We start from the raw sequence: 72,089 nt of genomic DNA on the forward strand, positions 1-72,089 counted from the left end.
ATGATATATGATCTTTGATATTCTGTTTTGCTAAAGAACTAAACCAAAATTTATACCAGCAGAAAAGCGTCGTGAGGCACGGGGATGAATCGAGTTAAAATCCGAAAAAAAGAATGAACGCATCGAGTTTTTGTAGTTTAAAAAGCGAGTTTTTTTTACTTATACTCGATCCTCGATGCACAATGATGCTTTGCTCAATGCTCGACACTGGATGGCCTTTACTTGATAGCTCATACTCGATGAAATTTAATGATACTCGATGATTCGATGGTTGATTACTCGATGGAATTTTATGGTACTCGATAGATCGATATTTCAACAGCCTTACTTAATGGCATTCTGAGTATTTACTCGATTCTCTTCAGTTTGTTGATTTTCTTAGTTATTTTGGATCCTTTTGGCACATTTTTTTTTTTTAATGACTCCAAAACGCCTCGGAGACCGTTTTACCTACAAAATTAGCAATTAAAGCAAATAATCAACACAATTTTGGAGAAATTAACATAGAAAATATACATCCTTTAAAAATCTAACATTTGAAAATATACATCCTTTAAAAATCTAACATTTGGCCGTGCACACAACCATGTGCCTAGCCTCGCGCATGTCTGTACTGATAGTCGTGTGCGTGGTTGCTCACCTAGGGCGGTTGTCTGGGTGCCTAATCGGGTGTGTGTCTGCCTTGGCATGCCCTTGCATGCTTGTGCCTGGGCACACGGGTGTGTTGGGCGTCCATGATGGGCTTGCACCTGGGATAAGGGTGCACGAGTTGGCCTTGTGTGGCAACTTAGGGAGGCCTTCCAACGGGTCTTAACTCCTCCTTGATGGTGCTAAAGGAGTCCTAGGCCTTGCATTTTCTCGATTTGAAAGGCCATTTCTATAGGGTGTGACATAAAGCTTGAAATGGGAATGTCCATTCATGATAAACACGCACAGTTGCTATTTACCGACAGTGTTTAAAAATCGTATGGCACTCATGTCCACCAGCATGGAGAAAAGTTTTTCTATAGCTTACACAAGCTGCAAGTAGAACATAGAACTCTTGAAAACTGTGGATTTGTTATGCTTTCGGGCAATAGATATATGTATATCATTTTTCCTGTTGTGCATTTGTCCTAAAGTTTTTTTTTAACTTGTCTCTCAGTTCTAACGTTAGCTACATTTGCAAAGTTGTGGATATTAATCACTTCACATAGATATATTGTCCTAATATTGAAAACTTCTTCATGAGTATGCTGATAGAAAAATCCGTATAACTTGTGTTGAATTGGATAAATTTGACCATTAAAAAGGATGCAACTTTGTTGGAGATATTATTCATATAAGGTAATAGGAGGAATTATGGAGAACTAATTATTTTTCACTTTGTGGAAACAATATTTGAATGAATAATTTCTATATTAACTTGAGATTTACATAGCCTGCATAATAATAAATTAAGGCCTAAATTTCTCAACACCCTCTCTCAAACTCAAGGTGATATAAAAAACTTGAGTTTGTAAGTGGATAAACTACAACAATTGGATGACAGAAACTGAAAAAGCGATTCTGAATCAAAACATGGTAGATCTGGGCAGGAAGCATAAACCCATGAAGAACTGGACACAGAGAACTTCTAGGCTGGAAACAAGAACTCACAAACTTCTAGGTTGGGAATAGAGACCTTCATAAAGATCTAAAACAAAACCCACGAACTTCTGAGCTGAAAACAGAGATCTTTAAATGCCAGATTTGAAAACGGAACAGAACAGAGCTGAAACTCATTAACAAAGTCAAACCAAAACTAAGCTTGATAGAAGCAAAGTAGAAACGAACTTGGACTACTAATTGGAGATGGATCTGCCTCCATTGATGGTGGATCACAACTCAAGACTTGGATCGAGTTCGATCGAGTTCTGAGTTCTGGACCAGGGATCGAGGGTTGAATTCTGGATCGGGAATCGGGGATCGAGGGTCAAGTTCTGGACCGGGGATCAAGGATCGAGTTTGATCGAGGATCGAGTTCTGGACCGAGGATCGGGGGTTGAATTCTAGATCGAGAATTAGGGATCGAGTTCGATCGAGGATCAAGTTTTGGATCGGGTCGAGTTCTGGATTGGGAATCAGGGATCGAGTTTGATCGAGGATTGAGTTTTAGATCGGGTCGAGTTCTGGATTGAGAATCGGGGATCGAGTTTGATCGAGGATCAAGTTTTGGACCGGGGATCAGGGAGTCGAGTTCTGCACAGTGGGGATCGAGGATCGAGTTTTTCACATTGGCTATAGGATCAAGGATCGAGTTTTTCTCAATGTCTTCGAACAAGGGATTTGGGTGGTTCTTCTTCATGCTAGACAGGGTCCTAGGTGGTAGGTCGATGACTGGATGGTAGCGATGTTTTATCAATATTTTCATCAACATTTTTATACATATTATCAATTGATTAGATTCTAACGTAAAATTAAAATTAATGGTTAATTGATTAGGTTCTAAAATGTTGAAAATTCTTTAAATTGTATTGGGATAATAGATTTGAAGGTACTTTTATTAAATAAATAATATATATATTATAAGTACAATGTGGTCAGAAATTCATAATAGAGTCTGATCAGAACGACCGAATAAAGAAAGAAAATAGATATGATAGTTATAGTAAGAGCAATTATTTTAAATGATAAAGCTGTCGGAAATATTTTCAGTAAAATATCATTATCTGTCAGTGATAGGTAATGACACATTGCCTTATTAATAAATTTACTCATTTTACTATATTTAAAAATAATCCATAGAATAAAAGAAATATGACATTTTAAAAAATCGAATAAAAAAGATACATAAATTTGAAATTGATAAGATAAATGCTGTTATATGCTATTTATGGATCGAGGGTAATTTTTCAAATATCCTAAATTGACATAAATCAATTGATTTCGAAAAGAAATCAATTTCACCTTGTTTAATAATCGTTTGATTTTTGAAAAGTAAATTTATAAAAACTACAACTATCTATTAATTTATTTGTTTTGTTACTTATTTTTTTAAGACTCTTTTTAAGAGTTGAGCCAAATAAAAATAAATAAATAAGTTGGTTGATTAGGGATATGGTATGTGGACAAGGAGCAGTAAAAGGTGGCTAAGAATTTTCAACAAAACAAAAGCTTTGTCCTCTTTTAGCTTGACTCTCAATCTATTCCATAACACTCCCAAACACATAAACCATCACTTGCCATTCTCCATCACACAAGTACTCTTTACGTACATCTTTCGTTGAAATATCGATTGATATGTCGATATACATTTATAAACTAAATAGTTCGACATTAATATTAAGGATTAATTAATATCTTCAATATCTTTGATAAATATAAATAAAATATAACAAATTATCATTTATTAATTTTGATATGAATATAAATATTAATAATAGGACCTATAATTTAATTTAGAAGTAAAAATACTCTTAACGATAGTCTCTAAGGCCATAATAAGTTAGTGTCTTGAATCAACAAATATTTTTGAATGATTGTTTTAAAAGTAAATTCTTTAATAGAACATTAGAAAAACAACAATTTATAACTTAAGAGTTATATCAATTAAAACCTCTCACTAATAGTATTATAGTATAATTCTTAAACTTAATAGCTAATTAGAATTTAACTCAATTGGCATCTATATATACTCAGAATCAAAAGATTCGTAGTTCAAATCTCTCATTCCTAATTTGTACTTAAAAAAAGTAATGATTTATAGCTATTTTTACTTAGGAGAATAGGAAAACCACTCAAATTAATGAAGAATCATAACTGTTTATTTGAGATTTTTATTTTCTAGTACAATTTAAAGAATTTATAATTGGAAAAAGAAATATATAATTTATTCGTATGGATGCATATGAAGACCAAGAGGCTGCATTTTTGCATCAACTAGGCCAAGTTGAGCATAGAAAAAAGTACTTGATTCCAAAAAAAGCTTTTAATCTTTTAGAAAGAGAGAAAAATATGACCAAGAAAGTTTTTCTTTTCTTTTTTCTTTTTTGAGAAAGGTAAGCAAGAAAGTTCTTAGCATGCATGAATGAGGAGTTGTGTTGATATTAATTTTGAAACGAATATATATATACACACACATTAATGAGCACATTTTTACTTTTGGAAACAATAAAATTACTTGTAAACTTGAAATTTAATATAGGAATTTAGACGCTATTTGGTAACCATTTTGTTTTTTATTTTTAATTTTTGAAAATTAAGCATATTTCTTTTCTTTTTTTACCATGATTTTGCTTCTTTTTTAAGCACAATGGTTGAATTCTTAGCCAACTTCTAAAAACAAAAACAAATTTTTAAAAGATACTTTTTTTTAGTTTACAAATTTTTGCTTCATTTTTTAAATTATTGATAAAAAGTCGATAACAAAAAACGAAATTTGAAGGTGAAAGTAATATCTATAAACTTAATTTTTAATAACAAAAAATCAAAAATCAAATATGTTTGAGTCTAAATAATCATATTTGAAAGAAATCTTACAAAAAATATTTGACAATATGATTATGAAAAGGAATCACTAAAGAAAAAGAAAGATTAGAAATAAAAAAAAAAAAAAAACAAATATGCTCAAAATTGAATAATTATTTGGAAGAGAAATAGGGTACTTTATTTTTATTCAATAAAATTCTAAATACGAAATATTCACACCAATGGGGATAAGCTACGAAATTTAAACTTGGGGTAAGATTATTAATGGGTGTCGGGTGATGGGTCAATTCTAGTGAATATATCGTACGATTATGAACATTGAAAGGGTAGTATTTTGATTTGATCAAATGACACAAGACACAATTTAGATGAAAAATACGCTGTTGAATAAAAAGAAGGATGAGTTAATTAGAATGATATCTTGTCAAGTAAAACGGGTTATTATTTATGTCATTGTATGAGTTAAATGACATAAACTTGAAGCATATAGGAGACAGATCGAAAAAGCTCAACACATAGATTCTAAACAAACTAGTAAGAGGGGTAATTAGGTCGTTCGGCCAAGTGCCACTTCCGAGACTGGCCTATGCTTCCAGGAAGCCTACTCATAATCCAATATGAAAAAAGATTTCAAAAAACTCTAACTTTATCCACTTATAAACACATTGCTAAGTTCATATCCAATACAACAAACATCTCACCTGTGTGTGGTTCTCTTTATTTTGCAAGTCGTCTCACCTCTCCTCTAGAATACCGATTCACCGTTAGTGGCACGTGGAGCCCATGTAATGTTTATTTGGTTAAATTTTGTCATCAACATGGAGTCTAGAAATTCAATCTTCTAACATGAAAAGAAGAAATATATGTCAATTATCGCTAAGTTTTATCTCAGCATACTGTGATTATTATTAAAATCATTCCTTACATATATCATCTAAAATATCATCCACCTCATTATTTCTTCGCCCAAACAACAAAAGAATCCCTAAATTAGATAACTTTGTCCAACTCATAATAACATAATTTTGAACCATAATCCCAAACAAACATAGCATCTCCTCATCACTTTCATCACTTTCCCCCAAGTATGTAGCATGCAAAGAAAATCATAATGATAGCCAAAGTAAAACGAAATGGAAAATTCTATATTTTCTTCCCTTATTATTATAATTATTAAAAAAAAAAAAAAAAAAAAACTCATTTTAAACCCATCACAATTTCTTAGCACGAATAATATGACCCAAAAAAGAAAAAAGAGATTCTTTAGATAAAATAAGGAAGATTTGGTGGTTCAAAACAAAGACATTGGGAATAATTGAATTTTATATCTTAAATGTATAATTCAATAATTAAATGAAACCTATAACTATACCTTTCTAACAATAATATAATATATAATTAGACAAGATACATTAAAATGGTAGATGTAATTTTAATAACATTTCTTAGAATGGACTAAAATACAATTCTGTACTTAACACACGGTTTTCTAAATTTAAAGGCCTTGTCAGGGTTCGCTGAATTTTCATCATTTTGCAAGTTGGTTGTGAGCGGAAAGACAAAAATGTCCTTGAGGATAAGATATTTTTGAAAGACTAAAATGCATTATGCATAAAATGAAATTTAAAAGAAAAAAGAAAACATGTCTCTGTTTATGAAGACAAACGTCCAATATTTTTAAACCTCGTACGGTCAAAGAAGATGGGTTACACAAATATATTTTGACCTAAATTTGGAGGATAGTCCTAACTTAAATTTCGATTTTAATAGACAACGATGTAGTTTCTATATTTTTAAATTAGTAAAATTTTAGTCTTTATATTTGACAATATTATAACAATTTAGTTTCTATTGTAAAAATTATTATTGAAATTTTATGAAATATTTTTGGGAAATTTGGATTGATGACCTAAAATTTGGGTCATAATGCTAAATGACCAATTTTCTTTAAAAAAAATGTCAATTGACCATCCATTGACGTCATCACGATATCAGATTACAAGAATTGCCCCTCACGATATTGGTCTCGCTCTCGTTGTCTCTCTTCTATCGTGATGTGATTGTTTGTCAGTGTACAAATGATTTGACAATTTTTACGAAATCGTCTGTCTAAAACCTCAAATCGTTAACACGCTAAACATATAATGGTGAATTCTTTAAGATCTAAACTTCATTTGAATTGTGATTTCGTTAAACGGAGTTTTATTGAACGAGGTTTTCTAGAATGGAGTTTTGTAGAACCAAATAGAGTTTTCATAATGGAACAACCTTTTCTAAAACATGGTTTCATTAGTGTTTGTTGGAACGTGGTCTCAAATGTATGAAAATAGCATAACGAAAGGAGTGTGAATGAGAGCGATCATTACCAAGGGTTTAAGATTTTGAGCGAAAGAGTGAAAGAGAGCGACATCGAGAAAGCTTGATAGCGAGAGAGAGAGAAAGCGAGAGAACGCGAGAGCGAGAGAGAGTGACAACAAGAGTCACGATAGCAAGAGCAAGAGAGAGCAACAATGAGAGAGATACTGTGTATTAGAAAATATTCATTTGCTTGTACAACTTAATATTCTCTTGCTTCGTAGGATGACAGAAAAGTGTCTACTCATTTGATATAGAGGTGATTGAGATGAGAACCAAAATTTGTATATTGGAGGCGAGCTAATAGGAAGTATTGTGCCTATTATATTGAAGTATGAAGAACTTAAAACTCACATTTACAGCCTACAGGGTTACAAATGTAAGTTATTCAGATTTTGATGTTATCATGAGAGAGTTAAATATAAGTTTGACTATGAAGCCTTTCCACAGTACATACGGAATGATGGTGATGTTCGCTTCCTTCTTTCCCAAGAAGATCTTTGTAAAATTCAGCTATTTGTAACGTTAAAGTCCAATTATGACAAAAATGTGAATATGAGTTATGATGATACGGGGATAGACTGATAATACGAGGAATCATGTAAGCTTAATCAGGAAGAGGGTGATATTCCATTTTTTATGAACACTCAGCCATCAACATTATCAATAGACAATGACAACACTAATCCATGGGACTTGGAAAGAGAAACTCAATGTAAAAAACCTATGCTTGGTAACGAGAGATTAGTAGGATTGACTTCGATGGATTGTGGTCCTTTAGAAGAATGTGATCCTTTTGTGGCTAGTAACGAGAGATCAACATGATAGAATTCTATGGATTGTGGTTCTTCAGAATAGCGTAATCGTTCGTCGCTGATAATGAGAGGTCAGCAGGATTGAATTTATGGATTGTAGTCCTATAAAGGTGTGTGGACCGGTAGTGGCTATTAATGAGAGATCAACAAGATTGAATTTTATGTCTTCATGTTGTAGCTAGAGGAGAATTGATTTTCCTGGTACTTCTTCATCTGAGACAAATGTTGAAGTTGGTTAACTTTTTGAGTAAAAGTGACTTAAAAATGAGATTGTTTATTTTTTCCATCAACAATAACGTTGAATATAAGGTAAGGAAGTCAAGTAAATCTTTTTTCACTGTCAAATGTATTGGGGAGAGATGTAAATGGAGCTTTCGTGCAGTGAAAATCTTAGGATGTAATATATTTAAGATCACAAAGTATATACGATCACACAGATGTTCTATTGAAATTTTGAATCATGACCATGGATAAGCAGTAGTTGCGGTAGTTTGACTAGCTAATCAAAGACAAGGCATAGGATGTGTTTATAAACCTCTTCACATCATTAAGGATATGAGGAAAGAAAGCGGCGTAAACATAAGTTACGATTAAATGTGGAGTGAATGGGAAATCGCTTATGCTCTCACTAGGGGTACTCCAGAAGAATCATACGTCGTTTTACATGCTTACGATGAAGAATTAAAAATGAAAAATTTAGGCACAAGGTTTGAAATCGAACTTGAAAATGATGTGCATTTCAAGTACATGTTTATGGCGTTAGAGCCTTGTATTAGAGGTTTTGCAAGTTGTCGGCTTGTGATAATAGTTGATGGGTCGTATTTGAAAGGAAAATATAAAGGAATCATGTTGGTCGGTGTTTCTATGGACGGTAACAACCAAGTATACCCACCAGCATATGCCATAGTTGATAATGAAACTGATCGAGCATGAAAATGGTTTATGTCGAATTTGAAGTATGCCATTGCAGAACTCCCTAATTTGGTGTTCATGTCCGGTCGACAGGTATCTATTGGTAATGCCATTCGTGCAGTTTTTCCTACACATTTCATGAATTGTGCACATACCACATAGAAAATAATATTATTTCAAACTTTAAGGAAAATACGGTTGTTGGGATGTTCAAGGATGCAGCCAGGACATTCTACATGTCAGAGTTTCAAGCACACTAGGACCAACTTCATCGATTTCGAGATGGTGCTGTAACGAAATCGATCTTGAAAGATAGGCACGTGTTTACCAAACAGAACAAAGATATGATAACATAACGTCTAATAGTGCAGGGTGTTTCAATTTCTTGACTAAATTTGCCTATAATGTGCTTATTGGAACATGTTAGAGGTCTCAACCAGTCATGGTTTTATGAACGGAGAAATTATTGGGCATCTTGAACGACGTTACACTCGAATTACTGTGAAAATCGATTAGCAAGTGAGTGTGGTAAGGGTAGACGATATCAAGTTGAGCCAATTGATTGTTATAGGGTCCATGTGTGGGACAATCGATTGAATGGTATTGTGAACCTTCATATGAAGGAATGCACGTGTAAGAAATTTGACTCACTCGGTATCCTATGTTCGCATGCAATTGTGGCTGCCCAGGAATGAAACATCCCCATCTGAAGTCTTTGCAATAGATTTTATAGTGTTGGCTCCCTCATGGCTACTTATGCAGAGCCTGTAAATTCGCTTGGTCATATATCTGAATGGAAGAGACTTCTCGGATATATGGAAAAAAATATTGCACCTCCTAGAAGAGTGGTACAATTCAGACAATAAAGAATATGAAAAATACCATCAAGAGGAGAATATTGAAGACAAGTAAAATGTGGTTGAGTGTGGAAATTATGGGCATAATCGACAAAACCGTAGTGAACCACTCACGTCCGGGCGTCATACTGAACATAGTTGAAATTATTCAAATGTTGGTCGAGATTGATTTTCTATGCTCCACTTTTAATCCCCACTGTATGCTCTATGTACAAATGTTGATCGAGATTCAAATGTTTATATCTCTTTATGACTCATTCTATAAATGTCTCACTCTTTCTTAATGTCACTCTCGCTAATCTTGCTCTCTTTAGTAATGTTACTTAACATGTTTATATCTCTTTATGACTCTTCCTATAAATGTCTAGCTCTCTCTTAGTCTCTCTCTCGCTAACCTTGCTCTCTATAGTAACGTTACTTAACACGTTTATATCTCTTTATGACTCGGTTTTTAAATGTCTCGCTCTCTCTTAGTGTTGCTCTCACTAGTATCGTTACTTAACATATTTATATCTCTTTATGACTCGTTTTGTAACTATCTAGCTCTCTCTTAGTGTCGCTCTCTTTAGTAATACTACTTAACATGTTTATATCTCTTTATCATCATTTCTGTAATCTGATATCGTGATGACGTCAGCGGAGGGTTAATTCATATTTTTCTAAAAAAAAATGGTCATTTGGCATTATGGGTCCAAATTTTAGGTCATCGGCCCAAATTTTTTGGTTTTTTACCTATATAGATCGATAATTTGATCGAGATTCAATTTTTATTTATACTAAGTTGTTACGTGATAAAAATTGAAACTTACTTCATTTTGATGGGATTTTTTCACGATAGAGACTGGACTGTTATAAATTTCAAAGTATAGAAACTTAAATGTTATTTATTAAAATTTAGGGATTATTAAATTATGACTTTTTTTATAGTATATAGATTAGGTCGTTATTAACTAAAGTTTGGAGATTGACTTATTATTTATAAAAAAAGTTCAAGGACTAAAAGATCTTTTAATCATATATTACTTACAAAAGGTTAAAAACACTTTTGCTCCCTAAATTTTTGTGAAAGTAACAATTTAGTCAATGAACTTTGGTTTGTGAGGATTTGGACTCCGTACTTTCAAATTTGTAATAATTTAACTTTTAAACTACTTTCAAATTTGTAATATTTTAGTCCTTAACATACAAAAATCTGTCAAAATTAGATGTTAATTTTTATTATTCTTTGATGCAAACTTCATATCTTATAAAAATATCGAGTATCTAATTAGTTTATCGATTTATTTATGCAATAAAACCTATTAAATCTTAGCACTAATTTTTATAATAGAGATTGTTACAAATTTTAAAATACAAAGATTAAATTGTCACATAGTAAAGTTCAATGACTAAATTGTTAAACAAATTTTAAGGATTGAATCATTACTTAGGAACTTAAATGATTTTTAACCCTAAGAAAAACTATTTTGAAAGTTACAAAACTTATTTTCATTCTCATACTTCTAGGATCACGCCTTTATTTTTTTCTTTATTATTTTTTTATAATAATAATTATTTTAAATTTATTTATTTATTTATTTTTCTTTGTTTTGACTCCAAAATTTTAAATAGTTTATAGATAATTTTGAATATATGGTTTTTATATTTCATTTGCTATTAACATGAAACGGGGATGTGACATAATTTTAAGAATAATTACATGAGATGACTAGTAAGAGTAACTAATATTGGATGAATTAGAAATGAAATAAATATATAAATACGATAGAGACTAGTTAAAATTTTAGAGATTGGAGTAAGTAATTATTAGGCTTAATATTGAATTGGATTGAATTTAAGATTAAACTAATCTTCACCAATAATCATATTTTGAAGCATCGATATCATAGTCCCTTAAAAGAAGAAATATTTAAAAATCTATCTAGTACAATAGATATAGATTTGAAAATAAATCATTTAAAATATTAGTACAACCAAGAAAATTAATACATGCTAATTAACCCTACTTAAATATAGCAACCACTTTTTAATTGCAATTTCAAGAAATAGAAAATCACTAATTACTTTCTATTTATGTTAGAAATAGAAAACTGCAAATAAAGCACAACACATACATTAGAAATATAATAAATACTATACTCAGAGTCATCAAATATACAAAATAAATTGTTATTTGGAACTTAAAAATAGTTTTTGTTCTTTTAGAACTTACATCTTTTTTTAAAATTGGTTTTTTAACGTCTTTCTTACTTTTTTTTAATTTTATTAATAGAGATCTCACGTAGAAATATCCTAGTGAAGAACCATACATACATACATATATGACTTATTTCCTCTTAGCCAAAAAAATGTTTATACATAAAAATTTACACGAAATTTAATTATTTTAAAAAAATCTTCGACTTTGCAAAGAAAATATTCAAGCCTTATTTTTAAAAGGAATTTCTCGTTTGAAGTCGAATCCTTACGAGATTTCTATGTAAATTTCAACAAACATTCCTTTCGTTTGAAATCCACTTGAAAATTATCGTATTCTCTATCTTTAAAAGCATTTTTCACTTTTTCCTATGGTTTTACCAGAAATCACACCATAAATCCTCTCAAATGAAAGTTGAAAAAAAGGTCAGAAATAGAAGGATTTAAATGGTTAAGAGAAAAGAACCCAAACAAATTTTTTTTAACAGTAGTATTTTTGTAACATTATTGTGTGGGACCCTCCAAATAAAATATGGAAAATATTAAGATTTTTTTTTAAAAAAATTAGGTCAAATTTAGTAACTATTTTATTTTATTTTTAGTTTTTGAAAATTAAGTCTATTTCTTCGTCATTTCTTATAACAATATGCATCTTTGTTAAATATAGTTGAATTTTTAACCAAATTCCAAAAACAAAAATAGCTTTTTCAAAGTTATTTTTTTAGTTTTTAAAAGTTTGCTTGTTTTTTAAACGACAAAATGGAGATAACAAATGAAGAATTTTGGAGATACTAGTTGTGTCTATAAACTTAATTTTTAAGAAAAAAACAAAAAAAAAAAATCAAATAGTTATAGACCTAAAATAATAGTTTTTTCAAACTAATCTGATTTTAAATAAATGACAGCAACTCCCAAATTTAATTTTTAGAAAAATAAATAAGACTACTTTAAAAAAATATATCTTAAATTGATAAATCCTAGATGTCTATAAAGTCAGACTTCCATCTTTCTTCCCCTATCACCCACTTTTATTTATAGCATCACCAAATTTCAACTAATTCCAGGGTGCAAATCGTAATTTTGTATCCAATTTTATACCCAATACGACGACGTTTTGATTGATCCCATGCATTACCAATTATTTTCATTACCATGATCGAAACCGCGTCGTTTAGTGTGCAATATATTTTTTTCCCCCTTCAAGATTGCTTATTATATATATACTAAAGGACATTTATATTTCTAAAACTTTTGCTTCAATATGTGTGTTGATATTTTTATAAATTTGAAATTTTGGATATAATACTAATACTTTTCTAACACAGTATGAAATAAGTTTTTGTATTTAATAATTATTAATGATCAAAACAATTTATGGAAGATTGAAAGACTATATATTATATAATATTATAAAAATATAAAGTTAAAATAGAATGATTATAAACGTTTAGACCCGTTTTATAATTAACCATTTGACTTTTTGTTTCTATTTAAAAAGTAAAAGTCATATGTGTTTGGTTAGTGTTCTGGTTTTTTTAAAAAAACAAAAAATAAGAGATATGTTTGGTAATTGTTTTTGGTTAAAAAAAAAAATAAGTTTGGAAGATTCTTATAGATTTTCCTTTTTTAAAAAAATAAAAATAAAATTAAACTATTTTTACAATATTTTTTCATATAATATATATAATTATAAAATTATATTTTAAATTTTAAATTTTTGTTATTAAAAAATCATATTGATAAAATAACAATGTCAACATTTTAAATGCTCTAATTAATGACAATTCATTGAAACAATAATAAAAAAAATTAATGCATTAACAAAATATAAGAAAATAGTTTCATCTATGTAAAAGTAATTTATAGAAGAATAAGAAAATGATTTAACACAATAACTTAGAACTTCTGTGTATTATTAAACCGATAACAAAACTACATAGTTATATACTACTCGTGATAACTTCATTAAGGTCGTTTAATTTACTTAAGAAACTTATCTCTAACTAAGGGTTTTTTTTAATTAAATATATTTATACTTTCTAATGATTTAACTTCGAATTTTGGAATTAATTAAAAAAATAAAACATGGACATATTTCTATTCAATTTCATATAAAAAATATAAATAGGTATGGTAAAATAGAAAAAAAAAATAAAAAAGAAAAAAATGGGAGAGCTAAGGATCGAACCTGGGCCTGGAGTGCGAAAAATGTTATAAAATTGAAATTTTTATATAGATGATCAATTTCCAAGCATATCTATGATTGATGACTCCCACCTTTCATAAATATATGAATTCTAACTTTTTTGCTTACATCATACCCACTATCGTTTTTTTTATAATATATCACATTAGGGATGACCATGGGTATGGTAGCTCTAATGTGATGACTATCTCTATTTTTCTTTTACACAAACACAACTAACTGAGGAGAAAATTAACGAAAGCACAACAAACAAACTGTACATATTCTAACGTATTGGGTTGGGATGACCATGTGTAGCCCTAACACCATCTATCTCTATCACGACCTTATTTTTCTCACCAAAAAATACAACAAAATGGAAATCGCAATAGAGATGGCCTTCAATGCTGCAATATGACCATCCCTAATGTAATAGTTATAAAAAAGTGGTAGTGGAATGTGACGTAAGTAAAGTTAGAATTCATATATTTGAGAGATGGGCTATAAATCATAAAAAAAACATTTTAAAAAGGGTCACCTGTGAAAAAATAAAAACCCTATAAATTCTGTTATTTAATTATATAATTATGAGAATAAGTGTATTTATAGTAAAAATAGTGAAAAATTTTGTAGTGATAAGTTGTTTAAGGCCTATAAAAATATGAATTGGGAAGAGACCTCGGGAGTAGAAGTTGACTTTGTCTGTTTCTCATTGTATTAAATTGAAATTCAGTGTGATCTCTTTTCATTTCAAAACTGCAATTCTTTAATAATCCTCTCTCTCTCCTCTTCACTCATCCAAATTCACAGTCGCCGTCGCCGTTCGCCGTTCGCCGAGCCATGCTGTTGGCTCGATTTCTCGCCGTCGTTTTTCTCTCATCTCTCTGTTTCGAAGCCCTGACTTCCGGCGCCGCACGGCTGCCCGCCGACGAAGGTACTTAGATCTGGAACTGTATGTGATTCTCGGAGTCGGTTTCTCGGTCTGATTTTGATTTGATTTCTTCAGTTGAAGCGTTGAAGGAGATCGGAAAGACATTGGGGAAGCCGGACTGGGATTTCACCGCCGATCCATGCGGCGGCGTTAGTAGCGGTTGGATATCGAATTCTAAACAATTCGACACTAGTTTTGCCAATAACGTCACCTGCAACTGCAACTTCCAGAATAATACCGTCTGTCACGTCACTAACATGTACGTTTCTCTCTTTTTCCATTTTTTTAATATAATTTTAAATTTATTTATTTATTTTTTTAAAGATCAATCATAACGTTTTTTTAAAAGAAAAAATTATAAATTTAAATTAAACTTATAACTTATAAATACTCTTTTTATCATCCTTACTAATTTGTTGTTCATTTTTAAAAACCCCATTTCTACTCTAAATTTTTAAGACATATTGTATTCTATTTACTGGTAATAAAATTATTATTATCCTTTCACCAATTTCAATAAATACTAAATTCGAGAGATTTATTAAAAGTACATAGACGATTAAAATTGGATAATTGAAACAAACTCTAAGATATAAAATCAAAATGGTTTTTTAACTGTTTTTTTATTTGATTAAAAAGAAAATAGTTTTTACAAAATTCAGGTGGTTGTTAGATGTTAGAAGGATAATATGAAAGTTTATAAGAAAACAACATGAATTTCAAAACTAAAATCGTTATTAGATAAACTGGTATTTATTTATTTTTTTGTTTTTTTTGTTTTAAATTTTAGTTAATTTCACATTTTTTTAAACATAATTTTAGATTTTTTTTCCTGATTTTTCCATGGTTTAAAAAATGTATAAACGGAAACTTAAAAGCAGATAACGTCTTAGTACAAGTTTGGCTTTTCCAGAACAAAAAATTAAGAACACAGTTATTACTAACAGTGCCTAAATATTTGCAGAATAAGTCAATTTCTTAATGAATGATTTCTTTGATTTAGGGAGGTTATGGCATTTTATTTATTTATTTTAATATGAATAATTAACATTTAAAACTATTAAACAAATCTCTATCAATGGGTTTTTGGATGATGCAACATTTTTTTACCCCCAAAAAATAAATGATTAATGCTTTAATTATTGCTTTTTGTTAGTGCATTTTAATTATTGTTGCCGAATTAAAATGATTGAAGTTGATTGGGCTAATAACATCTCACGTAGGGAGTTTTTAGCTCGTAATAATACAACAATTAATATGTATTTTTATCGGGTTCAAATTTCAATCTTTCGCATTTGTTGTCCTTAACAAAATTTACAAAAGAGTTATTTTGACTCGTTTTTATTGTAAAAACAAATATAACTTAAAAAATATCCTCAGATCGAATTGACTAAGATAAATTTAAATGATCTAAAAAATATTTGAGACATATGATACAAAATTGACCGTCATTTATGAAATTTTACATCCACGCATAATTATAAATTTTGCAAATGATCTTGATAGTAAAGATGAACAATATAATTTTGTTTATATTTTACTATCTGAATTAAATTAAAAAAGACAACTTGGCATTTGATTTAGTTATCAATATCAAAATCTGAAAATTTAAAAAGGAAAAAAAACAAAAAATTAAATTAAAATTAAAAAACGGCTGCCGCGTATGTTTGCCAACTAATTCCTGGTTTTTCAATACGACTCAGGTCCCACGTTGACAACTGGATAACTGGACATATAAATAAAATACAAATTATTAACAAAAATAAATATAGTTGACTAGTCAACAATGCCATGTAGGATTCATGGTCCCACTTGATGGGCTGCGGCTCTGCCTTTGGTTTGACCCTAACCGCGGTTCTTATTTGACCCCAGCCTCGGTTAACTCTAAATCCACGTGATGGCTTTCCTGTTACTTGCAAATTTAAATATTAATGTATAATCAATAATTTCTTTGTGTTATTATATAATTATTAATTGTACGTAAAAGTCATCTTAAAGAAAATTGTGCTAAAAGTTAAAAGTCTTAAACACGTCTTTTTTAATGAATTTAATTTTTACTAGATTAATTTGTCATCGTGAGCATAATTCAACGATAATTTACGTACTACTTTTTTTCGAACCGGAGAGTTTGAATCTTCTACTTCTTTATTATACGTAAAAGAAAACTTGGATCAATTTTAAATATATCGTCAAACTTTTACATATTAAATAACAGAGGTCTTGAGTATATTTATGTGTGAAGTTCAATAAAAAGCAAGAAGTAAGTACATTTATTTTTTTCTTCTTTTCAATTTACGTAAAAATAAGAAAAATTATTTACATGTAAAATTTTAATTTTCTTTGATAGAGACGGATAAAAATCTATCTGTGTCTATCAATGATAGAAATTGGTAGAAGTCGCTGATAAAAAATCTATCGGTGTCTATCAATTTTTTTATTATTTTGATAAATAATTTGACATTTTTTTTATACGTGAAAATTTTTATTTTATTAACAATTTTTAAAAAAATAAATTAGCACAAATAACTAATGAGTTGGTGCTAACATGCAAAATTTTATTTATTTATTTCAAAAAAGTATGTAAAATTTCAAAAATCAATTTGATGTATGAATTAATGAGTTGGTGGCATGGGTTTGCAGTCTTCTGAAGGCGCAGAGCCTTCCAGGTACTCTGCCTCCGCAAATTGTGAGGTTGCCTTTCCTGCAGGAACTGTACGTACTTTTCGTTGCTTAATTTCTCTGATCTTTTCTCGTTTGCTCGTTAATGAAATTGCCCATCATAATCAATTCCTTGTTTATTCTCTCTGTTAATTCAGTGATCTCACCCGCAACTATCTCAGCGGTCCAATTCCTCCAGAATGGGGTTCAACCAAGCTTGTCAAAATGTATTTTCTGTCCCTATATTTCTCTAATGTGGGGGTTCATAATTTGATTCATATGGCTTTGTGTTTATGGGTAATTTTGCAGTTCCCTTCTTGGAAATCGATTGACGGGTCCAATCCCCGAAACGATTGGAAACATCAGCACTCTTACAGACTTGTAAGTTCTTTATAATCCTCAATTGTTTGTTTCCCAATTTTGGGTTTTGAATGAGTTGGTGTAGAAGACTAATGTTACATGTTTGATCGCTTAGGGTTTTGGAAATGAATCATTTCTCTGGAACTATACCTCCAGAACTTGGGAACTTGACCAACTTATCAAGATTGTAAGATCGTCAATTTTCTTTTAAGTAATTGGTTTAAGTTGTCTCTAGTTGTAATGATTTGGGCATCAGGAGAGCTTGCTGATGATCTTTTTTTTTTTTTTTTAATAATTTTTTTATTTACTACTATTGGTTGTTTGTTGTAATCCAGACTTCTTACCTCAAACAACTTTTCTGGGGAGATCCCACCTTCCCTAGCAAAGATAGCCTCATTGACGGACTTGTAAGCTTTTGAAATCTTCTTCCACCCTTCATTTCATTTGTTTGATTTTGATTAAATGAATGAATTAACGAATAAAACAAACTTTCTATTTGTTACATTGCAGTCGAATTAGTGATAATCACTTTAAAGGGCCAATACCTAAGTTTATTCAAAATTGGACGAATCTTGTAAAAGTGTGAGAAATTTTCTCTAATCGAACTACTTTATATTTTTCTTGGTTTCTATTCTAAGAATTCTTACTGAAATAATTTAATTGTGACAGAGCTATTCAGGCAAGCGGGTTGAGTGGGCCAATTCCTTCTGAAATTGGACTTTTGACAAAATTAACCGATGTGTTAGTTTGCTTAGTATTTCTTGTTGTCTCGTAAGTCAAAGTACTTTGTGTTCCTATTTACTCACATTTGAGTTGAACAACGCAGGAGAATCAGCGACTTGAATGGAGGTTCATCACCCTTTCCATCCCTTAATTCTTTGACAAATTTGAAAGTCCTGTAAGTTAATCCCTATGTGAAAACTTGAAGATATCCGTGTAATTATTCCAAGCTATTAATTTGGTTTCTGTTTGTCTATAGGATATTGAGGAGTTGCAACATAACTGGGATGCTGCCTGACAATCTTGCTTGGTTGGCATCATCGAAAACCTTGTCAGTAAAATGTTACTCTCTACTCTGTCTAGATGCCATATCATGATTATAATCGCAGTCTTATGAATTTTCAGAAGATAGTTTAAATTTCTTGCAATGAGATATTGCATTACCCTAACTTTTTGCATTACTATCACTTCACAGAAGCCCATTCGAAAGAAATGTGTGCATCTGTCCTTTATTTTCATCAATAAAAGTAAACAAAGAATATTCTGTAGTTTATGTTAAAATAGTAAAAGTAACTTCCTTGGATCAGTTATTGAAATTTTAAAAGTTAATGTTGTCTCATAGTGAAAAATTTTTGGAACTAAAAACTCAATAAGATTTGAAAAAGAAAACAAACAGATTTGCTTATGTTTTTCTTGATAACTTTTTGTAATTATTATTTTAAAATCTTTTTTTTTTTTTAAAGTATTCAGCAGCCTCTTCAACCCAAATTCACTTCATAACGTATCAATCCAACTTTAACATGGCCTTGTTTTATCAGAAACTAGAAGATTTTTATTAGTTCATAAGAATTGATACACATTTCCAAAGGAATGACAAGTTCTCTCTGAAAGTGAGGCAAATTATGTGTAGTGCCCTAGATTGAACTGACTGAAAGAAGTGATGAATCTATCATAGTATTTTACATTTATACTCCAACAATGCTGAAACTTTTACTCTTACTCTATATGTTGTGCCGACCTTTAAAGAAGAAAGAAAAAAATAAAAAAAGAAAGAGAATAAAAAGACTCCTCTAACTAGATCCATAATAAAAGTAAAGATTGCACACTTGTCAAGTAATTTTTCTCTCCTTTTCTCTGCCCAAAGAAAATTCGAATCTAAATAGAAATAATTTGAATCCAAGAAACCTAAAATTCAAATTGGAGCTCATACTTTCCGTTTCTTTGAATTTTTAATAAGTAATGTTGTTTCTGTATTATGATTTTACATACAATGTTAAATAAAAATTTCCTTATTTATGTTGATAAAGTTTCCATATGCCATTCTTAGATATCCAGGATCCAGATCTGTGCATGCTGGGAACAAACTTGTTGACTGACAATACTTTTTTGCTATTGTTTTGCTCAATTTCTTCTGTAGAGACTTCAGCTTCAACAAAATTACTGGACAAATACCTGACCGCTTTGAAGTGCTAAAGAAAGTGGATACCATGTAAGTAATGTAATCAGAAACTTGAAATTCTATACCTAAATCCTTGGTAGCCGCTTTACATAACTAGGAGAATCTTGATCAATGGCCGAAATTCATTCTTTCTATGAATTGGTGTAGTAAATTAACTTGGCAATTATATGAATGGTAACCTACTAATATACTGTAGCACTACGAATAATGCCCTGAATCGAGCTTGGTCTCAGACTCTCATGTAAACTGCCAGAATATGAACCGACAATAGTATTTCCTCGTTCCTTATTTGTCAAAAGCGTATTAATTGCCCTACTAATCTGATATGTTCTTGTTTAGATATCTAACTGGAAATTTGCTAAATGGATCCGTGCCCACTTGGATGCTAAATGAAGGAGAAAACATGTAAGTTTCTTTTCCAAATGCTTTCTGGTTACATGAATTGGGACTGAGGTGCTAAAACTGAAAAGAGACGAGTCTTTATTTCTAAATAAAGGGAAAATATTCAGAAAGAGAGAGAAGAGAACAAATAATATCTTATTACACCAATACTTGGAAAGGAAAAATCATCTTGTGTGCATTAAACAATCATTTCTTTTTCCAGTGATATAAAAAGGGAAATTTGTTTGTAGATGATTAGAGTTTTTTTTTAATTTTTGTTTAGTTTCTTTTATGAATAATCGACATTTGAAGATGTTCTTTACGAAAAAGTTAACAGTTTAAGAGGTTTAATATAGTTTGTGGCTTTGATTACCATTTCTATGTTTTTATTTTTCTTAGGATGATGTGGAAAGAAAAGTATTTGTTCTTGCTATCTGGAAAATATTAAATCTCATTATTCATTTTTTTCCCTAGTGATATCTCTTATAACAAATTTAATCAGAGAAATGGTCAGAACATTGGTTGCCAATCACGAAATTTGTAAGTATGCTTATACCCCTATGCAACTTTTTTTATTGCTGATGAGAAATACCTTATCCAATCTTTCTTTCTCCGTGTAGGAACCTGTTTGCAAGCTCTTCACAGGACAATAATTCGTAAGTTCTTCTCTAATTTTGAGTCCACTTGTTGTTTGAATTGTCTAATATTATTAATGACCACCGAGCTTCTTTTCTTTTCTTTTCTTTTATTTTTTGCAGTGGAAAAGTTTCATGTTTAGGCGGGTGTCAAAAAAGTGAGTTGAAATCTTGTTTTCATCGCCTTGTTTTTATTGGAGGAATTGTAAAACTGGTATAGACTAGTAGTTGTATGAAAAAATTACACTTTTGATCCCTAAAGTTTAAAGTTTGTTTCAAATTGGTTCCTGAGTTTCAGAAATGAACAATCTAGTCCTAGACAATTTATTAATCATAAAGCGGGTAACCTTTCTTGTAGGAGTGCTAATAATTAATGTGCTAAATTAGCGTTATTCATACAAGATAATGTAGAATTGTAATTAGGAACTCAGGAGTCTGCAGTTGTTTCGAATCTGTCTATTGAAGTCAGTGAGGGGGCTTAGATTCCCCATCTTGATCATGGCTTTCATAAACTCTGCAAAGAAAAGTGTGGTGAAAAAGAAGGGGAGGGCTGGGTTCTTTGTTCGAAGAAGAAGGCAGTGGGATGGCAATGATATGAAAAATAACGATTCTGCAAGAATACATATTCTGTTCATTCAATTTATCTTTTAATCATAACTAATGTGGTGTTTGTTCCTTGCAGCTTGGTACTCTGTCCATATCAACTGTGGTGGGAAGGAAGAAATAATCAACGGAACAACCAAATTTGATGCGGATACAAACACTGGAAAACCATCATTGTTTTTTTCAGGAGGAGAAAATTGGGGATTTAGCAACACTGGTAGTTTTATGGACGATGATCGTGCAACAGATGATTTTATTGCATTAAACTCATCTGCTCTCTCAATACCAAATCCTGAATTGTACACGAGGGCACGCATTTCTCCAATCTCTCTTACTTATTATGCATTTTGCTTGGGTACTGGAAACTACACAGTAAGCCTCCATTTTGCTGAGATAATGTTTACTAATGATGAAACATACAGAAGCCTTGGCAGACGCTACTTTGATGTGTACGTTCAGGTAAAAACATTATTATCTGATATCTTTGTATATAGGTTTCTATATTGTTAGCTTCTGATTACTTCATTCTCTTGAAAGTTGCTTGATTTATATCAATATTGCAGGGAAAGCTGGAGATGAAGGATTTTAATATTGCAGATGCAGCAGGTGGTATTGGCAAACCTTTTGTAAAGAAATTCACAGTTTCTGTGACTAATGGTACTATAGAGATTCGCCTATTTTGGGCTGGGAAGGGGTCAAATGCAATCCCTGTGAGAGGGGTTTATGGTCCTTTAATTTCCGCCATTTCTGTTGATCCTGGTAGGTAGACCCATTTTTTCAATTCAAGATCATAAGAGCCATGTAGTCTCCTGTAACATTATCAAACGATGTCATTATTGTTTCTCCTCACTCCAAGCAGACTTTGAGCCACCATCAGAAGGTGGAAACGCCATATCTGCCGGTGCAGTGGTTGGAATTGTGGTTGCTGTGCTCTTCATTGTCATCTTGGTTCTTGGAGTGTTGTGGTGGAGAGGCTGCCTAAGAAAGACAAGCACACTTGAGCAAGGTAATTTCAAAGCATGTGTCGTGAGATTCTTTGTGTTATTAATTGAACATAGCTATACCATTCTTTCAGATTTTTTTTTTCAACCTGTCTTCAGTTCTAACGTTAGCTACATTGGCACAGTTGTGGATGTTAATGTATCACATATTTTGTCCTATATTGAAAACGTCCTCATCATTATGCTGATAGAAAAATCAGGTCAAATTGTGTTGAATGAGACAATTTTGACCATTGAAAAGGATACAATTTTGTTGGAGACTTTGTGCACATATGAGGTAATGGAAGGAATTGTGAACTAATTATTTCACACTTAAATGTCTGTATTGCAGAGTTGAAGGGTCTAGATCTAGGAACAGGTTCATTTTCATTAAGGCAAATCAGAGCTGCCACTAACAATTTTGATGCTGCCAATAAGATTGGAGAAGGCGGTTTTGGTCCTGTTTTCAAGGTGTTACTGTCATTTGGATTTCATTATTTCAAAATTTTTTATTTCATAAATTTTTATATTTTTGGTGTGAAGTTCTGTCTTTTGGAACTGCAGGGTGTTCTTGCTGATGGCACCGTAATTGCAGTGAAACAACTTTCTTCAAAATCAAAGCAAGGAAATCGTGAATTTGTGAATGAGATAGGCATGATATCTGCATTGCAGCACCCGCATCTAGTGAAGCTTTACGGATGTTGTATTGAAGGAAATCAACTTTTGCTAGTATATGAGTATCTGGAAAACAATAGCCTTGCTCGGGCTTTATTCGGTAAAATATTTCCTTGCTACTTCTGACGATCAATCTTCATAAATTATTTTAATCTGTCGATGATGACATTAATGGATTTAATAAACATCTCTAGAAATTTATTATATTGTAGGTCCTGAAGAATGTCAACTGAAATTGGATTGGCCAACTAGGCAAAAGATTTGTGTTGGTATAGCTAGAGGTTTAGCATACCTTCACGAGGAGTCAAGACTGAAGATCGTTCACCGAGATATCAAAGCTACGAATGTTCTGCTTGATAAAAATCTCAACCCCAAGATTTCCGACTTCGGTTTGGCGAAGCTGGATGAAGAAGAAAATACACATATCAGCACCCGGGTTGCTGGAACCTTGTGAGTTACCCTGGGTGAAATTTGCTTCTATTCTTCCCCATGTTTTTATAATATAGAGAAATGATTAGAGAAAAGGTTTTTAGTCTGAATGATTGCGCGAGGGGAATATTAGAGTAACCTAGATGCTAGCACATAAAATAGTGAGAGGATATACTTTCTTTAAATTGAGTTTATTTGACAAATATATAATCCAAATATTCACCCCATTACACCATATTTTGCAGTGGGTATATGGCACCAGAATACGCCATGCGAGGCTACTTAACTGACAAGGCAGATGTGTATAGCTTTGGCATTGTTGCGTTGGAGATAGTCAGTGGTCGAAGCAACACAAGTTTCCGAGCCAAGGATGATTGCTTTTACCTTCTTGACCATGTGAGTTAATGCCATCTTTTACTCTCTTGCTTATCTATTGTGTAATATAATATATCATGTGGAGCTAGAGTTTGTCATAGCCAACTTAGTTACATTCTAGTCCTTATCTGCTATGGGAAAAATGCTTTCTATCAATCCCTATTCTCTGTTCCAGCTGATTGCTGCTTAAACACGATTTTTATACTTGTAAATGAACCCTGGCATTAGTCCTAGGAAATTGAAGTCATTTGTATCCTGTTTTGTCAGGCTAATACTTTAAAAGAGAGAGACAGTTTATTAGAGCTTGTCGATCCACGGTTAGGCTCTGATTTCAACAAGATAGAGGCAATGACGATGATCAATATTGCTCTCCAATGCACGAACGTCATTGCTGCCGATAGACCTGCCATGTCATCAGTGGTGAGCATGTTGGAAGGGAAGGTTGCTGTGAAGGAGGTGGTTTCAGATCCCAGTGTCTCAAAACAAGATGTGAATGCAATGTGGAGCCAGATTTATCGCCAGAAAGGGCAAGCAACAAGTGAGAGCCAGACGCAAAGTTTGACGATGGATGGACCGTGGACTGGTTCTTCAACAACTGCCAGTGATCTCTATCCCATCAACATGGATTCTAAATACTTGGAGAATAGGAACTAAGGTCGATATTACTTTGTCCTGAATGATTCTGCGTACATGTAGCTGTGTTAACCTTTCAAATGCTTTGATGTATGTTTTATTCTTTGTTTATTGTTCTACACATGTTTTTACCTTTTTCAAGTGGCAGTACGGTGACTACTGCTTGATGGCCAATCCGCCAAATATTATATTTTTTAAATTCTTAGAACTTAGTTGTAATGTTTATATGAATTTTGAGTTGAAGTTTAAATGTTCAAACTACTTGTTGCCAAAGGTTTCATGTCGCTTTTTGAAATTTTAATTGTTTTAAATGATAAAACTGCTAGAGATATTTTTAAATATAGCAAAATTGCTATCATTGACACTGATAGATATATCAGTGTCTGTGATTAGTGTTTATCACTATTTATTAGTGATAGTCTGTGAAATTTTGCTATATTGAAAAATATGTTTAATAATTTTTCTATATTTAAAAACATTCTTAAAAATGATTGTCTCTAGGAAATTTCGATTAGAAAAATGGAGTTGACTTGTAGAGAAAAAAAGAAGATTTGATGGTATGAATTTCTGTGTCGTTTTGCATATAATATTTTTGTGAACCTTTTAAAGGTTACTAGTACTTATTTTTAATGGTTGTTTACAAATATAGAAAAATGAAACAAAATACATACAAATATAGAAAAATGAAACAAAATATATACAAATATAACAAAATGTCACCGTCTATCATTGATAGATAATGATAGATATTGATAGACAGTGATAGACTACTATCATATATCACTGGCTATTGTGTGCACAAGGTTTCTGGAGAGCTTATTTTGTGGAGTTGAACTTGTGTTGATATAGATTTGATGTAGATGTGGTTCAATCTCTAGTATTTGATTTTTTTATTCTCTTTTAGTTGAATGTGTAGCTTGATTTGAGGAAGCGTTTTTGAAGTTGAAGTCTTGGATGAATGCAAGTATCCTCAGGACTTGAGCTTTAAAGAGTGGTCTAGTCTTCAGGAGTCTTCTAATCGTAGAGAATTCTCTCCATGATGTAGAATTGTTGACCAAGTTGAAGAGAATTCTTCTATTTATAGGGTTCTCAGGTGAGTCTCGTGGGCTTGGGCTTGGTTGGTTCATGGACCTGGCTTCTAGGTCCAATTAATTGGATTAGGTTAGACGAGGGCCTAAGTTGGCATTTTGAACCAAGTTAAGCCCATCTTTGGGCTCAATTGGACTTAACTTATAATATCAAATTGGACCAAATTAAATTTATTACATCCATATTTTATAAGCATGTAATAAATAATTTGATTTATTAAAACGTTTAATAAATCAAATCATATGTTGTCCCATTATTCAATTTAAATGTTATATCGAGCAAATTAAATATGACTTAGTTAAATTAATTAGCCGACTTTATCTAAGTTAATAAACCCGAGGTTCTAAAACACTTATTGGTAGGAAAAAGAGATATTATGATATATCAATTTTTTCACCCACGTTCTCCCTAAAAGTTCACATTGTGAGATCCATGCTCGACCTTGTGGTGCCATGGTCACACTCTCCCTTAGGAAGGTATTTGCATGGATCAATATCAAGGTGAATGGAAAAAGTGTTTATAGTAAGTGGGAGAAGGACGTGTGTCAACACATCCTACGGTCTCCTTCATTAGTTTGCAATATTTTTTCATGCTCGTCCTCATGGAGCCCTGAGAGCATCCCCCTTAGAAAGGTGTTTGCATGAAAAGAGACTGAGCAAACTCCAAAAATGGATAAGATCGCTATAGTCAATTGCACCAATTATGTTCTTTCCTAAGGCAGACTAATTGGGGTAGGACTATAGGATTGAAAATGAAGAGTTACACTTACAAGAAAACAGTAAGAGGTTAATGATTTCTTGACCAAATCAATGATAATTAAATTAATAGGAATAAGAGTTATTCTGGTGTAACATTTAATTGAGAATGTCCCAATTCAGTGAGGAATAACTGTATACCCTAAGGTGATATTTAATCTAAATCGCTGAAATACCATTGAAAATTTAAATGGTTTTAGTTCATTTAGAATTTTGCTAAATTGATTGGATTAAATGAGTTTTTTCTTGCATATCTAATATAGATAATTTGTTTTGAATCAACATCATCTAAATCATGATTAGCGCTGTTATTTCTTTGCTTGGCATTGATAAATTAACTGGGGGAAAACTATGCAACCTGAAAAGATATGATTAACAACGTTTGGTCATCAATGACCTCAAATTCGTCCTAACAGAGGAATGTCCTCCAATTCTTGGACCCGCTTCTTCACGAAACGTTCATGAAGCCTATGACAGATGAATTAAGGCTAACAATAAGGCAAGAGTCTATATTTTGGTAAGCTTGACTAAAGTCTTGGCCAAAAAGCATGAGCCCATGATCACTGCACGCGATATCATGGAGTCATTGCATGGGATGTTTGGCCAACTGGCCCCACATCTCAAGCATAGTGCTCTGAAGTATATCTTCAATGCCCGAATGAACAAGAGATCATCTGTTAGGGAGCATGACCTTAATATGATGGTCCACTTCAATGTGGCTGAGATGAACGAGGCTATCATAGACGAGTCCAACAAGGTAAATTTTATTCTGGAAACTCTTCCAAAGGGTTACCTTCAGTTCCGCAGCAATGTTGTCATGAACAAAGTTGAATCCAATCTTGCCACATTTCTCAACGATCTGTAGGCTTATGAGTCCTTGATGAAAGTCAAAAGACAACACGGGGAGGCAAATGTTGCCAATTCCTTGAAAATTTTCCATATAGGTTCTACCTCTGGGACTAAGTTTGCACCTTCTTTCTCCGCCTCTAAGAAATGGAAGAAGAAGAAAAGTGGTAAGGGGAAGAATAAAGCTACCTCACCTGTTGCTGTTTAAAAGAGCAAAAAGGTCAAAGTTGCAAAGGGAACCTATTTTCATTGCAACCAGGATAGACATTGGTAATGTAACTACCCAAAATTCTTGGCCGAAAAGAAGAAGGAAAAGGAAGGTAAACATGATTTACTTGTTTTAGAAACTTGTTTATGGAACATGACGATTCCACCTGAATAATTGATTCTGGAACCACTAACCATGTTTGACATCTTTACAGGAAACTAATTCCTAGCAGCAGTTGGAGGTTGAAGACATGACTCTACGAGTTAGAATGGGGTAGATCATCTCAACGGTTGCAGTTGGGAGCTTGAAATTGTTTTTTTATTCTAAATTTTTACTATTAGACAATATCTACTATGTTCCTCATTTTAAAAGCAATTTAATTTCAATATCTTGTTTATTGGAACATGATTATAATAATAATTTATTTACGATAAAACATTTGTCTTAAAAAATGGTATTAACATTTGTTCTGCAATAAATGAAAACAACTTATATGTGCTAAGACTGTTAGCATCTAAAATGCTCCACAACGTTGAAATGTTCAACACTGCAACCACACAAGATAAAGTTTCCCTAAAAGAAAATGCCCATCTTTGGCATCTAAGACTTGGTCATATAAATCTCAAGAGGATTGAAAGAATAGTCAAGAATAGTCTTCTAAAAGAGTTAGAAGAAAATTCTTTGCTTGTATGTGAATTCTTTTTAAAAGGTAAAATGACAACACAACATTTTACTGGAAAAGGTCATAAAGCCAAAGAACTCTTGGAACTTGTATATTCAGACCTCTGTGGTTCGATGAATGTTAAGGCAATTTGAATATTTTATCACTTTTAGAGATGATTATTCAAGATATGAGTATGTTTACCTAATGTAATACAATCTGATACACTTGAAAAGTTCAAGGAGTACAGAGTTGAAATTGAAAATTTATTAGGTAAAAAGATCAAAACACTTCGATCTGATCGAGTTGGAGAGTATATGGTATGAGATTACAAAACTATATTATAGAACATGGAATCACATCACAACTCTCAGACCAAGTACATCTCAATAGAATGGTGTACGTGAAAGGAGAAACAAAACTCTGTTAGACATGGTTCGGTCGATTATGAGTTATGCCTCTCTACCTAACTCGTTCTGGGTTATGTAGTAGAGACTGCAATCTATCTATTGAACCATGTTCCATCAAAGAGTGTTTCTGTAACACCTTTTGAGCTATGGAGAGGTCGTAAAATTATACTATGACATCTCAGGATTTGGGGGTGTCTGACCCATGTACAAGTGACTAATTCATAGAAATTGTAACTGCATTCAAAGTTGTGCCTCTTTGTAGGATACTCAAAAGAAATGAGAGGTGGTCTCTTTTATGATCCAAAAGAGAATAAAGTATTTATATCGACAAATGCTACTTTCTTAGAGGAAGACCAAATTAGGGAGCATAAACCAAAAAGTAAAATCGTATTAGATGAGCTTTCCAAAGAATCTACTGAATATTCACCAAGGGTTGCAAAAAAACCAAGCACTTCAACAAGAGTTGTTGATGTTGCTTCATCTAGTCACACACATCCTCCTCAAGAGTTGAGGAAGCCTCGACATAGTGGGAGGGTTAACCCAACTTGCTCATTATTTGGGTTTAATAGAAACTCAAAATGTCATACCAGATGATGACGTCGAGGATCCATTGACCAGTAAGCAGGCAATGGTTGATATTGATATCAATCCAATCTAGGATTTGATATGCAGTGGGAATAGTCAGTCGATATCAATCCAATCTAGGATTTGATTACTAAATTATGGTTAAACTATTCTCAAGTATCTTAGGAGAACGAGAAACTATATGATTGTGTGGTGCTAAGGATTTGATCCTTACAAGATACACTAACTCCGATAAATCACATTAGTATTAATGTTTAAAATTAACGGATGGGCTATAGTATGACGTAGTATCAAGCAAGGTTCCATTGCTGACTTTACCATGGAGGCGGAATATGTAGTTGCTTGTAAAACTACTAAAGAAACTGTTTGGTTTAGGAAGTTTTTGACAGGTTTGAAATTTGTTCCAAACATGTCAATGCCCATCATCCTATATTGTGATAATAGTGGTACTATGGAAAACTCCAAGGAGTCTCGAAGCCATAAACGAGGAAAACACATCGAGCACAAGTATCATCTCATTAGGGAGATTATGCAACGGGGTGATGTAATAGTCACAAAGATCTCTTCGGAGCACAACATTGTCGATCATTTATAAAGGCTTTCACGACTAAGGTTTTTGAGACTCACTTAGGTTTACGGACATGTGTCATTTTGTCTAGGGCAAGTGGAAGATATTGGGGTATAGAGGATACCCGAGTTTATTGTATTGTACTTTATATTATATACTGTACTCCCCACTCGCTTTAGGACAAGTGGGAGATTGTTGGATTTAGTATCCTAAATTTCATTCATCTTGTAATTTGTAATTTTGTAAATACAAATTATTTATTTAATAAAATAAAAAGTATTTTATTTGACCTTTAGATAACATTAACTCAATCCAATAAACTAAGATCCAAGGTCATTTAATGAAATTTGAACAGTATGTGGTAGACATACAAGTGGGTCGTGTTCAAGTAATGACCTAAAAGGTTTGCAGTATATGGTTAAGGTTGGGTGTCTTATCCTGATGACACTACATATATGGTCCATTTTGTAATTATTACATGAGTTACAGTACCACAAACAATATGATCCATATTGTTCATGTGGAGACAGGTGAATAGGGGTATCCTATATAAAGAGTTTATATAAGACTGGACCACAAAATGATTAGTTCGAAAAGTACTAAGATATATGTATACTTTCATTTTTTCTCCTATTTGTCCAATTTTCTCACAATAAAATATAAGTCAAAACTTCAAGTAAATCCCACAAGATCTCACAAAATTTCAAAATAATAAAAGTTACCAAAATGATAAAGAGCTAAATACAAAAAGATGTATTTGGCTATTAACACGCATTCAACTTTACTAACATACAACCTTGTTAAAATATATAAGTCCTAAGATCCCCTTGATGTTTTCACTACTTTCTTTTTGTTATAATCTATATAAGATGGGGCAATTTTTTTTTTCTTTTAATGAGATAAACAAAGGTCAAACAGCTAACAAGAAGAAGTGTAAAAAGGGAGGAAAAAAAATAAAGAAAATAGAAAAGTGTTATGTCATAGATTGAAGTAGGGAAAAACATTTTAAAGAAGTGTTAGATCATAGATTAAAGTAGATAAAAGCATTTTTAACTTTATATTTTCAAGGTAAGACTACTAATATAACCTTTGAAAGTTGATAAGAATTTTTGCAAGAATATCAAGTTAGGTTATTTTTTAACTTTTGTAAGTTTAAAGGTATTTTTGTAATTTTTGAAAGTTCAGATATATCTTGAAACAAACCATCAACCGTTTTCATTCAGAACTATCTGTAAAAGTACTTTTTAACTTCTATTTACCATTTAAGAATATTTTGAAAATTTTGAAAGTTAAGAGATATTTAAAAAAAAATACAAAGTTGAATGACATTTTTCTAAAAAATAATTTAGCAAATAAGATTCTACAAGTGAGATATAAATTAATTGTTTGCATTATCATTATAAGGAATGTCTAAGCTCTAACAGAAAATTGGTATTTTATCTAACTGAAAACTATTATAAGTTAGAATCATCTGTAGCTATAAAACTATAATATAAAGGAAAAGAAGAAAAATGGGAAAAATGGTTAATTAGTACCAGATTTCATAAAGGCAATCTGAAGATAAAAGCTGTCATTTACCAAAATTTACAAGCCCTAACCTGGTTTTAAAAAAAGATTTTGTTTATAACTAAAACATCTCAAAATTTTCATAATCACTTTGTATACCCATACCCGCTGCAAAATCCATTTCCCCAAATTTCATCAATATTGCCTTTCTAAGCCATGTTCATGGCGCGATTACTCGCCGTCTTTCTTCTCTTTTCTCTGGTTTCCGCCGGTCCTCGGCTGCCGGCCGACGAAGGTACGTCCACGAAGCGGCCGGAGTAGGTTTTTAATTAAGGTAATTTGAGAAAATTTGATTGTTGATTAATTTTGATTATGTTCGATCAGTTGAGGCGTTGAAGGAGATCGGAAAGACATTGGGGAAGCCGGACTGGAATTTCACGGTGGATCCATGCGGCGGTTTGAATAGCGATTGGGTTTCAAATTCTTTGCGATTACGTTTTGTTAATAATGTCACTTGCAACTGCACGTTCCAGAATAACGCCGTTTGTCACGTCACTACATTGTACGTTCTCTTCTCTTCTTAATCTTTACCCGATCAACTTTTTTTTTTTTTTTTTTTTTTTTTTAAAAAAAATAAATTTACCATAAAATTCTACATACAAACACGTCTCTTTTTCTATTTTACTGTTTAAAAATTTGTACCCAACATATTGATTTTTATTTGGTCGGGTTTATATTGGTTTAGCTTTTGTTTTTGGTATTTTCCCTTTTCATGTATTTTTCTTTAATTTTTATTTCTACTTTTGTGTTTGAATGGGGTTTATTTCTTTTCTTATAAATTGAAATTTGACATTTTTGTTTTTTCTCAATACTTACCAGCCTCATAATAATTTTTTTTTCTAAACAACAAAAATACATGCACCATAATAATTAAATACTAAAAGATACATAATGTTAGAGTTTATTTTTGAGAGTCTGGTTCGATTTTAAACTTTTTGCACATAAAAAATCAATCTGAACCAATACTTTTTAGTTTTCTCCAAACACAAACCAATATGCCCGTTTTTATACTAAAAAACCAAACTAAACTATTGGATCGATTTGGATGATTTGGTTTTTCGATTTTTCAGTTTTTTGTTACACCCTTAGTGTTGAAATTCGAACATTTAACAAACAATTGAGTTGTGTCAAGTTTTACATTGATTTATAATGTTTTGAAACTAAATTTAAAATAGATGGCTAAAGTGAGTTTGACTCAATGATATTGACATGACCTCTTGTTCTAAAAGGCAAAGGTTCAATCTTTCACCTCTTAGTTGTACTAAAAAAATTTTAAAAACCGATGAAATCTAAGTAGTATGAGTTGATTTATAAAGTGAATAATATCTTAAGTTTTCTTTTTAAAAAACTGGGGCAACTTATAAAAACGTATGAAGGTAGTTGTAATTACATCATCAAATTTTCAATAATAAAAAGTGGACTCTCAAATTTCTTTAAATGTTAAAATTGGACCCTTAAATTTGTAATAGTTGTATAAATTAGATTCCATATAATAAAAATTGAACCCCAAACTTATATAATTACAATTTCTATTATAAAAATTGAGCCATCAAAATTATTTTATGTAAGTTTCAGAGTTTAATTTTAACTTGAGTTTGAGAATATACTTACAACTACAATCCTTTATGGGTGGTTTTTGTAATTGGTTTAAATTATTTACAAAAATAATAAAGGAAAATAGGAAGATTTATTTAATTGTTTGACAGTTAAAAGAAACCAGCTAATTCCAATGTGTTAGCTAAAGCAAGTGTTACAACTCATTGACCTAAATTTGAACTTCTTTATCAATCTAAAAAATAATTAGAAAAAAAAATGATGTGAAAACTAACTTTCCAAAAATAAAACCAATTATCTAAAGAAAAAGAGAGAAAAAAAACCAAACAACTAAATTTGTGAATTGAATTCATAAATATTTCACGCATATTTTCAAATAGGCTTAGTGTAGAAATCTATCGTGATCTATCAATTATAGAAATAACATTTTATTATACTTGAAAATATTTTCAATAATTTTACCATTTAAAATAATTACCCATCTTTTAACTTACTCACACGTTTTTTATTCTTTTCTTTTTTTCCCCTCTCACATGCACTACTATTAAAAAATCTCTATTTTGTTAATTTGTTTCATTTTCTCTTATTCTTTTAAAGATATAATATTTATCTTTGTAATTTCATAAATGTTCTAGAACTATAATTAGATTAGCGGTCCTTTAGAATTTTATAAGGAAACCAAAACTTAGAATGGTGTGGTAGCGGTCCAAATTTTAACGTTTCTATTGAAATAGGGAAAGAGGATAACACAAGGAGTTTACGTGGAAAACCCTAATTCAGGGAAGAAAAACCACAATAGAAAAGAACTTATTATTTTATGTATCTTTACAATAGGCCCAACCCTTGATATAAATAGAAGAATGTGAAACCCTAATTTAGCAAATATAGTAAAAAGACAAAAATGCCCTTAGGGCTAATTTAACATATTTCAACACTCCCCCTCAAGTTGGGGCATAGATATCAGCAAGGCCCAACTTGCTAATACAAGCTTCAAACGTCTGTCTTGATAACCCTTTCGTAAAGACATCGGCGATCTGCTGGACTGAAGGTACATAGGGAATACAAATAGATCCGCGGTCTAACTTTTCTTTAATAAAGTGCCTATCAATTTCAACGTGTTTGGTTCTATCATGTTGTACGGGATTGTTTGCAATACTGATGGCAGCCTTATTATCACAATACAGCTTCATAGGCCCAGTACTACTCTCGTGAAGATCAGATAAAACTTTCTGCAACCAGATTTCTTCACACACTCCCAGATTCATAGCTCTGTACTCTGCCTCAGCACTACTCCTGGCCACTACACCCTGTTTTTTACTCCGCCAAGTTACCAAGTTTCCCCATACAAAGATACAGTACCCTGAGGTTGACCTTCTATCAGTCACAGATCCGGCCCAATCTGAGTCAGTATACGCCTCGATGCTTCGTGTGTCATGTTTCCTGAATACCAAGCCCTTCCCAGAAGTGGACTTTAAATATCTCAAAATTCGAGTCACAGCTTCCATGTGCTCCTCATATGGACTCTGCATGAACTGACTTACTACACTTACAGCATAGGAGATGTCGGGTCTAGTATGAGACAAGTAAATCAGTTTTCCTACTAGACGTTGATACCTTTCCTTATTCACAGGGACTCCTTCCAAAACATTTTTCAGTTTGCTATTGACCTCAATAGGGGTGTCAATAGGTTTGCATCCGGTCATTCCTGTTTCTTTTAACAAGTCCATAGTGTACTTCCGCTGAGAAACAGATATTCCTGCTTTCGATCTTGCCACTTCCATCCCTAGAAAATACCTCAAACTACCAAGATCCTTAATTTCAAATTCACTCGCCATCCTTTGTTTTAGCTTAGTAATTTCTGCTGTATCATCCCCTGATAGGATGATGTCATCAACATACACTACCAACACAGCAATCTTTCCTAAAGGTGATTTTTTGGTAAACAAGGTATGATTAGAATGTCCCTGAACAAACCCTTGGGACTTAACAAACACGGTGAATCTGTCAAACCATGCCCTAGGAGACTGCTTCAACCCATATAAAGACTTCCTGAGTTTGCAAACATGATTCCCAAACTTAGCTTCAAAACCTGGAGGTGGACTCATATAAACTTCCTCTTCCAACTCACCATTTAGGAATGCGTTCTTTACATCTAGTTGATGTAGGGGCCAATCTTTATTCACAGCGACAAACAAAAGAACACGAATCGTGTTTAACTTAGCTACTGGAGAAAAAGTTTCTGAATAATCAATTCCATACGTCTGAGTGAATCCTTTAGCAACTAACCTGGCTTTATATCTCTCCAGTGTTCCGTCAGATTTATACTTCACTATGAACACCCATTTGCAACCAACTGTTTTGTGACCTCTAGGGAGAGCTACCAACTCCCAAGTCTTATTTGCCTCAAGAGCTCTCATTTCCTCCATTACTGCTGCTTTCCATTCGGGAACTTCCATGGCCGCATGTACACTGGTAGATATTGTTAGAGCATCTAGCTGAGTAGTAAAAGCCTTAAAAACAGGAGATAAGTTATTATAGGTCAAAAAACTATGCAAAGGATATTTTGTACATGACCTGGTTCCCTTTCTCAGAGCAATTGGCATATCCAGGGTGTTATCATAGTTGTCAGTTTTCGTCTGTCTCTCTTTAGTATCGGACTTTTGAGACAATTTTGCATCCCCTTGAGGATTATTAAGCATCTCATCCCTTCCTGACATTTCAACCTTCTCTGAGCTCATTTCGTCACTTTCTATGTTCCCAGACTTTTCTTCAAGACTCTCCTTTGAGACAACGGGATCTTGAACTTGTGCTGGTTCTGACGCTTGGACACTTTCCGATGGAACATCAGAGGTTTCCTGAATTTCCTTTCTGAGATTCCTCCTATAATACGTTATCCAGGGCACTTGTTTAGTAGGAAGAACCGACACAGGAACAATAGGAGCCGAATTAGGTTCAAGACTAGGTAGACTAGGTCCAGGAATATTGGGACTAACCTCAGATTCAGGAATATCCAGACTAGGCTCAAGGTTGAGGCTAATGGGTATGGAATACGTGGAATTGTTAGTCTCTTCATTCGTGGTCTCCCCCTAAAGATGACTAACGGGAAAGAACGGTTTGTCTTCAAGGAACGTGACATCCATAGTAACAAAATATTTTCTGGAAGATGGATGGAAGCATTTATAGCCTCGCTGATGAAGAGGATACCCGACAAACACACATGTTTTAGCTCGTGGAGCAAACTTAGTCTGATGTGGACCATGAGTATGGACAAAGGCTGTACACCCAAACACACGAAGAGGAACCTCAGGAATAAGACGGGTAGACTGATAGGACTCTTTGAAGCACTCAAGAGGGGTTTGAAACTTTAGGACTCGGGAAGGCATTCTATTAATTAGATGAGCTGCGGTAAGAATCGCATCTCCCCACAGGTACGAAGGAAGAGATGCTGGAATTATCAAGGAACGAGCCACTTCAATAAGATGGCGATTTTTTCGTTCAGCTACCCTATTTTGTTGTGGAGTATATGCACACGAGTTTTGATGGATGATCCCTTTTGACACTAGGAATTCCTGGAAGGTGTGGTTGACAAACTCACGACCATTGTCACTTCGGAGAATGGCAATCTTTGTGTTAAACTGTGTTAATACAGTGGTATAGAACTGTTTGAAGGTAGATAAAACCTCGGACTTATCAGCAAGAAGATATACCCATGTAAGTCGGGTATGATCATCAATGAAAGTTACAAACCACCGTTTACCAGACAGGGTATTGATGTTCGAGGGACCCCAGACATCACTGTGAACCAGGTGGAAAGGCTGGGTAGGCTTATAGGGCTGAGAAACAAATGACACGCGATGTTGTTTAGCACGTATACAGACATCACAAGATAATGAAGAAACATTCACATTATGGAATAAACGAGGAAACAAATATCGCATATATTGAAAACTAGGATGTCCAAGATGAAAATGCCACAATAAATAATCTGTTTCAGATATAGCAAAAGAAGATAAAAGGCTAGTCCTAAACAAGCTTCTGGAGGAAGCATCCGTAGAAAGGAAATATAGGCCTCTGTCATATCGGGCAGTGCCAATCGTCCTCCCTGAGCTCAAGTCCTGAAACAAAGCAGTATCTGGTGAGAAGACAACTCTACAGTTCAAATCTTTTGTTATTTTGCTTATTGATAATAAATTGTAAGAGATTTTGGGCACATGTAAGACATTTTGCAGGGTTAAGGTTAATCCATGAAATGGTGATAGTCTGCCTTTTCCAGCAACAGGAGCGAAGGACCCATCCGCAATTCGAATCCTCTCATTTCCAGCACTTGGATAGTATGAGAGAAATCGGTCGGATGAGCCAGTCAAGTGATCGGTTGCTCCTGAATCTAGAATCCATAACTCATTCCCCTCAGCAAGGAAACTCAAGGATTGAGGATTACCTGATTGAGCAACTGTTCCGATTCCTACGGTACCTGAATCCCCAGGATTAGTCACTGGAAACTGTGTTTGAGGTTGTGCAGTCCCCTCAACTGATTCACCCACTAGAGCACGCCCAGATCTCGACTTGTCATTCGGAGGGCGACGTTTACCATTTGGAGGGCGACCATGCAATTTCCAGCACTGATCCTTCGTATGCCACTGTTTTTTACAATGCTCACAAACTGGGGGTGTTTTACTATTCTGCTTGTCACCATCAGCTCCAGTGGACTTCACCCTGAAGGCAGCGGACTCTATAGTGATAACACTTGGCCCATTCATTACACTTGATCTATCTTCTTCCAATCTAACTTCTGAACATACCTCAATGAGAGACTGAATTGGTTTCTGCCCTAGTATTCTACTCCGAACTGTATCAAATTTGAGGTGTAGCCCGGCAAGAAAATCATACACACGCTCAACCTCTTCTATCTTGGAGTACTGAATTCCATCTTGTGGGTAGGTCCAGATGATCTCCCGACATAGATCCATTTCTTGCCATAACAACGACATCTTGCTGAAGTGTGATGTTACATCCATGCTCCCCTGTTTGCATTCGTGAACCTGTTTACGTAGATTATACAGGCGGGATGCGTTCTGACGCCTCGAATATAACCTTCGGACTGCATCCCAAATATCCCGGGCAGTGGCTGAATAGAGTAAGGGTTTCCCGATTTGTGGTTCCATACTGCTAATTAACATTGAGCGGAGCAAAGAATCCTCAGCCTTCCAGACACGCTCTTGGGGATCACCAGGATTCGGTCGTGGTATCTCTCCAGTTAAATATCCAAACTTATGGCGTCCCTCAAGAACCATTTTAATGGTTTGGGACCAAGAGAAGTAATTTTGCTCATTCAACTTCTCTCCCGTGATCATTCCTGCAGAATTTCCAATTGTTCCAGATAAAAGATTAGAAGTTGGATTAGGAAACATTGATACCAGATTTTCTGAATACATCGGGGAAGAATCATGGCCATTCAATCGGGCTCCCAGGGCGACCATCTGTTGCTGAAGACTAGCTAATTGTTGTTGGAGTTCCCCATGAGATTCAGATCTGGAATTTTTCTGTCTAAATACCATGGGATTTTCTTCATTGGATTCACCCATTCGAAACTGGGGCTGAACCAGATATACTTGAGGAAGAAACTGTCCACCATGATGCTGTGAAGACGCTACTGCCGGAAGTCCACCAGCAGTAAAGTTCGGCAACCCGTGACCGGCGCTGCTCCCAGACTGCTGTGATGGTGGGTAACGGATGAACGGCTCGGCGATCTGCTGTGCAGCGGAAGAGGTCGCGCCGATCTGACCCGACCCGGTAGCTGGAACACGCCCATAATCGTCTGATGAAGACGCGATTCTGTGCGACGCCGAGATGCCTACCGGCTGTAGACCGATCTGACTCGACCCGGCAATTGGAACGTACCCATAATCGTCTGGTGAAGATGCGATTCTGTGCGATGCCGAGATGCCTACCGGCTGTAGACCAATTGCGTGCGCCGGCTGGAGAACGTTTGAGGCTGAGATTGCGTGCGTCGGCTGTTCGGCTGGAAGATTCCGATCGATGGTGTCTAGCTGGAACGGCTGAGACTAGAGGCTAATCGACGAGCCAGCTGGAGCAATTCCACCACCTGGGATGATGGTTCGGAGATATCGGTCAACCGCTGCTTGAATCACAGTCTCATTATTCAGCGTACCTTCACTTACTAAGTTCGACGACTGAGTTTCTTCTACTGGGGCTAGGGTTTCATCACCTTGCTCTGATACCATATTGAAATAGGGAAAGAGGATAACACAAGGAGTTTACGTGGAAAACCCTAATTCAGGGAAGAAAAACCACGATAGAAAAGAACTTATTATTTTATGTATCTTTACAATAGGCCCAACCCTTGATATAAATAGAAGAATGTGAAACCCTAATTTAGCAAATATAGTAAAAAGACAAAAATGCCCTTAGGGCTAATTTAAAATATTTCAACAGTTTCAAAGTCCTGATTTTAGTCCAAAATTTTTAGGAGGTGTTTAGGGCAAGAAGTTGGTTATTATAGTTGGGTTTTAATAGTTTATGTTTGGGGTGTAGATTATTTTAGTTTTGATTATAATAGTATGTGTTTGAGTTGTAAACTATTTTAGTTTGAGAAGGAAATAGTAAACATTGTAGCAAAGAATAAAAAAATGGTGAATGTAAAATATAATAAATACTGTAGTAAATAAGAACTTTGAAAACTATAGTTAATTATGTGGTATTATAATCTTATGATAATCTTTGCCCCAAACAACCCTATTTGAGCATCTGACCTAAAAAAAGTACATATTAGTTAAGTACATATTAGTTAGCAGGAATAGTTTTTATATTTTGAGTTGTGCTTGGTAGCTTAATAAATAATATATTCATTACCAACTAAAATTATCCTTTTTATCTCTAAATTCTTACTAATTGATCACTTTGGTCTCAAATTTTATAAAATTTTACTTCTAATAGAACTATTAAATCCAAATAAAAGTTTGAATGATAGCTGAAGTAGTGAAATGACTTGCTAAAAAAATGAGCAATACTTTAGTTTATTTTTATTTACTTTTGTTTTTGAAAAAAAAAAAAAAAGTAGAAGATAGAAGTTTAGTTTAGTAGTTGTGGAAACAAATTATTGATGTGGATTTAGATTCAAGAGGGATCCAGATTTCACAAACAATGTCAAAATTATCGTATAAACTAAATTAGACAATATAGAAATCTCATTTCTTATATCAACTAGTTCGAAGAGTAATATTTGGGTGCAGTCTTACAATCATCTTCTTGCATTCCCTTCAATTACAGAGAATAAAAAATATTTTTTTAAAAAAAAGAAATGTTTACCATGATAGTAACTTGTGATTGAGGACTTAGGTGGAATTTTAAAAGATATGTGCAACCAGAATGCATTTAGGTATTTTTTTCAATTTTAAATCCATGAAAAAAAATGAAAACGAGAGAGATGAAGGAGAGAAAAAAATAGGGGAGAATTTACGATATCGGACAACTCACTTTTGCATTTCTTACTAATATATTTTTTATCATACACTTTAATTTTATCAAATTGGATTTTGAAATTTATGAGTGTTACAATTTTAATCTTACATTTTAAAAAAGTTTTAAATTTTAATTATAGCTGAAAATAAATTATTTCTACCTGCGTTCAATAAATTATAAAACTTATGTATGATACAAAATTCATACGATTTTAAAGAAAAAATCGACCATAAATCTATTTTTTTTTATTAAAAATTGAATGTGTTGAAAAAAATTATGAAGTAATAATTTGTATGTTGATTAAACTTACTTTTGTGCTACTAAAATTAGTAATTTTATGGAGATGTTTACACTTTATTTTAAAACATTTTTACTTTTTTTCCCCTTTTTTACCATCAAATTTTTCCATTTCTTTTCTTAAAAAACATTCCCCTTTTTCCATTTAAAGACTGTTAGTAGGGAGAACAATTAAGGGACAAAAAATGCATGCATTAAAACTTTGAGATAAAAGTGACATTAATAAAATCTTATGACAGATTTTTATTATTTTTTAATTATTTTTTTAATGGATGGTTCATTTCACAGATTTTTTTAGGTTGTATGTATATGTTTAAAAATCCTAACTTAATAATTGTAATTTGAACTCTAAACACGTATAATTAAGTTAATTGAGATGACTCACAAATCATTTAAATACAACTATTTTTTCCTAAAATATCTTACCAAAGTGGTAAGATAAATTATCACTTAGGTTTTTTTTTTCTTTTTTTTTAATAAGTAGAAAAAATATAGGAAGATGAGAAAATGAAAAAAAAAAAAAACAGAATGTCTAATTGCATCTAACAGTTAAAACGAAATCTTAACGGAAGGTATAAATTGATTCAATTATCATATTTTATATTATAATTGATACAATTATTAGTTAAAGAATTTTATGACAACACTTTTTTGTCCGAATAACTTTGTCATTTTTTGTTTTATATATTTTCCTTCAAAGTATAATTATCTTTTAACAATAATTTATCATTGGTCTATTCAGAAAGAAAGTTTCTTTCCACTTACAATAAGGTTTCTTTCCACTTACAATAATATGTGTTTAAAACTTAGTCAACAAGATTTAAAATTAGATATAAAATGTATTTAAAACAATTTGATCGATTTTTTTTGAAAAAAAAATCATAATAAAACGTAAAGAAAAAAAATCGCTTTGCTAAAATTAAAGTTTAATATCTAATGGTCCTAGTAACTTAGCTATACATTACAAATCTAACAAATACACGTTTATTTAATTTTGTCCAATATCTATTATGTATAATACTATTAATAAAAAGTTTTAATTTTCGTTTTATGATTTTTAACTTTAATTACGTGGAAATTTGTAAGCCATAAAAGTAAATCAACATGTAGAAACAATAAATAAAAAGTTACACTTTTATTACCATATATAAAAGTTAGAATTTTTATTTAAATATATTGTATATTATTTCTTAAAATACCATATTTTTTTTAGTACAATAATCATAGAGGAGATTGGTGATTGAACGCTCGATCTTTAATGAGGAAAATTATAAGTCGAGTTAAACTCATTTTTTTAAAGATTCTTTTAAAAATTACCTTTCACCTTTTATTGTTGTTGTCATTATTTCAGGTAAGAAATATATATTTTTATGTCTATATTTCAAAATAACAGTTTTTCTTGTTTCCTTACAAAATCTCTGACTATTAATGTTGGCAACTGTTCAACTTTTTATACTTTTCTCTATTTTTTTAGGCTTACTTTTCTCTGATTGATTTCAAAGTATATGATAAGTTTTGTTGCTAATAAGCTTAGGTGACATTTTGGAAGATGAATAATTATATTTGTGATTTTAAATAGAATTAAATCATTAAAAATAGTATAAATGAGTCATATAATAAAGTTTAGGATTTAAATTAACACAATTAATTATTTATGTTCCCCGCGACATGGTCTTGCAGGCGTCTAAGGTCACTGAACCTTCCAGGTACTCTGCCACCGCAAATAGTGAAGCTACCTTACTTGCAAGCACTGTAAGCACTTTTCTTTCTTTCTTTTTTCTTTTTTTTTTTTTGGCTGCTCAATTCATTGATTATTAATAAAATTGCCCATCATAATCAATCACTCGTTGATTCTCTCGGTTAATTCAGCGATCTTTCCCGCAACTATCTCAGCGGCCCAATTCCTCCAGAATGGGGTGCCACAAAGCTTGTCAACATGTATTTTCTATCCTTAAATTTCTGTAATGTCTTCAAAAACTGATTTATATGGCTTATCCTTAGAGTATTCTTTTTTCCAAATGTATGAAACCTAACATTCTGTTTACGTCAGAATGCACTACTGCATTTTATAACTTATCACGTTAGAGATGACCATGTCTATTATAGTCCTAACTCGATGAACATATTTATCGCGATTTTTTTTTCCTGTTGTGTTTTTCTCATTTTTCTCAAAGTTTGTTGTATTTTTGGACGAAAAAAATATAAATTGCGATAGAGATTATCATCGCGTTAAGCCTACATGGCCATCTCTAACGCGATATGTTATAAAATGTTTGTTGTGTTTTCTCTATTTTTCTCACAATTTGTTGGATTTTTTTGAAAAAATTGAAGATCGTAATAGAGATGGTCATCATGTTAAAGCTATAATAAACATGATCATCCCTAACGCGATAAGGTGAAAAATGCAATAGTACATTGTGAGGTGAGCAAAAGGTTAGATTTCATACATTTATGGGTGGGTCATCAATCATAAAGGCTCTTTTGAAAGGTCATCCGTACAAAAAACTCCTTATTCTTATGTGTATGGGTTATTTTGTAGTTCCCTTCTTGGAAATCGATTTACGGGTCCAATCCCAAAAGAGATTGGAAACATCAGCACTCTTGTGGAGTTGTAAGTTCATATTACCCTATTGTTTATGCTTTGTTGTATAAATAATATCACATAGAATATCAGAAAGTACGTAACCTTGTATATATGAGAGAATCTGAGCCTAACGACTTTACGTTCTCCTTGAGACAATTTTACTAACTCTAGTGCGTGAGTTTCATGAGTAATTGTCTCCTAGGATAGAACAGATTATTTTTTCCCTAGACTAATGCTGCCACTAGTTTTTGGTTCTTAGGATCCTTGAAGTTAATCAGTTATCAGGAAGTCTACCTCAAGAACTTGGAAACTTGAAGAGTTTATCAAGATTGTAAGGCTCTTCAACTCTTCATAGTTGAGTTTTGTTATTTTCTTTCAAGTAATTGTTTTAAGTTCTCTAGTTATAATGATTTGGGCATTCAAGAGAGCTTTCTGCTGGTCATTCCTTTACCGTTGTTTGTTGTAATTTAGACTTCTTTCCTCAAACAACTTTTCTGGGGAGCTCCCATCTTCACTGGGAAATGTAATCACAATGACGGACTTGTAAGTTCTTGAAATTTGTTAATTTTAATTCTGAGGAAACAAATGAATAAACAAATAAAACAAAACTTCTCTTTGTAATGATGCAGTCGAATTAGTGATAATCACTTCACAGGGTCAATACCTAAGTATATTCAGAATTGGCCAAATCTTGCAAAACTGTGAGAAATTTTCTCTAATCTAGCTACTCTTAGTTTTACTTGGTTGCTATTCTATTTTCTCTCACTCAACTAATTTCATTGTGACAGAAATATTCAGGCAAGCGGGTTGAGTGGACCAATTCCTTCTGAAATTGGACTTTTAACAGCATTAAGTGATCTGTTAGTTTGCTTCACATTCCCTGTGGTCTTGTAAGTCAAAGTATTGTGCGTTTCTATTTATTCATATTTGAGTTGCAAAATGCAGGAGAATCAGCGACTTGGTTGGAGCTTCATTCCCCTTTCCACCCGTTAATTCTTTGACAAAATTGAAAACCCTGTAAGTTAATCCCTCTGTGAAAACTCGAGACGTCCGTGTATTTAATCCAGCTATTAATTAATTACTAGTTATATATAGGATATTGAGGAGTTGCAATATAAATGGGATGCTGCCTAACAATCTTGATGGATTGGAAGATGTGCAAACCCTGTTAGTACAGTTTTACTCTCTTCTTCGTCTTGATGCAATACCATGATTAATCGAACTTTAGTTATTCTCTACTGTTCTTTGACAATACTATTTTGTTATTATTTTGCTGATCTTCTTCTGCAGAGACTTCAGCTTCAACAAAATTAGTGGACCAATACCTCCTGGCTTTGAAGCTTTGAAAAAAGTGGATAGAATGTAAGTAATGTGTGATCAGAAACTTTAAATTCTATGCCTAAGCTGTAGTAGTTTCTTAATATAACCTGGGGGATAAGTCAATCTCTCTATTTTTTGGAGAAAGTTAATTGCTGAAATTCATTTGTTCTCATCTCATAAAGAGTTGGGTAGAAAAGTAACCTGACAATTATCTGAATTTTAACCCTCTAATTTACTGTATCACTATGAATAATGGACTGGATTTGAACTTAAAAACTCTGGAAACGGTGGCTTTATTATGCCATTCGGTTATGGAATATATGTGTGTCGTTTCTCTTGTTGGAGATTCGTCCTAGAGTTTATATTTATCTAAATGAAATACAAAAATATAGTCTGCTTATTTTAAAAAGTTCAAAAGGTCAAGTTGTTCGCAAACTAATATCTTGTTTGAACCTCTTCTAGGTTAAACTAAGACCAAGTATTTTCCAATTATTTAGATATTTTTATTTACACTATGATCTCAATATGTACTGATAGATTTGCCTTTGAGTGCCGGCCTGGTTGGTTAAGGACCATGATTTTAAGTAACACCTATCTAGAGGTCGTGTGCTTGAATCTTTGGTGAGCTTAACAAGAGAAATCATTAATGTCTCCAAATTCTAGGTCTTAAGGTGTGGCATAGACTTTTTAAATAGAAAATTATGTGTATAAAATTTTGATATTTAGTCAAATGTTTGATTGTGATCATTGTTGTCTTCCGTACTGTCAAGCTCATTAATTGCACTGATAATCTAATATTTTCTTGTTTAGATTTTTAAGCGGGAACTTGCTAACTGGAGCTGTGCCTACTTGGATGCTGCAGGAGGGAGAAAACATGTAAGTTTCTTTTCCAAATGCTATGTTATGGTTATTGGTATGGAGGTGCTAAAATTGAAAATCAATGTGCTGAGATTTCAAAATAATGGAAAAATATTCACAGAGAGAGAACAGTTCATATGTTTTTTACACCAGTCTTTAGGAAAAAGCATATTTCTTGCTTTACAGAACCATTTCTTTTCCCAGTGATATAAAAAGGAAATTCGTTTGTACATGATTGATGTTTTAAGAGGTTAGATGTAGTTTATGACTCTGATTAACATTTTTATGTTTTTTTTCTTAGGATGGAGGAGTTAGTTTTAGTTCTTCCTATCTGGAAGAATATAAATCTCATTATTGTTCTTTCTTACAGTGATATCTCTTATAACAAATTTACTGAGACAGATTTTCAGGCCATTGGTTGTGAAGCACGAAGCATGTGAGTTCTATTATTGTACAATGTTTTTATACCTTATGAGAAATATAGCTTATCCAATCTCGTTTGTCCCATGCAGAAACTTATTCTCGAGCTCTTCACAGGACGATACTTCGTAAGTTTTTCTGTAATCTTGGTGTTGGCTTGTTGTTTGAATTGTCTAATATTCTAATGACCTCTGAGCTTCTTATTTAGCAGTGGAATAGTTTCATGTTTAGTGGGCTCTTGTGACAAAAGTGAGTTGAAATGTTTGTTTCCATAGCTTATTTCAAACATTAAAATGTAGATCATAGCCTAATAAGGCTGCTTAACTAATTGAATAAATTAGTGAGTTCTGTTCATTTTATTTATCTTTCAATAGAAACCAATATGGTGTTGTTATTGCAGCTTCGTACTCTCTCCATATCAATTGCGGTGGGAGGGAAAATTTAGTAAACGGAACAATCAGGTTTGATGGAGACACAAACACGGGCAAATCATCATTGTTTTTCCAAGGTGGAACAAATTGGGGATTTAGCAACACGGGTAGCTTTATGGACGATGATCGCTCAACAGATGACTTTATTGCATTAAGTCCACCTGATCTCCCAATGAAAGATTTTGCATTGTACTCGAATGCACGGATTTCTCCAAACTCTCTTACTTATTATGCATTTTGCATGGGTAATGGAAACTACACATTAAGCCTCTATTTTGCTGAGATAGAATTTAGTAACGACAAATCATACAAAAGCCTTGGCAGACGCATATTTGATGTCTACGTTCAGGTAAATAGATAACAAAACTTATCTGGTACTTTACCCACTTCAAGATATATATGTTTGTATATTTCTACATTATTAGCTTACTGGTTACTTTGTTACCTTGGGAATTCCTTGATTTATCTCCAATATTGCAGAAAGAGCTGGTGTTGAAGGATTTTAATATTGCTGATGAAGCAGGCGGTGTTGGCAAACCTCTTGTAAAAAAATTCACTGTTTCTGTTACTAATGGTACCATAGAGATCCGTTTCTTTTGGGCTGGGAAGGGGACAACTGCAGTCCCTTTAAGAGGAGTTTATGGTCCTCTGATTTCAGCCATTTCTATTGATCCTGGTAGGTAGACCCTGTATTTGATGACAAGTTTTGGTTTATTTATATGGTCTGCAACCTTATCAAATGAAATGTTCGATGTAATTATTGTTTCTATTCACCCGAAACAGACTTTGATCCACCATTGGAAGGTGGAAACGCCATATCTGCCGGTGCAGTGGTTGGAATTGTGGCTGCTGTGGTCTTTATTATCATCTTGGTTCTTGGGGTCTTGTGGTGGAGAGGCAGCCAAAGAAAGAGAAGCACGCTTGAACAAGGTAATCTCATAGTATGCATGGATTGTGAGTTTTTTTGTTATTAATTTAACAAAGCTATTTCTTCCATCGAGTGGCTAATGGTAGGAGGAACAAGAATCACATAGGTTCTCTGGCTCGTGAGGATGGGGTGTGTACCAATAATGACAAGGAGATTGAGGAGGAGATCCTTTTGGCCTTCTCTAAGCTTTACAGTCCATTATTCAGGAGAAACCCTTTGTTAAGGCCTTGACTGGAGTCCTATTTCTCCTAGGGAGGATGGGGCTGGAGGAAATCAGAATGGTGGTCTTTAGTAGTGATAGGAATAAATCCCCAAGCCCAGATGGCTTTACCATGGCTTTTTTCGAGGAAAATTGGAATCTTGTTAAGGGTGATTTGGAGGGGGTCCTCAAAGAGTTCTTCGAAAGAGGTATTTTGAATCGGTTCATGGTGGAGACTTATGTTTGTCTAATTCCCGAGGAGAATGCTAATAGGGTGAAGGAGTTTAGACCTATTAGTCTCATAACCAGCATTTATAAGATCTTGGCCAAGGTCCTTACTAACCGGTTCACGACGGTGTTGCTCTCTACCATCTCTGAAGCGCAAGGAGCTTTTCTGGCTGGGAGGCAGATCTTGGATCAGGCTCTTATAGCCAATGAGGCCGTTGAGGACGTTCACATGAAGAAGGAGGGAGTTATTCTTAAGTTGGACTTTGAAAAGGCCTATGATGATGTTGATTGGAATATCTTGGATAAGGTGATGATGAAGAAAGGTTTTGAAGAAAGGTTGTGGGTTTAGATGGAGGATGTGGATGTGGGTTGCATAAGGAATGTGCAGTACTCGATCTTCATCAATGGAACTCCAAAAGGGTCGATTCAATCCTCTAGAGGTTTAAGGGAAGGAGACCCCTTGTCCCTTTTCTTGTTTTTACTTATGGTGGATGTCCTAAGTTGGCTTGTTTTAAGGGGGTGGAAGGAAACATCATAGAGCCTTTAAGGTTGGGTCTAATGAGGTGGCCTTATCCCACCTCCAATTTGCTGATGATACGATTCTGTTTTGCTCTGGGAGAGAAGACTCCTTCTTGATCCTTAATCATATGGTGGAATTCATTGAAGCCATGTCTGGTCTTAAAATTAATAGGAGCAAGTGTCAAATTCTGGGGATTAACAATGACCAATAAAAGATCGAGAGATGGGCGGAGAAGTTTGGGTTTGAGGTTGGATCTTTTCCTTCTTCTTACCTTGGGCTTCCCTTGGGAGGTAATCCGAGGGGCTATGACGTTCTGGGATCCAATTTCTGAAAAGATCTGAAAGAGGCTCGTTACATGGAAGAAAAGTTTTTTTCTCAAAAGTGGGTAGGTTAACTCTAATCAGATCGGTGCTAAATGGTATTCCTGTGTATTACTTTTCCCTTTTTCGGGCTCCTAGCTCGATCTGTAAGAGCTTAGAAAAATTTATGAGGGACTTTCTTGGGGAAGGTATGGATGAAGGGAAGGGTTCTCACATGGAGAGCTGAGAGGTGGTTAGGTGTCCTGTGCATCAAGGGATATTGGTAATTTAAGGACTCGCAATAGACCTGTGTTGGCTAAGTGGCTTTGGCGCTTCGCCCTTGAGCCCGAGGCTTTGTGGCATAGGATCATTGTGAGCAAGCACGGTAACCATCCAAGCAAAAGAACGGTGTTAAAGGCACACATGGGAAACTTTGAAAAGAAATTTCGGTCGAACTTCCTACTTTTTCTCATTTTATTTGGTGTGTTGTGGGGGATGGTAAGAACACATACTTTTGGGAAGATCAGTGGGTGGGGGAAAGTGCTCTTTCTTTTGTCTTTTCGCATCTTTATCATTTATTCGCCTTAAAAAACTGTCCGGTCTCGGATTTCTTATTTTGGTTTGAGAACTCCGTGTCTTTTTCTTTTGGGTTTCGTCTGTCCAATAGGGAAACGACGGAGGTTGCCTCTTTTCTTTCTCTTTTGGAGGCGTGAATCTTTAGGGAGGGGAGACTGGATGTTCGTATTTGGAGTCCGAATCCTAGTGATGGGTTTTCTTGTAAATCCTTATTCAGATTGTTATTGGATCCCTCTTCCTTTGAGGTGTCTGTGTTTGATATGATTTAAAGGATTAAGATACCTAAGAAAGTCAGGTTCTTTATTTGGCAAGTCTAGCTTGGTCGTGTGAACTCTCTCGATAGGCTTGTTAGGAGAAGAACCTTGCTTGTGAGGCCTTTTTGTTATATTCTTTGTCGGAAGGTGAAGGAAGATCTGGATCATCTCCTTTAGGACTGCCAGTATGTGAGGACTATATGGAGTTTCTTTTTGCAAGAGTTCGATGTGAGCATTGTTGGATAGAGAGACGTTCGTGTGATGATTGAGGAGTTCCTCCTCCATTCGCCTTTCAGAGAGAAGGGCCATCTTTTGTGACTTGCTGGGGTATGTGCAGTTGTTTGGGATATATGGGGGGAGAGGAATGATAGAGTGTTTAGAGGGAGGGACAGGGAACCTTGTGAGGTGTGGTCGTTGGTGAGATTTCATGTGTCCCTTTGAGCTTCGGTTTCGAAGCTTTTTTTGTAACTATTCTATAGGAAACATTTTACTTAGCTGGAACCTCTTCCTTTAGATGATGATTTTTTGGCGGACGTGTTTTTGTTTGTCCCTGTATTCTTTCATTTTTCCTCAATAAAAGTAGTTGTTCTTAAACAAAAAAAAAAAAAAAAACATAGCTATACCATTCTCTCAGACTTTTTCAACCCGTCTTTGAGTTCTAACGCTAGCTAAATTCGTAAAGTTTTGGACGTTACTGACATCATATATATCTCTTTATAGATAATAAAACTGTTAGAAAAATCAGTTTACTGTGACTCTGTTAGAGATTGTGCATACGAGGTAAAAAGAAGAATTATGGAGAACTAATTCTTCTTCACTTAAATATGCTTTATTTTGCAGAGTTGAAGGACCTCGATTTAGGAACAGGATCATTTTCATTAAGACAAATCAAAGCTTCCACTAACAATTTTGATGTTGCCAATAAGATTGGAGAAGGAGGTTTTGGTCCGGTTTATAAGGTGTTATTGTCGTTTGGATTTCATTATTTCATCTCTTCTTTCATAAATTATATATTTTTGAGGTGAAGATCTGTCTTTGGAATTGCAGGGCGTTCTTAACGATGGCAATGTAATTGCAGTGAAGCAACTTTCTTCAAAGTCAAAGCAAGGAAATCGTGAATTTTTGAATGAGATAGGCATGATATCTGCATTGCAGCACCCTCATCTAGTGAAGCTTTATGGATGCTGTATTGAAGGAGATCAACTTTTGCTAATATACGAGTATCTGGAGAATAATAGCCTTGCTCGTGCCTTATTCGGTAAAAATATTTCCTTACTATCTTTGAACTGTTATTGGTCTTTCGAATTTTTTTTTAATATATTGGTGATGGCATAAATGATGTAATAAGCATCTCTGCAAATTTGGTATACTGTAGGACCTGAAGAATATCAACTGAAATTGGATTGGCCAACTAGGCAGAAGATTTGTATTGGTATTGCTAAAGGTTTAACATACCTTCATGACGAGTCAAGACTAAAGATCGTTCACCGAGACATCAAAGCTACCAATGTTCTTCTCGATAAAAATCTAAACCCCAAGATTTCCGACTTTGGTTTGGCCAGGCTGGATGAAGAAGGAAATACACACATCAGCACAAGGGTTGCCGGAACCTAGTGAGTTACCATTGGGGGCATTTTCCTCCATGCTTTTACAAAATAGAGAAATGACGAGGGAGAAAGATTGGCTTATTACTTGGAGGACTGTTAGGACATCCTAAGTGCTACATCATAAAATCTTAGGAAGATGTGTCTTCTTTAAAGTTAATTTATTTGACGAATTTACAATCCAAATATTCACACAACTACACCATTGTTTTTGTAGTGGATATATGGCACCAGAATATGCCATGCGAGGCTACTTAACCGACAAAGCAGATGTTTACAGCTTTGGCGTGGTGGCATTAGAAATAGTCGGTGGTCGAAGCAACACAAGTTTTGGAACCAAGGATGATTGTTTATACCTTCTTGACTATGTGAGTTGGCTCCATCTTTTACTCGTGCATAGCTATTCTGTTCTATAATATTTTCATTACACCAGAAGTTTCAAGGAAGGATGTGATCCTATTTTTATAACCATGTCTTATTCAATCTTTATGTGGAGTGTGCGTTTGTGCTAGGCAACTCAGTTACATTCCAGTCCTTAATCAACTCAGTTACATCATAGATCGAGCTGATTGTTTCATCTTTTTCCTAGTAAATGAAACCTGTTATGAGTGGTGGCAGACTGAAGTCATTTGTATCCTCTATTCTCAGGCTAACATTTTAAAAGAGAGAGGGAATTTATTAGACCTTGTGGATCCACGGTTAGGCTCTGAATTCAACAAGACAGAGGCGATGACGATGATCAATATAGCCCTCCAATGCACGAATATCAGTGCTGCAGACAGACCCTCCATGTCAACAGTAGTTGGGATGCTGGAAGGGAAGATTGCTGTGGAGTTGGTTTCAGATCTCAATCCCTCAAAGCAAGATGTGAATGCAATGTGGAACCATATGTACCACCTGAAAGGGAAAACGACGGGCGAGAGTGAGACGCAAAGTATGTTGACATGTGAGAGTGAGACGCAAAGTATGTTGATGGATGGACCATGGACTGATTCTTCAATTGCTGACAGTGATAACCTTCCCATCGTGGTTAATTCTAAATACTCGGAGAACAGGATTTAGTGTTGGTATTAACATGTAACTATGGAAGCCTTCAATTGCTTTGATGTATCCTCATCCTTTGTTGGCTGTTCCACATTCTTTTATTCTTTGTTCCTTTTCATGTTTTTCCATTCACATGAGCCGAGTTCAACGATAATTGACATAAAATTAAAAATTTAGAAACCTATAAGATATTTTTGAAAGTTCATGGATTATTTAAACACAAACCTTAAAGTTTAGGGACTAAAATATAACTAAAATAAGCATTATCTAGTACATTCTCCTTGAAACATTTAAAGTATTTTTAAAAATTTTCACAATTAGAGAACAATATCAGACCACATCAAAGAAGACAACATGACGTTTACCTAAGAGAGACACGTGTAAAAGATGTATATACTAAAATTTATAGTATCTATACATACTTTCCTCTTTTTGTGTTTCACGTCAGTATGCTTTGTTTTTAAAATAATATTGGACCTCTCTGACTTTAATATAGAGTTCCATAATCTTTATGAATGAAAAATTAGAGTGTGAACCTAGAGTATGATACTAAGTGGACTAGAACTTTTTCATATATACCACTTTATGCTTTTTTTCCCATTTGAGAAATGTCTACCATCTTATATTGATGTGAATAAAGGCAAAAGACTCGTTTGAATTGATTGAGAAAAAAGTTTTATAAAAGTCATTATTATTTGAACTCTTTTGATAAAAAAATTGTTTAAAATATAGTGTTTCAAAAGCTATTTTGAGTAGTTGTCAAACACTTCAATTTTTTTTTCTTAAATAAATTATTTGAAAATTAAACGCTTGAAAAGTCAAACCAATTATCACCAAAACAACATCACAAATAAATAGTTTCATTTTATTTTATGTTACTTTTTAAGAAAAAGTGTTGAAAAATCAGATGATCAAACTCAATCTAAAGATAAGCTAATTTAAAATTTTATAAACTGAGATGGGAATAGGTGATAGATTTCATTTAAAATTAATTTCGCCTAAACTAAGAGCATGTTTAAACACCACCTTAGCCCCAAATATTATATTTAAATTAATTACAACAAAATATCTCTCATTTCTTCAAAATAAATAAATAAATAAATCTCTCTCTATCATCCAGTTACCCTCCCTCACTTCTTTTCCTTATTATTATTATTATTTTTTTTTTTTTAAAGAAAGACAACTCACACTTTAAAAAAGAGAAAAAGGAAAGATTCATCTACTTTGGTTACCAGCCTCATCTTCATCTTAGTGCACTTATCCTTCACAAACGTTCATGGAATAGATATTTGGATTACTGTATTTATTTTGTAATATTGTAAGATGTCCCGACATTTTGAGATTCTCGGACATCCTAGGACGCCCTTACGAAAGACATCTCGAGAGTTTTTGGATGCCCTCCTAAAACATGTATTTTCCAGATTCTTGAGTTGAAAGCATCCCAATTTTACATTTATATATATATTAATCTTCATTTATATTATTAATTAACATAAATACTATCAACCATATATATCAATTTTTTGTCATATCATAATTCTTATTATTTTTTAAGCAAGATATTCAAATTCAAATTAATACTTGATCTTAAATTATGATATATTATTTGTTGAGAAAAATGACATATAAAAATAATATATATTATGTTAATTTAAAAAGAAATTCAAATTGATAAAAATAAATATGTTATAGAAGTTCAAAATAATTATAAATTAATAAATAGTCATAAGAGAATTCTTGGAAAATTATGTAAATTTAAGACATTCCCGAGTAGTAATCCTACGAAGCAAATACAATAGTAAAAATATTCCCCAAATATCTACAAAAATATTCCAATAAAACAAACATGGTAATTGAAAGATGCTGACATCTATAATTTCATATATCTATAATTTGGGCATCTAAGATTTCGGTCATCTACATTCCCAAAAAAACAAATGACCCAAGAGTTTTGGATGTCGTTCTAAAACATGAATTTTCAGGATTCTCGCGTTGAGGGCATCATCTTCTTTTTACTTATATATTTTACTTACAGATATATATATACACACATACATACATACATACATCACTCTTCTTTATTTTCATTTTATAATTAAAATAAATACTATGAACTATGTATTTTATTCTTTTCCGTTATATTGTAGTTATTTCTATCTTTTTAAAGAAGGTATTATTTCAAATTTAAATTAATATATATTTTTTTAAAAAATCATAAATTAATATATATTATTTTGGTAAGAAAAATAACAAATAAAATAGTAAAACTATATTAGTTTAAAAAACATTAATGGAAACAAATATATTATATAAGTTCAAATTATATTAAAATTATAATTTAAATTCAAATTGTGTAAGTTTTGGATACCTTTTTGAAACATGAATTTTTCAAATTCCTGAGTTGAAAGTATCCTCATTTTACATTTTTGTCCACATTTTTTTCTTTTTTTTTTTTTTACACACATATATATGTGTGTGTATATACATAAATCTTTATTTGTATTATTAATTAACATAAATACTGTCAACCATATATATCATTCTTTTGTCATATCATAATTCTTATTATTTTTAGCAAGATATTCAAATTCAAATTAATACTTGATCTTAAATTATGATATATTATTTGTTGAGAAAAATAACATATAAAAATAATATAAATTATATTAATTTAAAAAGAAATTCAAATTGATAAAAACATTGTTATAAAATTTTAAAATAATTATAAATTAATAAATAGTCATAAGGGCATTATTGAAAAATTATATAAATTTAAGACATTCCTGATAGTAATCCTACGAAGCAAACACAATCATCAAAATATTCTCCAAATATCTACAAAAATATTCCTACAAAACAAACATGATAATCGAAAGATGCAGACATTTGTAATTTTGTATATCTATAATCTCGACATCTAAGATTTCAGTCATTTACATTCCCCAAAAAACAAATGACCCTAAGAGTTTTTGATGTTGTTCTCTATGAATCTTTAGTATTCTCTTGTTGAGGGCATCATCTTTTTACTCATATATACATATATACATCACTCGTCTTTATTTTCATTTTATAATTAAAATAAATTATATGAATGATGTATTTTACTCTTTTTGGTTATTTTATAATTTTTTTATTTTTTAAAGAAGGTATTCAATTTCAAATTTAATTTAATATCTATTTTTTAAGAAATCATAAATTAATATATATTATTTTGGTGAGAAAAATAACAAATAAAATAGTAAAACTATATTAATTAAAAGAAATTTCAAATTAACGAAAACAAATATGTTATATAAGTTCAAATTATGTTAAAATTATAAATTCATGAATAGTTGTAAGAAGATTCTTGGAATATTATCTAAATTTAAGATATTATCATGTAGCAATCCAACAAAACAAACACAGTTATCCAACTATTCCCATATATCTTTAAAATATTTTTACAAAACAAACATGGTTATCTAAGGATGTCAAATATGTGTAATTCCAGACTTCTACAGATTTGGATTATTTACATTTTCAAAAAACAAATATCCCCTTAAAAGAGTTTTGTTTTTCCTTGGGTAAAACCCTTTAAAAATAGTCCTTTAATTATTGTAGGTAAAGAAATAAGAAACAACCCTTCATTCACTTCACTCACAAAATTCAAATTCTTCTATTGTAATAACGAATAGAATAAGATCAACTGATCAAGTTCTAGTTTCTCCCTCATTACACATTTTTTAGACTACACTTTCAAAAAAATAAAGAAAATGTCACAATTTTGTATTGATCTTAGTGCAAATTCCTTTCAATGGATGAAAGATGAGTATGTGCCTTCAAAGAGAGTCCTACACACTTGTATTGGAAGGAATAATATAATATTTCTCCCACCACATTCTCAGGAGCTACCACAGGAATTTTTCTTTAGAAAAACTCAAAGCCTTGATCAAGTATTATTATTATATTATTATCATTAGTATGATCTTTAAATCTTCATTTTTTTTTTTTTTCATTTGTAACTCTTACTACTTATTCTTCTTCTTTTGCTTTTTTTTCTTTGAATACAAGTATGGGAATTTATGAAACTCCAAATATGCTAAAGCATATGAAGGGATAAAAATGTTCCATATAGATTAAGATTAATTTTTTTTAAAAAAATTATGGGATAAATAATAACTAAATTAAAGTTGAATTATATAGTATTCTATATGTTGAAACAAAGGTAGAAGAAACAAAATCAAACAAAATCGTTGTTGCTTCCCTTGTTGTTTCTTTGGTTCTAAGCTTTGCTTTGGATCTCCCATGTTGCCCCTTGATGAGGGTAAGCGTATTTATATTTGTTTAAACTTTTTCTTCTATTAATTTCTATTAGCCTTTATCAATGATAGATTTCTATTAGTCTTTATCAATGATAGACTTCTATCAGTTTCTATCACTGATAGACACTAATAGAAAGTTTATCAGTTGTCTTTCAGTGTTTTTTTTTTTTTTTGATAAATAATTTGACATTGTTTCTATCTGTGAAAATTTCCCATGTTTTATCGTTCTATCACTGATAGATGTTGATAGAAGTCTATCAATGTTTATCAATATTTTTTTGTTATTTTTGTAAATAGTTTGACATTGTTTCTATCTGTGAAAATTTTTCATGTTTTATTGTAATTTATTTACAAAATGGTCCTCATTTTTCTTAAGAAACCATGAGAGCACAAGAGTAATTTTTGAATGGTTAAAGTCAATTTTTTTCATGTTCAAAATCATTCCTATCTAAACATGTTTATTGACCGTTTTCTTTCATTCAAGTCAATTTCACATGTGTTTGAACTATATTTTCAAATGTTTAATTAAAAATAAATCATTTTAGAAGGAATTGAACTTTTTGGCAACAACTCAAAATAACTTTTTAAGTGTATTTTAATTAGTTTTTATAAAAAATGTTTAAATAAAAAAGAGTTTTTTGAAAAATACTTTTTATCAAGTCAATCCAAACAAGCACTTCATTTTTTACTACATACTTTTAGATGCAATTTATAGTCAAACAAAATTTATTTTGAATGATTCAAAGACATGTTCGTGCAATTAAAATTGGTTTTAAATGAAACAAAAATAACTTGTTTACATAATTTCAAAATCACTTCAAAACATTATCTTGAGTTTTTAATTATAGCCAAAATCTTTTTTTTATTTTTTTTTTTGAAAACTAGGTCTCGTTTGGTAACTATTTTGTTTTTTGTTTTTGTTTTTGAAAATTAAGCCTATAGACACTACTTCTACCTCCAAACTTCTTTCATTTCTTATCTACTTTTCACCAATGATTTAAAAAACCAAGTCAATTTTTGAGAACTAAAAAAAGCAACTTTCAAAAAGTTGTTTTCATTTTTAGAATTTGGCTAAACATTCAATCATTGTACTTAAAGAAAAATGCAAATCATTGAAAGAAATATGGATGAAATATGTTAAAATTTTCAAAAACAAAAATAAAAAACCAAATGGTTACCAAACGGACCCTAGTCTTTTAATTTTCAAAACTTTGCTTGGATTTTGAATACATCTATAAAAATAGATGACAAAATAATGAAACCTATATAGGGAAGTAGTGCTCATAATCTTGATTAAAAAAATTAGGCCCCTTTTAATAAATATTTTGTCTTAATTTTTTTAGAATTAATCTTAAAATTAAACACCAACTCTTATCTAAAATTTTCCTGCTTTATTACCTACTTTGATTTTTCTTTTTTATAAATTTGGTTTTATTTTTGAAGTTTGACTTATAATTTATACTATGTTTTTTTAAAAAAAAAATGTGAAAAACTTACCCATAAATTGTGAGGATACAAAAAGATAAAAAAGGTCTTATCAATCAATGTGTCTTTATTAAAATTAAGTAAACTTAATTAAAATGGCATATTGTACATAATGTTTTTCTTACTGTATTTTTCTTTTAGTAAATGACATACTTTTATTATGTTATTGAGTAATTTTTCTTTAAAGAATAAGAATTACTCAAACTAACATGAGTTTATTCAGTGGAAGGTTTAAAGTATATTGCAGAGACGTTGGGAAAGAGAGATTTGAATATTAGTGTAGATTCATGCAGTGATCTGTACGTGATTAGTTGCAATTACACATATCTAAATGATACCGATATGTATGCTCTTTCTCATCTTTCAAGTAGGACCAATATATATATATATATATATATATATTTGTTTTTAAAAAACCATTCTTATAGTTTGCCCTAAATTTTATGTAAAGGCTGTTGAAAAAAATAATGGGCCTGTTTAATAATATTTTCATTTTTTTTTTTTTTTTTTATATATTTTTCATTTTTTAAAAAAGAAGACTTAGTTCCGATCTCTTGTTCTTAATTAGTTTTAGTTCTGAATTTATTGTTATTATTTTTTCCCATAGAAAATAATCAAACTTATATATTAGGTCTATAGTACACCTAAAGTTTTAGGCCATTTTGAGTTATGCTTATTTTGGCTTTTAATTTTCGATACATATCTCTAATATTTTCTATCACATTATTTATAGAATAATATAGTTGAGTTGGATATGAGTCGACATCATTTAAGACAAATGATTCGAGGAAGAGATAATATTGCACGTCAAATTTATTATTGTGGTTAATTTTGCATCAAAACTATTTGTATTTGATAATGCAAATTTTGGTAATTTTTTTAATAAATTTTGATGTATATTATGTATTTTATATTATATAACTCAATTATAGTTACAATATAAAAGACAATAAAAAACCTAAATTAGCATAGCTCAATTAACATAATGTTTGTATTATCAAACTCGATATTAGAGATTTGATAACGTTGAAAATGAAATGTATATGTATAAATTAAAATAAGAATCTTATACTTGATAATCATTTTTTTCTTTACATTATATATCTTTAAAAATTCATAATACTAAAATAATTTGAATTAAGGAATTTTTAGTGTGTTTTTGTGAAGTTTTTTAATTGAATTTTTGATCTCTTAGTTTAAATCTTTGTTAGTAAGAAAATAAACAAACAAATAATATTTACATTAATAATGAGAAAACTTTAAAATAAAAACTTATCACTTCTATAAGAAATAAAAATCCATTTCTAATATATTTATAACTATTATTTAGGTTCCTTTAAAAAAAAAAAAACTATTCTTTTATATATATATATATATAAAGTCTATTCAATCTAAATCTCAATCTCACATAAAAGGTTAAAAAAAAAATCAGGTTTGATAAGAAAAATAAAAAATTGAAAAAGATAGTGATACTTAGCTATTTCTACTCCTGAAAAAGTAAAAAAGAAAAAAAAAAGTTGAAAAAAAGAAGAGATACCTAAAGTAGAAAAAATTGTAGGTGATGCCTAGGAGCTGAAAAAAATATACAATGTTAAAGAATAAGGAAACAAACACAAAAATGTGGCAATAATATTCAAATAAATTAAAAATAAAGGCTTAATCCATACAAGATTAGGGAGAGCGGGTTAACAAATTTAAAACAAAAAACAATGAAGAGTGAATACATGATCGAAACTAAACATTTAACTTTATTTATAGACAAAATTTAGATTTGAAATCTTAATTTGATTTTACAAAAAAAATTTAGATAGATCATTTATTTATTTATCATGCGTGATTCTTAACAAAAAATTGTTTAAAATATTGTTTCTCTTTTGATGCGATAAAATATGATTTTTTTTTTTTCTAATTTTTGTCTTTTAATTTAAATTAGAGACAATTTTTTTATTTTTTTTTTAATTTTATGTGAGATTTCTCAACAAAAATAATATTAAAATTTTATTTTATTTTATTTTTTAATTTTTATCTTAATGCTCAAAATTAGGAAAGAATATTTATTGATGATCTAAATGTCTAATAATCTGGGGAAATTGGAAAATTAAAAGTTTCTCCCACGTAGCCTCTTTTAGATACTATAATATTCTTTATGTTTTCCATTTAATTTGAATTAGACATAAATCTTTTTTTTTTTTTTTTTCTTTTATGCATCACTGGAAAAGTCCAAATATATTGAATCTGGGTGTTAATTTTTTGTTCTAGATATACCAAAATTCTTTATATCTCCCAAAATTTAATTAATTTTTGGCAAAATTTGATATTTGGGCTGAAAGATGTGAAAAATTATATAAGATTTGGTATAAAATTTGGAAAAATTATATAATATATTTATCAAAATTGATAGAATCTCAGTGTAAAGTGTTCGAGATTTCATCGGGAAAGTCCAAAACAATGTGAATTAGTGACAATAACTTTGACAACAATGTTAAATTTCTTCTTTCTTTTTTGTTTCTATTGGAACGATGTAGTCGAATTAGTGACAATAACTTTGAAGGACAAATACCAAGTTTTATTACAAACTGGATAAATGTTACAACAATGTGAGAGCTTCTCTACTTTCTCACTTGTTTAAATTTCACCATTATAATAAGCCGTTATGTGTAACACAAGTATATATTTATTGCGACAGAGAGGCTCAAGCAAGTGGATTGAGTGGCCCTCTTCCTTCTCAAATTGGCCTTTTGACCAAATTAACCGACCTGTTCGTATTCACTTTGATTTCATGAAATAAAAAGAAGAAAGGGAAGAAAGAAAGTTAAGCTGTTTTTCTTTTCATACACATGCAGAAGAATCAGTGACTTGAACGGGGATTCCTCACCATTTCCATCTATTCAGAATTTGACCAATATCATACAGTTGTAATAAGTTAAGCTGTTTTATATTAATCAGGTTTAAGTTTTTTCTGTCAGTATGTAATGCATACAGTTGATAAAGTGTTGTGTTGCCTAGAAACTTTTATATTTTTATAATGAAATTTGTATTGACTATCAAATTCTAATGGTAGCATACACACTGTTTTTGGTTGCATGCTACCATTCAATTAGTTACATTACCTTTTGATTCAAATATTTTGCAGAGATCTCAGCTTTAACAAAATAAGTGGGCAGATTCCTCCCGACTTTGAGTATCTTGCAGGAGTAGAGAACATGTACGGAACTTTATAAAGAAACTTAAATTATAATATCGTGGGACACAACTCAATATGAATAAAATTCATATTATCATCTCATAGGTCATACTGGAAACTTATGTGAATAGTATAAATGTGTAACATCATACTAACTTGTTCTAATATTTACTTGTTTAGATTTTTAACCGGAAACTTGCTAAATGGTTCAGTGCCTGATTGGATGCTAGAGAAAGGAAACAACATGTAAGTTTCTTCCGAGTCATAATTGCACCATAATTGCAGTGAAACAACTTTCCTCCAAGTCAAAGCAAGGAACCCAAGAATTTGTGAATGAGATAGGCCTGATATCTGCTTTGCATCACCCGCATCTAGTTAAGCTTTTATGGATGTTGTACCGAAGAAAACCAACTTTTGTTAGTATATGAATACATGGATAATAATAATCTTGCTCAAGCAGTGTTTGGTAAGTTTTTTTATTGTGTGCTTCAAAATTATGAACATATTTTGTGAGTTCCCATACATGGGATGTATTGACCATATTAATTAACATTTTATGAATTGAAGGACCTGAAGAAAGCCAATTGAAACTAGATTGGCCAACAAGACAGAAAATTTGTATTAGTATAGCCAAAGGTTTGGCTTATCTTCATGAGGAATCAAGATTGAAGATTGTTCACAGAGATATCAAAGCGAATAATGTATTGTTAGATAAAAATCTCAACCCCAAGATTTCGGACTTTGGTCTTGCCAAGCTTGACGAAGAAGGAAATATCCACATAAAGCACTCGAATTGCTGGAACTTTGCGAGTCTTTTTGAATAAACTATTCTTTTCTTTCCTTCTTTTCCATAATTGATCCAACTAGGTTTTGAATCGTTTACAGTCTGTGCCTACCCAACTCCAATCAGACTTCGATAATGCTATCAAACTAATAGCATCTACGTTCTTACCTAGCAACAATGTATAGTGTTAAAAAGTTATTAAATTTGAGTTCTCCGGTAAATGCATTCTCACATTATTAATGCCAAATATCTCGATTTTGCAGTGGTTATATTGCGCCAGAGTATGCAATGCGAGGTTACTTAACTGATAAAGCAGACGTTTACAGTTTTGGCATTGTGGCCTTGGAAATATTTAGTGGAAGGAGCAATACTACTTATCGATCAAAGGATGATTGCTTTTATCTACTTGATTGGGTAACTTGAATTTCATTCTTATGGGAATTGTAGCTTTCTTTGTTTTTATTGCATTTTATCTGGTAATGTCATTTGCAAGGAAATTCAACTTATTACTGGTATTCTTGTAATGTTACTACTTTGGTTAATAAATAGGCATGGAAATTACCTTATTGAAGCTGTGCAATTCTGATATGTTGTTGATATATGCTAATTACTATGGTTTCAGGCACTTGAACTAAAAGAAAAAGAGAGTTTAATGGAGCTAGTTGATCCAAGGTTAGGGCCTAATTTCAACCAGAGAGAGGCCATGAACATGATCAATATTGCTCTGCATTGCACCAATGTGGTTCCAGCAGAAAGGCCTAAGATGTCTGTAGTAATGGGGATGTTGGAAGGCAAGATTGTTGTCAAGGAATTGGTTTCACATCCAAATGAGTCAAGAGCAAAGATGGGTGCAATTTTGGAGCAAAGTTTGGAACAAACTAACAATCAGAAAGTTTGGAACAAACTAACAATCAGAACCAGACAGAAGTTGACATCTCAAGTACCAATTATTCTTCAACATCAATGAGTAAAAACTAGACTCTCAAATTACATCTGCAACAGCAACTCAACTTCTCTGGAACGATATGTTGTGATCATTGTTGAAAAGTTTGTCATTATTAAACTTTATTTATGGCATTTAGTGTGACTTTTGGGTTTTGTGACTTTTAGTTTTTTGTAACCAATAGTGATTTTTGAGTTATAGGAGTTATGTGAGTTATGAGCATTTGATGACATTTATTGCTTTAAATCATTGGCATTCCTATGGTTATGTTTGTAAGCCTATATAAAGGCATGCTTAGTTGAATGGAAAATATATCTCTCATTTTTCATATTTGTCCTCCATTTTTTTTTTTCTAACGTAGTGGTATTAGAGCTAGTAGAAAATATTGAGAGAAAAATGGCCAACGGTAGGATAGGTTCACTTCAACTACCAATACTTACCAAGCTTAACTATGACAATTGGAGCATCAAGATAACAGGGTTACTAGGAGCACAAGACATGCAGGAGTTCGTGGAGAACAGTTTCCAAGAGGCAGAAGCTAGAGCCGATCAAGCACAAAGAGATGCGTTAAAGGAGACAAGAAAGAAGGACAAGAAGGCCCTTTATATCTTGTATCAATCGGTGGACGAAGATACATTTGAGACCATCGCCAATGCGGAGACGTCAAAGGCGGTATGGGACAAGCTCCAATCAACTCATAGAGGAGCCGATTGTGTGAAAAAGGTACGGTTGCAAACCTTGTGAGTTTGAATCTTTACAAATGAAGGAGATGGAGGTGATAGCGGAATATCACACAAAAGTAATGGCTGTCGTCAACCAATTGAGACGAAATGGTGAAGAAATCACCGATGTTCGTGTCATGGAGAAGGTTCTACGAAGTCTAAATAAAAAGTTCGAGATTATCGTCACAACGATCGAGGAGACACAGGATCTTGAGAACATGACAATTGAACAATTTATAGGCTCGTTACAAGCCTATGAGGAGAAAAAAAAAAGGAGGATGGAGCAAATAGAGACCGTTGAACAACTTCTCCAATTCAAAATCAAGGAGGAGAATAGTCATGGACGTGGAAGAAGTCGTGGTGGTTGAGGCCATGGTGGAAGAGGTGAAGCCAACACCGATATTTCTCAAAACTCGTCTGAATCCATAAGAGGAAGAGAAGGTCGAGGTCGTGGAAGACGTGGTGGAAGGTTCGGGAGAGATAAATCTCAGGTAAAATGTTATAATTGTAACAAATATGGACATTATGCGAATGAGTGTTACTCATCTCAAACAGAGTCGATTGATCGAAAGCATCAGGACCGATCAACTGCTAGCACATCAAAAGACCATCAAGGGCAATCCAATTATGCAGAGGAGAATGAAATCTTATTTATGGTTTCAAAGGGAGAAGAAGAGAGTCAAGATAGTATGTGATATCTTGACACAGGAGCCTTAAATCACATGTGTGGAAAATGCGAGATGTTTGTGGAGTTGAACGAGATGGAGAAAGGTAATATTGCCTTTGGAGATAAATTTTTGGCCGCCATCAAAGGAATAGGTAGAATTCTCATTCGGTTAAAAAATGGAGAAAATCAATATCACAAATGTTTATTACATTCCCAATGTAAAAATTAATATATTGAGTGTAGGACAATTGTTAGAGAAAGGTTTTGAAGTTCAAATGAAAAACAATTGTTTGTATTTGAGGGATAATCATGAGAGACTTATTGCTAAAGTCTCTATGACCAAAAACTGAATGTTTCCTTTGAATATATGTAATGATGTTCCAAAATGCTTGAAGACGTGTTATGAAGATCTCTCTTGGCTATGACATCTATGGTTCGGGCACCTCAATTCTGGAAGTCTAGAAGATTTGTCGAAGAAAAAGATGGTGCGAGGTTTACCACGCATTCACAAGCCAAACCAAGTGTGTGAAGGGTGTTTGCTTGGTGTCACAATCGCTCTTTCGGGAGCTTCTCTTAGAGATTGTGCAACACTTGTTCCCGCTCACGAACAAGTCAGCCAATTCGAATACGGACTGCCAGTGGTACACCGAGTGCCTCTCGTAACCTCCACCCCCGTTTTAGGGAAAATGATTTTAGAAAACAGGTTTGGAGAAAAGGTTTTCGTAAGTAGTTTTTGTGAGTGTGAATAAAGAAAGAAAGATTGTAGTAGGCTAGAAAGCAATAAGCAACAACAACAGCTTTATAGAGTACTACTTCGGGTATGGGGAAGTGATGATTAGTCTTATCCCCATATAGTGCATTCTGAACAAAAAGCCAACTGGCACCTTTGCATATGCAAAAGGGCGAGTGGTCACTTACAATGAAAATGTAAAGAAAGTAAGCTAACTAAGCTAATACAATACATGATATGAAAGTATGCTAGAAGGGGGTTGGATCAGACATGCGACCATGGGCAACAGGCCTTGGACAAGCATGACCGTGACATTCTCCCCCACTTAATTGGTTGACGTCCCCGTCAACCAACCTTGTTCAAAATCTGCGATGGCTGGAGCTGCATTCTTCAAATCTTTGGCCCACTCCCAACTGATCTCTTCGTCAGGGAGATCCTTCCATTTCACTAAGAACTCTGTCAGTTCTCGTCTGGATCTTCCAATACGGCGCGTACGTTTATTCAGGATTCGTGCAACTTTTTTCTCAGCAGAACTCTTCAACGTGACCGGTGGACGCCTTAGCATATTTCGTTGTTCATCCTCGAGATCGAGATGATAGGGCTTCATGATACTCACATGGATGACACGGATGAATCTTCATCCATGAGGGTAACTGAACCTTATATGAGGTTCTCTCGACCTTCTTAATTACCTCCATTGGACCTTCATATTTCCTTACTAGCTGTTGGTCTCTCTGGCCTCAGAAACGAAACTGTTCCGATCATAGCTTGATTAGGACATTGTCCCCAGCTTGAAACTTGAGGGCCCTCCGCTTCTTATCAGCCCACTTCTTTATCCTTCTTGACGCTCTTTCCAGGTATGCGTGAGCTATCTCAGAGGTTTTACTCCACTATTTAGTGAAGTTATGTGCCTGAGGACTTTTGCCTACATAAGGGTGGTCCACCAAGTGTGGCTGTCTACCGCACACCACTTCGAAGGGCGTTTTTCCGGTCGCAGAACTCTGCTGGCTATTGAAGCTGAACTGAGCCACATCTAACAACTGGACCCAGTTCTTCTGCCTAGCGTCAATAAAGTGACGCAGGTATTCCTCGAGCATACTGTTAAAGCGTTCCGTCTGGCCGTCAGTTTGGGGATGATAGCTAGAGGAGATATTCAGTGTTGACCCCAATATTTTGAACAATTCTGTCCAAAATGTCCCAGTGAATCTTCCGTTCCGATCACTAACAATGCTCACAGGGACGTCCTATAATTTTACGATGTGTTTGAAAAATAGCTGGGCAGTCATCATGGCTGTGCACATCTTTGGCGTTGGGATGAAAGTGGCATATTTTGAGAACTGGTCGATGATAACAAGGATCGATTCGAACTCTTCCACCTTGGGTAAATGGGTGATGAAGTCGAGAGACACGCTCTCCCATGGTCTAGAAGGCACAGGTAGGGGTTCCAGCAGACCCGCTAAGTTCGCCCTTTCGACCTTGTCTTGTTGGCAGACAAGGCAAGTCTTGGTAAATTTCATGACATCATCTCGAAGGCTTGGCCAGTAGTAGCCTTGTTTTAGGAGGGCATAAGTCCTCTGCCTCTCGAAGGCTTGGCCAGTAGTAGCCTTGTTTCAGGAGGGCATAAGTCCTCTGCCAACCATTATGTCCTGCCTACGGTGTGTCGTGACATTCCTTCATCAACGACCTTCGTAATTCCCCGGATCTGGGGATGTAGAGGCGATTGTCCTCTATGTATAGTAGATCGTCTTCCACCCAAAACTGGCGTGTCTTCCCCTTTTTGGCCAACTGTATGATGGCATGCACCGCTGTGTCGTTTGTCAAGTGAGTTTTGACAGTTTCTCGTACTATTGCACTCAACGTACTTGCTTGTAGGCGGCCGAATATGCATAGGGCCGCATGACGCTCTTTTGGCTAAGAGCATCGGCCGCTTGGTTACTTTTCCCCGGTCTATGTTCGAATTGGAAGTCGAACTCCGCTAGACACTCCTGCCACCGTGCCTGTTCCAACGACAACTTCGGTTGGTTGAAGAAGTGGCAAATGGAGTTGTTGTCGGTCTTGACCACGAACTTGGCCCCCCAAGAGATACTGTCTCCAGACCCTCAAGCAGTGAGCTACTGCTAACATCTCTTTTTCGAAGGCGGTATACCTCCGTTCGGCATCATTTAGTTTCCTACTCTCATACGCGATGAGGTGTCCGTCTTGGAGGAGGACACTGCCCAACGCGAAGTCAGAAGCATCAGTCTCAACTTCAAATGGCTTGGTCACGTCGGCAATTCCGAGGACCGGCCCCTAAATCATCACTTTCTTCAAGCCCTCAAAGGCGGCTTGACATTCAGGAATCCAACTCCATTGGCTATCTTTCTTCAATAATTGGTTAATGGCCATGTTCTTCTTGAGAATCCTTCTATGAATCGCCTATAGTAGTTGGCTAGTCCGAGGAAGGATCGTAGTTCGGTCACGGATGATGGTACCCTTCATTCTCTGATTGTGGCCACCTTGCCCTCTTCCATACCAATCCGACCACACTCAATCACGTGTCCGAGGAATTTATGCGCTCTTGGGAAAAGGAGCACTTTTCCCTTTTTACATACAACTGATTTTTCCTCAGTTTTTCGAAGACTAGTTGAAGGTGATGTCGATGGTCCTCCAGCGAGGCACTATAGACCACAATGTCATCAAGATACACTACGACGAATTTGTCGAGGTATTCATGAAACACTTGGTTCATTAAGGTACAAAAAGTTGTTGAAGCATTGGTGAGGCCAAAGGGCATCACGAGGAATTCGAAGGCTTCATATCTCGTGACACAAGTCGTCTTAGGTTTGTCTCCTTCAGCAATTCGGACCTGATAATATCCCAACCGCAGGTCCAGCTTCGAGAAATACTTAGCGCCGTGAAGCCGATCAAATAAGTCAGTAATGATAGGAAGGGGATATTTGTTACGAACTGTGAGTTTGTTCAAGGCCTGATAGTCGATGCATAATCGGAGGCTCCTATCCTTCTTCTTCTGAAACAGTACTGGGGCTCTATAAGGGACCTTTGCCGGTCTGATAAATCAAATCACGCATCTAATAATTCATCTAACTGTTTTCGGAGTTCGGCCAATTCTGGCAGGGCCATCCGATATACATTCTTGGCGGGTGGCTTTGCCCCTGGTAACTACTCGATCTCATGGTCAATCCCCCTTCGTGGGGGTAAGGACTTGGGCAAGCTTTTAGGCATGACATCTCAATACTCTTCCAAGACAAATAGAACGTCTCAGGGGATCTCCTCTTCTGTGGATTCAGCTGATTCTATCGGGATGGCCATGAACGTGGGTTCGTCGTAGGCCAGGCCTCTCTTCAATTGGAGGGCTGAGATCATTCTCACCCCATTTGGCTGCTTGATATTGGCTTGAACTACGATGGGTGTGGATCTGGTAATGACTAGACATTTGACGAGGGGCATTGTTATAACTTTATGTTCAAATAGGAACTCCATCCCCAATACCACATCAAAATCATCCATCTTGACAATCACGAAGTCAACGAGGCCCTTCTAGTCTCCTAACTTCACCGTAGTTCTCTTCGCTATCCCCGTAATCGGTAGGGCTGCATAATTCATAGCTTTCATCTTCCCTGTATCTCTTTCCCAAGTCAAGTTCAGGCGGCGGGCTTCCGTTTCAGTCATGAAGTTATGGGTGGCCCCAGAGTCGACCATAGTGCTCTTGGTCGATCTTTGGTTGACCCAAGCGTCCACATACACGAGTCCTCTCTCTAGTGGCTCTGTCACCTTTCCCATTCTCTTCTGGAGTGTAGATAAGATTTTAATGCCCCCATCCTGGGATTCTCAATTTCTGCAGCTGGCTCGATTATTGTCTCCCCCAGTTCAGCCTTGTCTTCTGAGCTAGAGGCTAATGTGGCTTGAAAAGCATTGAACGCGGTCCGATTTGGACATTCACTCGCCCTGTGTGGCCCTCTACATATGAAACAAGACAGGGGGCAATTGTAATTGTTATGCTGTTGTGGCGGTCCCCACCAGTTGTTTCCTGATCTCGGTTCGGATGGTTTACGGTCCCCTCCCTGTGTTCTTGTCTCTTCCTCCAGGTCTGGGAGGACTGGAACGACTGTTTCTGTTTCCCTCATTTGAGGAAGTTGACTGCTTCCTCACATTTTGTGAGTCAGTGCTAAGGTCGTATAGCCGTTCAGCTGCTGCATAGGCAGATGGGAGATCCTGTACTCTCTGTTCATATAATTTTGATTTCGCCCACGGTTTCAGTCCTTCGACAAAGCAAAAGACCTTGTCTTTCTCAGATATATCTCGTATGTCCAATATGAGTCCTGCAAACTGTTTTACATAGTCCCTGATGTTACCTGTTTGCTTCAGCTCTCGGAGTTCTCGTCGAGCCAGGATCTCGATATTTTAAGGGAAGAATTGCGAGCGAAGTTCTTGTTTCAATCTATCCCAAGTATCAATTATGCATCGTCCTTCCTATATGTCTGTAAATCGCGATCTTCACCATAGTTTTGCATCCTCAGCCAGATGCATCATTGCTAGTGTGACTTTCGACTCTTCAGTCACTGTGTTCATCGCTTTGAAGTATTGCTCAAGGTCGAAGATAAAGTTTTCCAGGGCTTTTGCTTCCCGCACCCCACAGAAAGGTTTCGGTTCTAGGATTTTTATTCTGCTTATTGCCATTGCTCCCCCAGATAGGGCTTGGTTCCTTACCGCTCGGATGGTGAGATTCACCCTTGCGCTCACATTCGCTATCTCGGCTCTGACTACATCAAGGGCCGACCGAAAGTCTTCAGACAAATCGGTTACCATCTGAAGTATTGCTTTTTGGGAGCCATCCAACTCTTCGACGCACTCCTCTATATGAGCAACAGAGCCCGATGAGCTATTGCCACGTTCAAAGCTGCCGGACCGTGCTATTTTGGTCTCAAGGGTCTCTACCCTCATCATCAGTTCTCTGACGGGTAATCCGTCTAGGCGGCCCACTACCGCATCAATTCCATCGGCTTTCTCAGCAACTTCTTGTAGCCGAGTCTCTAGGAAACGGATACTATCTGGGACCTCTCTCAGGTAGAGCATTTGCTCTTCCATCTCTACCAACCTATCCACAAAAGACTTGTTCAGGTTCTTCGTTGCCGACATGATCACTGATCTTTCCCTCTATGAGCCGACTTGGCTCTGATACCAACTGTCACAATCGCTCTTTCGGGAGCTCTTAGCGATTGTGCGGCACTTGTTCCCGCTCACGAACAAGTCAGCCAATTCGAATACGGACTGCCGGTGGCACACCGAGTGCCTCTTGCAACCTCCACCCTCGTTTTAGGGAAAATAGTTTTAGAAAATAGGTTTGGAGAAAAGGTTTTCATAAGCAGTTTTTGTGAGTGGGAATAAAGAAAGAAAGATTGTAGTAGGCTAGAAAGCAATAAGTAACAACAACAGCTTTATAGAGTATTACTCCGGGTATGGGGAAGTGATGATTAGTCTTATCCCCATATAGTGCATTCTGAACAAAAAGTCAACTGGCACCCTTGCATATGCAAAAGAGCGAGTGGTCACATACAATGAAAATGTAAAGAAAGCAAGCTAACTAAGCTAATACAATACATGATATGAAAGTATGCTAGAAGGGGGTTGGATCGGGCATGCAACCATGGACAATAGGCCCTAGACAAGCATGACCGTGACACTTGGCAAACATCATCGAAGTAGTTTTCCGAAGGAGTCTATGACAAGAGCAAAAAAGCCTTTAGAACTCATCCATGCTGATGTGTATGGAATGATCAAACCAAAGTCTCATGGTAAAAGTAAGTATTTCCTTCTCTTTATTGATGATTTTTCTAGAAAAACATAGGTGTACTTTTTGAAGGATAAATTAGAAGTATTTGAAATCTTCAAGAGATTTAAGACACGTGTGGAGAATGAAAGAAACCTTACAATCAAGGCCATGAGAACTGATCGAGGTGGTGAATTTACATCAAATAAGTTCAAACAATTTTGTGATGAAAAAGGCATCCGACGTCTGTTAACAGTCCCAAGGACACCGCAACAAAATGGCGTGGTGGAAAGGAAGAATCGGAACAATCTTGAACATGGCAAGAAGCATGCTAAAGACAAAGAAGATGCCGAGGGAATTGGGCGGAGGCCGTAGCTTGTGCAGTTTATTTGACAAATCGAGCACCAACCAAAAGTGTGCTTGACAAGACGCCTCAAAAGCATGGAATGGAAGAAAGCCTAGGATTGATCACTTCAAGGTGTTTGGGAATATTGCATATGCTCATGTGTCGGAAGAAAAAAGGACCAAGCTCAATGATCGAAGCGAGAAACTCATCTTCATCGGCAATGATGCAAGTTCAAAGAGTTATCGTCTTTACAATCCTTTGAATGGGAAGGTAATGATTAGTCGTGATGTTGTTTTTAACGAGGAAGCCTCTTGGGATTAGAATATACAAGAGGAGGAGTATGATTTCCTTCTATATTTTGAAAAAGACGATGAAAATGAGCCAACCAGGGATGAAATGGGTGAAGGTTTGCCCATTCCAGTGCCACCTCATTCGATTGATCGATCATCATCTAAAGGTTCATCCAACGATTCAGAGAATGAAATTGGCCCAAGAGGAACTTAAAGTCTACAGGAACTTAATGAGGTAAATGAAAATCAAAATGACATAATTCTCTATTGTCTTTTTTATGATTGTGAGCCTATTAGTTTCCAAGAAGCCATTGCAAGCAAAAAATAGAAGGGAAGGATGCAATGGATGAAGGATCCAATTAGAGCAATAGAGAAAAAAATGAAAGGATGCAATGGATGAAGAAATTCGAGCAATAGAGAAAAAATGACACATGGGAGTTGACCAAGCTTCCAAAAGGGCACAAACCGATCGGAGTGAAGTGGGTATACAAGACAAAGAGAAAAGTCAATGACGATGTTGAGAAGCACAAGGCGAGACTAGTGGTGAAAGGGTATAGCCAACGACATGGCATCGGCTATGATGAGGTATTTGCCCCTGTTGTTCGCCTTGAAACTATTCGTTTGATTATTGCTTTGGTAGCCCATAATCATTGGAAGATACATCAAATGGATGTCAAATCGGCATTCTTGAACAGAATTCTTGAGGAAGAGGTCTATGTGGAAAAACCATTGGGCTATGAAGTCAAGGGTGAAGAAGATAAAGTGCTTCGATTGAAGAAGGCACTTTATGGTTTAAAGCAAGCACCAAGATTATGTAATTCGAAGATTGACAAGTACTTTTAAGAGAAGAAGTATATGAAGTGTCCTTATGAGCATGCCCTTTACATCAAAATGCAAGGTAAAAGCATACTAATCATTTGTTTATATGTTGATGATTTAGTATTTACCGGAAACAATCCTAGCATGTTTGATGAGTTCA

The 72,089-nt window shown here is 33.7% G+C and overlaps 3 protein-coding genes and 1 pseudogene across 6 annotated transcripts; all 4 read left to right on the forward strand.

Annotated features, from left to right (window-relative positions):
• Positions 1–14,358: 14,358 nt before the first annotated feature.
• LOC120085964 (putative leucine-rich repeat receptor-like serine/threonine-protein kinase At3g14840) lies at positions 14,359–24,881 on the forward strand. The gene is made up of 24 exons (XM_039042321.2): positions 14,359–14,703; positions 14,776–14,959; positions 17,341–17,412; positions 17,517–17,585; positions 17,668–17,739; positions 17,834–17,905; positions 18,054–18,125; positions 18,229–18,300; positions 18,388–18,459; positions 18,545–18,616; positions 18,698–18,769; positions 19,856–19,927; positions 20,237–20,302; positions 20,753–20,818; positions 20,899–20,934; positions 21,037–21,071; positions 21,596–21,975; positions 22,080–22,275; positions 22,376–22,522; positions 22,849–22,967; positions 23,061–23,271; positions 23,384–23,621; positions 23,846–23,996; positions 24,243–24,881. Exons 1-24 carry the CDS (start codon positions 14,610–14,612, stop codon positions 24,627–24,629), a joined length of 3,027 nt encoding a protein of 1,008 aa, XP_038898249.1. The 5' UTR covers positions 14,359–14,609; the 3' UTR covers positions 24,630–24,881.
• Positions 24,882–31,250: 6,369 nt separating this feature from the next.
• LOC120087250 (putative leucine-rich repeat receptor-like serine/threonine-protein kinase At3g14840) lies at positions 31,251–52,023 on the forward strand. Of its 4 annotated transcripts, none has more exons than XM_039044180.2 (24): positions 31,251–31,531; positions 31,621–31,798; positions 42,307–42,378; positions 42,496–42,564; positions 43,166–43,237; positions 43,470–43,541; positions 43,682–43,753; positions 43,840–43,911; positions 43,999–44,070; positions 44,156–44,227; positions 44,306–44,377; positions 44,501–44,572; positions 45,341–45,406; positions 45,759–45,824; positions 45,901–45,936; positions 46,020–46,057; positions 46,209–46,588; positions 46,720–46,915; positions 47,023–47,169; positions 50,084–50,202; positions 50,291–50,501; positions 50,619–50,856; positions 51,065–51,215; positions 51,496–52,023. In XM_039044180.2, the coding sequence occupies exons 1-24, from the start codon at positions 31,453–31,455 to the stop codon at positions 51,907–51,909; spliced, it is 3,036 nt and encodes a 1,011-aa protein (XP_038900108.1). In that variant the 5' UTR covers positions 31,251–31,452; the 3' UTR covers positions 51,910–52,023. The 4 variants fall into 4 exon arrangements, with proteins under 4 accessions (XP_038900108.1, XP_038900107.1, XP_090173414.1 ...); XM_039044179.2 differs by having other exon boundaries at positions 31,356–31,531; positions 46,017–46,057; XM_090317288.1 differs by lacking the exons at positions 31,251–31,531; positions 31,621–31,798 and having other exon boundaries at positions 42,219–42,378; positions 42,496–42,587.
• A 9,116-nt stretch (positions 52,024–61,139) lies between these two features.
• On the forward strand, positions 61,140–62,612 carry LOC150034230 (putative LRR receptor-like serine/threonine-protein kinase At1g53430 pseudogene; annotated as a pseudogene).
• Positions 62,613–62,984: 372 nt separating this feature from the next.
• Positions 62,985–63,678, forward strand: LOC150034231 (uncharacterized). The gene is made up of 2 exons (XM_090317275.1): positions 62,985–63,311; positions 63,355–63,678. The coding sequence occupies exons 1-2, from the start codon at positions 62,985–62,987 to the stop codon at positions 63,676–63,678; spliced, it is 651 nt and encodes a 216-aa protein (XP_090173401.1).
• The last annotated feature ends 8,411 nt before the right edge of the window (positions 63,679–72,089 follow it).

The sequence above is a fragment of the Benincasa hispida genome, chromosome 9, assembly GCF_027475165.1.
Source record: "Benincasa hispida cultivar pf3 chromosome 9, pf3_genome.v1.1, whole genome shotgun sequence".
Classification (NCBI taxonomy): Eukaryota; Viridiplantae; Streptophyta; class Magnoliopsida; order Cucurbitales; family Cucurbitaceae; genus Benincasa; species Benincasa hispida.

Excerpts from the sequence above, each read along its gene's own strand:
- LOC120085964 (XM_039042321.2), top strand. The coding sequence starts at position 14,610 with ATGCTGTTGGCTCGATTTCTCGCCGTCGTTTTTCTCTCATCTCTCTGT. Across the intron at positions 18,770-19,855 it reads TTGGCATCATCGAAAACCTT|AGACTTCAGCTTCAACAAAA; the intron begins GTCAGTAAAATG and ends TTTCTTCTGTAG. Across the intron at positions 23,997-24,242 it reads GCTTTTACCTTCTTGACCAT|GCTAATACTTTAAAAGAGAG; the intron begins GTGAGTTAATGC and ends CTGTTTTGTCAG.
- LOC120087250 (XM_039044179.2), top strand. The coding sequence starts at position 31,453 with ATGTTCATGGCGCGATTACTCGCCGTCTTTCTTCTCTTTTCTCTGGTT. Across the intron at positions 42,565-43,165 it reads GCCACAAAGCTTGTCAACAT|TTCCCTTCTTGGAAATCGAT; the intron begins GTATTTTCTATC and ends GTTATTTTGTAG. Across the intron at positions 45,825-45,900 it reads GGTTGTGAAGCACGAAGCAT|AAACTTATTCTCGAGCTCTT; the intron begins GTGAGTTCTATT and ends TGTCCCATGCAG.
- LOC150034231 (XM_090317275.1), top strand. The coding sequence starts at position 62,985 with ATGGCCAACGGTAGGATAGGTTCACTTCAACTACCAATACTTACCAAG. Across the intron at positions 63,312-63,354 it reads GAGCCGATTGTGTGAAAAAG|GAGATGGAGGTGATAGCGGA; the intron begins GTACGGTTGCAA and ends TTACAAATGAAG.